At 47.8% G+C, this 70,763-nt stretch overlaps 3 protein-coding genes across 11 annotated transcripts in view; 1 reads left to right on the forward strand and 2 right to left on the reverse strand.

Moving 5' to 3' along the window:
• The first annotated feature begins 6,232 nt into the window (after positions 1-6,232).
• On the forward strand, positions 6,233-15,382 carry LOC144668842 (transmembrane emp24 domain-containing protein 1-like). Of its 2 annotated transcripts, XM_078531258.1 has the most exons (5): positions 6,243-6,471; positions 7,042-7,139; positions 8,728-8,893; positions 9,963-10,221; positions 15,202-15,382. In XM_078531258.1, the coding sequence occupies exons 1-4, from the start codon at positions 6,268-6,270 to the stop codon at positions 10,179-10,181; spliced, it is 687 nt and encodes a 228-aa protein (XP_078387384.1). In that variant the 5' UTR covers positions 6,243-6,267; the 3' UTR covers positions 10,182-10,221; positions 15,202-15,382. The 2 variants fall into 2 exon arrangements, with proteins under 2 accessions (XP_078387383.1, XP_078387384.1); XM_078531257.1 differs by lacking the exon at positions 15,202-15,382 and having other exon boundaries at positions 6,233-6,471; positions 9,963-11,016.
• On the reverse strand, positions 12,382-59,766 carry dnm2a (dynamin 2a). Of its 8 annotated transcripts, none has more exons than XM_078531247.1 (20): positions 59,519-59,765; positions 52,880-52,953; positions 50,611-50,760; positions 49,855-50,058; positions 49,172-49,270; positions 45,684-45,844; positions 42,424-42,566; positions 41,466-41,601; positions 41,256-41,323; positions 39,725-39,863; positions 35,862-35,948; positions 35,606-35,676; positions 32,727-32,778; positions 30,305-30,418; positions 29,673-29,782; positions 29,087-29,198; positions 25,267-25,434; positions 23,562-23,800; positions 22,673-22,897; positions 12,382-13,921 (listed from the first exon to the last, which is right to left on the reverse strand). In XM_078531247.1, the coding sequence occupies exons 1-20, from the start codon at positions 59,677-59,679 to the stop codon at positions 13,882-13,884; spliced, it is 2,553 nt and encodes an 850-aa protein (XP_078387373.1). In that variant the 5' UTR covers positions 59,680-59,765; the 3' UTR covers positions 12,382-13,881. The 8 variants fall into 8 exon arrangements, 5 of the variants coding, with proteins under 5 accessions (XP_078387373.1, XP_078387370.1, XP_078387371.1 ...); XM_078531244.1 differs by lacking the exon at positions 12,382-13,921 and adding an exon at positions 17,897-18,689; XM_078531245.1 differs by lacking the exons at positions 12,382-13,921; positions 39,725-39,863 and adding exons at positions 18,290-18,689; positions 37,414-37,552.
• Positions 59,767-67,414: 7,648 nt separating this feature from the next.
• The window catches only part of LOC144668833 (uridine-cytidine kinase 2-like), an 8,721-nt gene continuing 5,372 nt past the window's right edge, over positions 67,415-70,763 (reverse strand). The window contains exons 2-7 of the mRNA XM_078531232.1: positions 70,168-70,327; positions 69,719-69,815; positions 68,903-69,045; positions 68,453-68,550; positions 68,098-68,146; positions 67,415-67,682 (exon numbers count right to left, since the gene is read on the reverse strand). Coding sequence (XP_078387358.1) covers positions 67,549-67,682; positions 68,098-68,146; positions 68,453-68,550; positions 68,903-69,045; positions 69,719-69,815; positions 70,168-70,327 — 681 coding nt within the window. The 3' untranslated portion in view covers positions 67,415-67,548. The remainder of the gene's footprint in view (positions 67,683-68,097; positions 68,147-68,452; positions 68,551-68,902; positions 69,046-69,718; positions 69,816-70,167; positions 70,328-70,763) is intronic.

Below are 70,763 nucleotides of genomic sequence, written 5' to 3' on the forward strand. Positions count from 1 at the left end.
TGAGGAAGGTGACCACGTCGGCGACAGGGACGAAGGGGTTGTACACATGCACCATCACCTCACGTTCCCGTTGCAACGGCAGAGAAAAGTGCGGCTCCGCCGTCAGGATCTTCATCTCCGGCAGGTCTCTCTTCTCCTCGAACACCCTCAGGAGCCGGACGCAGTCTGCCACTTGCTTGAACGTCACGTCGAAATAACCACCTTTGCGGGAGTCGTGCAGGGTGAAGATCTCCGTAGCTTGGAAGCCGCACGCCTTCAACAGGATCCTCCTGGTGAAGAAGCCCCGATCCATAGGTGATCCTCCTTCGTCGCTGTGGTTCACCGTGACTCGGACGGTGATAGGTAACCCACGATATGGATTCAGATTGCGATTGGTTATCGCCCTTCCATCCCGACCTTGCCTTGGCAGGACCATGGTGTCGCCCCTGCAACACTTGATCTTAGCCAAAAGGCCGAGAAGCGATCATCGACCGCGGAAGATTTTTTTTTTTTTTTTTTTTTTTTTGTAAAAATATACTTTATTCATAAAAATCTTCAATCACATTCAAAACCATTTCAAAAACAACATTACAAGGGTACAATCCAGGTTAAACTTTTACAAAATGTATCACCAGGTGCATCAGTACAAACAATATTACAGTCATTTACAGCCTTTCATTTTGATCTGTACAGCCCGAGGGGCTCTAAACAGTTCCCAGTCTCTCGGTGCGCTGTGGTAGAAAGGTCTTAGACAGCGACCCTTCCCCATTGCGCCTTTGCGGCAGCTGCCCCAAGCTTTAGTGCGTCCCTCAGCACGTAGTCCTGGACTTTGGATTGTGCCAGTCCGCAACAATCGGTCGGGGACAACTCTTTGTGCTGGAAGACCAACAAGTTACGGGCAGACCAAAGCGCTTCTTTCACCGAGTTGATGATCCTCCAGCTGCAGTTGATGTTTGTCTCGGTGTGTGTCCCTGGGAACAGCCCGTAGAGCACAGAGTCCTGTGTCACAGAACTGCTCGGGATGAACCTCGACAGCAACCACTGCATCTCTCTCCAGACTTTCTTTGCAAAGGCACAATCCACAAGGAGGTGAACAACGGTCTCTTCCCCGCCACAGCCACCTCGAGGGCATCGTGCAGAGGGGGTGAGACTCCTGGCGTGTAGGAAGGATCTGACGGGGAGGGCCTTTCTCACCACCAGCCAAGCTACGTCTTGGTGCTTGTTGGAAAGTTCTGGCGATGAGGCATTCTGCCAAATGACTTTGACAGTCTGCTCGGGGAACCATCCCACAGGGTCCACCCTCTCCTTATCCCTCAGGGCCTCTAGGACGTTACGTGCTGACCACTGCCTGATGGACTTGTGGTCAAAGGTGTTTTTCTGCATAAATTTTTCCACCAGGGACAGGTGGTACGGCACGGTCCAACTACTTGGAGCGTTCCGCGGCAGCGTGGCCAGACCCATCCTTCGCAACACCGGGGACAGGTAGAACCTCAGCACGTAGTGACACTTGGTGTTTGCGTACTGAGGGTCTACGCACCGCTTGATGCAGCCGCACACAAAGGTGGCCATCAGTATGAGGGCGATGTTGGGCACGTTTTTTCCCCCTTTATCTAGAGGCTTGTACATCGCGTCCCTGCGGACACGATCCATTTTCGACCTCCAGATAAAGCGGAAGATGGCTCGAGTGATCGCCATCGCGCAGGAGTGTGGAATGGGCCAGACCTGCGCCACGTACAGCAACAGCGAGAGTACCTCACACCTGATGACCAGGTTCTTACCCGCAATGGAGAGGGAGCGTCGCTCCCACATGCCCAGTTTCCTTTTCACCATAGCCACTCGCTCCTTCCAGTTTCTAACGCATGCCCCGGTCCCTCCGAACCATATCCCCAGCACCTTCAGGCCGTCAGCCCTGACAGTGAAGGGGACAAAGGATCGGTCAGCCCAGTTCCCAAAGAACATGGCCTCGCTCTTCCCACGATTTACCTTGGCTCCCGAGGCCAGTTCGAACTGGTCGCAGACGTGCATCAGTCTGCGCACCGACAGCGGATCCGAGCAGAAGACGGCGACGTCGTCCATGTACAGGGAGGCTTTTACCTGAGTGCCTCCACTGCCTGGGATCGTCACTCCTCTTATGCCCGGATCCTTCCTGATGGACTCGGCAAAGGGTTCTATGCAGCACACAAAAAGGACAGGCGAGAGAGGGCAGCCCTGCCTGACTCCAGATTTAATCGGGAAGCTATCTGTTTCCCACCCATTGATTGAGACTGCGCTACTGATGTTAGTGTAGAGCAGTTGGATCCAATTTCGAATTCCCTCCCCAAAGCCCATTTTGGAGAGCACATCCCCCATGTAGGTGTGCGATATTCTGTCAAAGGCCTTCTCCTGATCCAAGCTGATGAGGCAGGTATCCACACCCCTGTCCTGTACATAGGCAATCGTATCCCTGAGCAGCGCCAGGCTGTCAGAGATCTTCCTGCCTGGCACAGAGCAGGTCTGGTCAGGGTGAATCACCAATTCCAGAGCGGATTTGACCCGGTTGGCGATGACCTTGGACAGAATCTTATAGTCCATATTCAACAGTGAAATGGGTCGCCAATTTCTAATTTCCTCCCTTTCCCCCTTGTGCTTGTAGATGAGGGTGATGATGCCTTTCCTCATGGATTCTGACATGCTGCCGGCCAGGAGCATACTCTCGTACACTTCTAGCAGGTCTGGGCCGATCAAGTCCCACAGAGCCGAATACAACTCCGCCGGCAGGCCGTCGCTTCCGGGGGTTTTACTCTTCTCGAAGGACTCGAGGGCCTTAGTCAGTTCGTCAGGAGTTAGCGGTTTGTCTAGGCTCTCCCGCGTACTGTGGTCTAGGACCTCCGTGATAGAGGACAGGAAGGACTGGGAGGCCGTGCTGTCCGTGGGCTTCACGTCATACAGTCCGGCATAAAAGGATTTGCTGATCCTCAGAATGTCGGACCGTGATGACTTTACTGAGCCGTCTTCTTCCTTCAGGCTGCTGATCACAGAGCGCTCTCTGTGTACCTTTTGGAAGAAGAAACGTGAGCACGTCTCATCCTGCTCCACGGAGCGGACTCTGGAACGGAAGATGATCTTGGAGGCCTCCGAGGCAAAGTGCGAGGCTTGCTGGCCCTTCACCTCTTGGAGCTCCTCCTTGACATCGACCCCCATCGACCGCAGCCGGAGCAGATTCTGCATCTTTCCCTGGAGTCGGGACATTTCCCTCTGTTCCTTTCTAGCTTTCTGGGTGCCTTTGCGGATGAAAAACCTCTTGATGCTTCCCTTGATCACTTCCCACCAGTGTGTCAGGGACTCAAAGAGGGGTTTCACGGTTCTCCAACCTTTGTAATCCCTCTTGAGCTCCTCAATGTTCTCTGGGGTCAGCAGTTGCACATTTAGCTTCCATGCCCCCCTGCCCACCCTCAGGTCTTCCTCCAAGTGGCAGTCCGCCAGTAGGAGGCAGTGGTCAGAGAAGAACACCGGCTTGACGTCGGTGGATCTGACTGTGAATGCACGGGACACAAACAGGAAGTCTATCCTGGAACGAATGGACCCGTCTGGCCGCGACCAGGTGTATCTACGCTGCGCTCCGTCTGCAGGGTTGCTGAAGACGTCGTGCAGCTTGGCATCCTTAACTGTTTCCATCAGGGATCTGGACGTAGCGTCCAATCTGCTTCCGGCCCTGCCGGATCGTCCAGCCGCATCGATGATGCAGTTGAAGTCCCCGCCCAGAATGACCGGCCTGGAGGTCGCCAGCAGCAGTGGGAGCTGCTGAAAAACCTCCAGCCGCTCAGCCCCTTGTGCCGGGCCGTACACGTTAATTAACCGGAGTGGAGCGTTCTTGTACATTACGTCTGCTACCAGGAGTCGCCCGCCCACCACCTCCTTGACCTCGGAGACGGTGAAGTTGCCTCCCCGCAGCAGAATACCCAGGCCGGAGGAACGAGAGTCGTTTCCGCCCGACCAGATCGATGGCCCGTGGGACCACCATCGTGACCATTGCCTGTAGGAGCTGAGGTGCGGTATCGCACACTCCTGCAGAAACAACAGGTCAGCTTTGACCTTGGCTAGGTAGTCCAAGGTCGCAACACATCGCGTAGTAGATTTAATGCTACGCACATTTATGGATACAATCTTTAAACCCATATTAAAGCATTTATTCTCCTACCAAACCCACTGTCTCTGAGAGTCCCAGACCTTTAGTCTGCTCCTTCATACCCGTAGTGAGCTCAAATTCCTTCACTTTGGATGGGCTGAGGTAGATCTCCTTGGCCGTGTTCTGCTCCGGTGGCATCTGGAGGTTCACGTAGTGAGCGGATTTTGAGATGACCTTTGCTGGAGAAGCTTCTCCAAAACTCACCCCCTCTGGGGGGTTGCTGTTCCCGGCTTCCTGGAGCTGGGGTGCGATGATTGCCTCACTGCTCCCAGATTCCAGGGGCTGTGGTGCACTGGCCTCCTCAGGTTGCAGGCAAAGTTGGGGTGCGTTGGTCTCCTTGTTGTCTCCAATTTTCTGGAGCTCGGGTGTCTCGTCCTCCAACGCCCTGGAGCTTTGCCGCCTCTTCTGTCGGTGCCGCTCTGGCACTTCATCATCCGAAGAGCTGCTGCCCTTGTCATCCGTGTCGGATGGGAGACGCCTCTTGCCGCTTCTCTGGGAAACGCCTTTGCTTCTTCTTCGCTCCCTCTTACTTTTCTTGTTCTTCACCGTCCGCCACTCCCCCTGCTGCTTTTCCACTGCTGCCTCCTCCTCCATTGATTCGCTGTCCTGAGGACTGGAAGGTTCAGGGGGTGGTGCTGTTGATTGGCTCTCTGTTGCCTCAATCTCTTTCTCCACCTTGTCTCTCTCTGTGTCCTCCTTTGTCCCGTTGCGCTCCCTGGGGGCCTTGGTGGTTGGAGTGACACGGAACATTTCTTCTGCTTCCCCGTGGTCGGCTTTGGCTGCCTGTGCGTAAGTACGGCAGCGTTTGGGGCAGGTCCTGTAGAGGTGACTTGCCTCGCCACACAGGTTGCAGCACTTGGCCTGTTTGCAGTCTTTTGTCTGGTGCCCTTCCTGTTTGCAGATCTTGCAGAGGGAGGCGCTGCAGTTGGCCGCCACATGACCAGCCTTGCCGCATGAGCGACAATGCTTGGGTTGCCCAGCGTAGACCAGGTAGCCACGGTTTCCCCCGATTGCGAAACTGGAAGGAGGGTGGAAAATGGCTCCCTTACCATCGGTCTTTAGCGTGACCTTAAACAGGCGTTTGCCTGTCCAGATCCCCAAGTCGTCTCGAATCTCGGTGCCGCTCCCCACCTTATCGAAGTACCTGGTGAGGAAGGTGACCACGTCGGCGACAGGGACGAAGGGGTTGTACACATGCACCATCACCTCACGTTCCCGTTGCAACGGCAGAGAAAAGTGCGGCTCCGCCGTCAGGATCTTCATCTCCGGCAGGTCTCTCTTCTCCTCGAACACCCTCAGGAGCCGGACGCAGTCTGCCACTTGCTTGAACGTCACGTCGAAATAACCACCTTTGCGGGAGTCGTGCAGGGTGAAGATCTCCGTAGCTTGGAAGCCGCACGCCTTCAACAGGATCCTCCTGGTGAAGAAGCCTCGATCCATAGGTGATCCTCCTTCGTCGCTGTGGTTCACCGTGACTCGGACAGTGATAGGTAACCCACGGTATGAATTCGGATTGCGATTGGTTTTCGCCCTTCCATCCCGACCTTGCCTTGGCAGGACCATGGTGTCGCCCCTGCAACACTTGATCTTAGCCAAAAGGCCGAGAAGCGATCATCGACCGCGGAAGATGGCTTCGCAGTTTAACTGTTCCTGGTGCAATCTCCATGTCAATGCCTCTGCTAATGAGAGTCTACTTGCCAACAGTCAGCACCCTCTTCTCATGCAGTATAAATTGTTGTTCTCTTTGAAATTTAGTATTCTTGCAAATCTGTCCTGCTGACTGCCAAATGAAAATCTTGGACAACACGTCTCTTCTTTCTGCAAAGCTCAGGTTTTGTACTATCGTTGCAACTATAAATGAAGGTCAGATATTCATAAACTGAAGTGGCGGAATTTGCTGCTCCAACGTGGTGATTGGCGTTATCAGTACAGGTCCAAACGTGCACTTTGTTTTGATTGGTGTAGATTTCCCTGTTGACGATTAGTTTGTTCCTGATTGGACATTCGCAGTCCACCTGCTCTCCGATTGGACACTGGCCTCCAATCATTGTGAACCTGAAGACCAATCAGCGACGCTGTAAATTGTGCGGAAGTGAAAAGTTTGTGGAAGTTTGAGGCTGGACATGGGGCTGGGGTCGGGGCCGAGTCTGAGCCTAAGCCGGGCTTCCGCGCCATTTCTTTTGCTTCTGGTGTTGTTCCGTTCCATCGGGGCCGTGTCCTTCGGGCAGCCTTCGGACTCCGAGTTCACGTTTGTCCTCCCGCCCGGCACAGAGGAATGTTTTTACCAGAGCGCCGGCCACAACAGCAGCATGGAGCTGGAGTACCAGGTGGGGCTGGAGGCCGGGCTACGTACTGCCCATGGAATTGGTTGGAAAAGCCACAGTCCCGGAGCCTCTCCTACAATCCTCGGGCACGGAGCATGTCTCCCCCCCCCCCCCCCGGGTTCTTATTCTTATAGAAGGGGGTTCTTTATCCCGAGAAGGAAGGTGCCCCTTTGCTGTCCTGGAGTGGGGACTTTCCCCCTTTCCAACACGGAAGGTGCAATATTGAACCGTAGGAATATAATGCATTCCCTCATCAATAGTGAGCAGGCGTAGCTGGTGCAAATACTGGTGGTTTTCCCCTCTTTAATCCAGTAGTGTTGCTGTTTTAGCAGCGATCCACATGGACTCTGGGTTAAACTGACAGTTCTGAGTGTGCTTCAACTGCAATGTCATTTTCTTCAAACTACTTTTGTGATTTCTTAAACTTAAATCGTGACCTTGACCTCGATCTTCTCGTCAGAAACAATTTAAATATCTTTAATAAACAAAACTGTTGCTTGTTGCCACTGCTAAGCTTTAATGATGAGGGTAAACCAGTAGTGTATCTGAGCTTGGCTTGTGCTTTCCCTGCAGGTTATTGGAGGTGCCGGACTGGATGTCGATTTCGCCGTGTTTAGTCCAAATGGTGAAAGTCTGGTCATGGAGTCAAGGAGGTCCGATGGTGTCCATATGTGAGTGTCAGCACCTTCCCCCCCCCCCCCCCCCCCCACTCCCCAGACATTGCTCCAATATAGCTGTGTGCCTGTCAGTTTTCCTCTCTCAAAGGTGCTACCTGAAAGTGTTACACTTCACCAATTTTCTGGCAGCCTGAATGGCCATTCTTCATGTATCAGCTTTGTGTTGGCAAGCTATTTGATTGTGAAGGGAATGACAGTAGAACTCAATCCTGTCATCACGCGGTACCCATGTGTGCAGAGTGCAAACACTGTCAATCATAAAGGACAGGATCCCTGGTTGAATTTCCCTTTCGTAACTCATATGATGCGGAGGTCAATTGTAGCTGTAACTACCCCGTCACTTTAACTGCGGTGAACTAACTCAACACAGGTAGAGATCAACTATGGGATTCTCCTACCACTGCAGAACTCAGTAGCATCGCAGCACCTACTACAGCCAGGACCCTAATGCACCAGGATTCCTTTGCTGCAGATTCTAGTGCTTGCCATGGAATTCTGCCATAGAGCTAAGTGCAATAAAATGCTTTTGTCCACTTTTATTGCCTGTTTTTTCCAATTTGCAAACTGATATAGTATTTGGCCTTCAGAATTCATAGGGTTGCCTTTACAAAGTAAATCTCTCACTACTCATGGCTTCCTGAGTCGTCATGTAGTACCTTAATTGGACCTGTTTATGGATTTCAGAAACATTTGGATTAAGAATTGAAACATGATCCATGCTAATATAAATCAAATTCTTAATGTTCAGATGATCAGTTTAAATCAAGTCCACAAGGCCAACTCTACCCCCGGTAGAAGCTGGGTCGTTGAATATATTCAAGGCTAAGTTAGATAGATTTTTGATTGACAAAAGAGTCAAGAATTATGGAGGGCAGACAGGAAAGTGGAGTTAAGGCCACAATCCAGTCAGCCATGATCTTATCAAATGGCAGAACAGGCTTGAAGGGCCAAATGGTCGTCTACTCCTAATTCTTGTCCTCTGGGAATTCTGTGCTTGGTGACCCATGTTGGCTCCAAGTCCAGCAATGAGTCAATTTTAAAATTCACATCATTTCAAATTCCTCTCTGGCTTCGCTCCTATCTAAGTCATTCCCCCTACAACCTTCCAAAATCTCTACACCCCTCCTATTCTGGCCTCTTACACATCCCTGATTTTAAATGCTCCACCATTGTTAGCCGTGCAGTCAGCAGCCCTAAGCTTTGGAATTCCCCTTAAGCCCCTCTTGCCTCTTTTCAAAATGCTCCTTAAAGCCTACTACCTCTTTTGGTCATCTGCCCTAATATTTCTTGATGAGGCTCTGTCAAATTTTTGTCTGATAATTATTCCTGTGAAATACCTTGGATTTTTTACTACATTACAGGTGCTGTAGTAAAACTTAGTTGCTTTGATTTGCTTGGGCAAACTGAGCTCCATTACTAATAAAAGCAAAATACTGCAGATGCTGGAAATCAAACAAAAACAAAATGCTGGAAAAACTCAGCAGGTCTAGCAGCATCTGTGGCGAGAGAAAGAGTTGACGTTTTGAGTCTATATGACTTCTTCAGAGCTCCATAACTGATGTTTGTCCAATCTGCTCCACAGGATCGAGCCTACGATTATCGGTGATTATAAAATCTGCTTTGACAATTCCTTCAGTACCATTTCTGAGAAACTTATCTTCTTTGAAGTTATTTTTGATGATGCTGAGGACTGGTCAGAGATTTTGGAACCAGAGGAGCTGCTGGACATTAAAATTGATGATATCAAGGTGAGCCAGCAACCTTGTGTCAGAGCTCATCCTGTCTGAAGCTTGGACATACTGACCAGATGTTGTGTAAATGCAAGGACTGTCAGAATGGAAAGGAATGTTAGAAATTAGGCTTGTGGGCTTGATTGTAATTCCCATCTCCTGGATAGTGTCTTGTGCACACTTCTGGGAGGAATGGGTGGAAAATGAGGAGAAAATAGAGAAATATCCATGTGTGCTTATCATGTATAATACATTTGTCTGGATGAGGTGATACTTTAGGAGGTAAGCCTGGGTTTTAAAAGCCTTTTCATTGCAGAAGGAAAGGCTGTCTGAGGAAGTTCCGCAACTTTGAAATCGAAATCTTTCGGTCCATCATCTGTGCTGGCTGTTTGAAAATGTTATCTGATTAGTTCCATTCCTCTGCCCTTTCCCCGTAGATTTATGTTTCTTTCCAAATATTTATCCACTTTCCTTTGTTTCTTGCAGGGAATTCCATGTCCTAACAACCCTCAGTGGAAGAGTCTCCTAATAGCTCCTTCCATCTTTAAATTTATACTCATTTATGCTGACCTTTCCCTCTTCTACTTCTGAAAACCTCTCAAAATATCAAACCCCTCTTTCAGGTCTCCTCCATTTGATTTTTGTAGTCCCTCCTCATAACTAAGGGTTTTGAAATGCTGACAATCTTTTTTGTACCTTCTCCATGGCCTTTTATAAAGTGGAGTGACCACAACTGAATAGAATATTCTGCTGCTGAGCAGAGGTCATGGCTTAGCATTCCTCTGTAAGTACTTTAGAACCCAGTTTTTAAAACCTAGCATACCACCCGCTGCTTTATTTTTAGTTTTATCAACCTAACTCACTTTAAAAGAGATGCCTGAACACTTTTCTACTTCCTAATTTTTTTCTTTCTCCAAAACATGTTGCATCACATTTCTCCAGATTCATCGAACACCAATTGACTACCTCCCTCTTCAGTCATTTCCAGTCCTCAGTTATCTATCAGGGAAGCAATTAATGAATGTAGGAGATGGAGTGCTGGTTTATAGTTACCATATCTCTAAATAACTGTTGATCACTCTTTCAGGAGTCAATTGGAAATATGAACACCAAACTGACAAAGAGTGTGCAGATCCAGGCCATCCTCCGAGCCTTCGAGGCACGGGATCGCAACCTGCAGGAGGGCAACTTGGGACGGGTCAATTTTTGGTCAGCTGTCAATCTGGGGGTGATGCTGGTGGTGTCACTCGTCCAGGTCTACTTGTTGAAAAGTCTCTTTGATGACCACAGAAAAGTACAAACCTGAACTTTTAAGAAAATGACAACGGAAGCAGAGGTGTGAACTGGTGTATTCAAGTAGCTGCAGATCCTTTTGCTTGTTTTGGGGGGCTGTTTATGATGTTGCTGCTTTTGGAGTTAGGTGAGGATTTGGGATAAGCTGACAGTAAGACTGGCAAGTGAATTGTTCAAAATGGAATATACAAGGATAGGTGCACAGAATACCCTCAATGTTAAATATGTACTCCTATAAGGTCAATGTTTACTATTAATAAACTGGGGAAAGGTTCAGGAAGCCAAGAATTTCATCCCGTGAGAATCAGAGCATTTAATAAGCAGTTTAGCTCTGATTTTAAATCATGTAATTAAGGTAGTAAATTAGACATTTATTTATGAAGTCTGGGAAGGGTTAGTCCATTGCTAATCTCTAATTATGATCCATATAGCAGGCTGCAGCTGTCACTATTCCCAGCACTTCAAGCTACCAACTACCAACCTGTCTGCTGGCAGTCGGGGTAGGAATACTCCCTGCAGTAAGTAGGTTGGCTGCAGGTCTCCCCTTGGTTAGGGCTGGGGAGGAGAGATGAAATGTTTTTAAAGCAGGTACAACGATCAGGACTGTGGCGTTACTGGTCACTTGTTCACATGGTATCCTATTGAGCTGCAAGGCAGGATTGGTTCAAACTCTGACCTAGTGCTGAGCTGCACATGGCTTTATCAGAAGACAAAGGGAATGAGGACGTGAATGTGTCTATCCACAGGTCTGGTCTGAACTGAGTGGTGGTTTCTTGATGTCTTCTTCCAAACTGCAAGACTAGTTTATGCAAACAGCAACTTTATTATTAAAAGTGCTTTAATCTGGCGTAGTCCTTGCATACTTACTGGTGTTTCCCATTTCTGACATCGTATCCCAGGTGTTAGGTTCACTGTTCTTTTGATATATATTAATGACCTGGTTATACAGGACATAATTTCAAAGTTTGCAGATGACACAAAACTTAAACATTGTTTACTATGAGAATAGACTAGTGAATTGGTCAAACACAGATGAAATTTAACACAAGTGATACACTTGGTAGGAAGGAGAGGCAATTTCAGACAAGTTGAGACACGTGTTAAAGCCAGAGGTTCTGTATGCTTTATTAATAGACATTGCATGTATAAAAGCAAGAAAGTTATGCTAAACCTTTATAAAGCATAAGTTAGACCTCCACATAGAATCTATTATTTGATTTTCCCTTTAGTGATTATTTTGGACGTACAACCCTTCCTGGATTTCTGGTGCTGTCATCAGAGGAAGGCACCTAACATAATCTGATGATAAAACATTGGATACAGTGCCTAAACCTCATAACAGCTTTTCTCTCAACTTCTTTATATAAGCACCTTTAACATACAGGAGCATTAAAAAACATGCCAGGGACACGAGGAGATTTGAGTTCAGGTCACAAAGCTTGGTCAAAGTAGTTTTAAGGAGTGTCTCAGAGGAGGAGAGAGGAAAAAGTGTTGGGAGGGAATTCCAGAGCTTAGGGCCTCAGCAACTGAAGGCATAACCACCAATGATGGAACATTTAAACTTGAGGATACTCAGGAGGCCAGAATCAGAGCACAGACATCTCAGGATGTGGGCATAGAGGGATTTAAACAAGGATGAAAATTTTAAAATATGTTGGTCAGCTGCAAGACGGTGTAGGTTAGCGAGCACAAGGATGACAGGTGAACAGGACTTAGAGGTAAGACATTGGCTACAGACTTTTTGATGAATTTCAACAATGATTTTCTATGTCTCTGGACTTTACATTGATTGTACAGTGTTAATTCACTTAAGATGTTATCTACTGAAAAACCAATGCATGCTGGCCAGCTGTCATCCATATTTCTGCCCTACCTCCACTTTATCCTACATTAAATAGCTGGCCATAATCCCACCTCCTCTTCCCCATATGCCAGCTGCTGGCTTGTTAACATGATGCTTCAACCTTTTCCCCACTTCCCAGGAACTGATTCAACATCACCTGAGAGAAAAGCAAGCATGAATCCAACAGCTTCAAGCCCAGTAATACAGCTCTCTCCCCACCCCTCCACCACCTCAATGCTGACAGTCCCCAATCTACAGGAGACAGTCAAAGTTTGCATCAATTCCAAATTCAGGCTCAATGTGGGTTTTAAACTACAAATTAAACACACCATAAAGCCAGGAATACATCAGCCTTCCCCACAGGCCAATCTGTACAAAATCATTTTATTCCCAAGGTAATTTACAACAAACAAATATATACAGAAGGTAAAAAATTGCCATTAAAAGAAAATGCTACTCGATTCTGAATTCATAGAATGGTTAGGACACAGGAGGCCATTCAACCCATTGTGTCTTTGCTGCTCTACAAATTTGGAAATTGTGCCCTGCACACCCAAGTCTAGGTCATTAATATAGATTCAAGAAAAAAATCCTGATAATTCCTGGGGAACCCCATTACGTACCTTCCTCCAGTCAAACAACCAACCATTCGCCACAACTGTGTTCCCAGACTCTCGTCCAAGCAAAGAATTAGGGCCGTTGCCTGATAGTAGGTAAATTACTGCTTTGGATAAGAGTCAGAGGCCAGATACAGCAGTTGGAGCTACACAGGGCCTTGGTGACCCAAACTGGCAAGTACACATGGGCATTGAGGTTAGGATTGTACTATTGTGTTCAACATTTATAGTGAGAACCTGGGTAGAAGGCAGCAAGCTTTTAAAAATTTCCATTTGTATTTGCAAATCATTCATAGGTGTAGAGCCAGTTACAACCCAGTGTGAAGGGTCGGAACTGCTTTCCTGACTAAGTACACGAAGTGTCTTCCCCCACTTTAGTCATCATTGGCTATCTCAATCTTTACAAATTCTGTAGTGTTATGTAGAATAATTTGTGCAGATTTCACACTTCCTGTTCCCTTCCAGTGGAAGGGCTGGTGGTGAATCAGGAATGCTTGATCAATGGAATTTTTTTTTTAGCACTTGGCCCCATTGCAGGAAACACATTTGACTATAGCTGTTCACAATACAATTCCTCCAGCCTCTCATTACACCCATCAACTAACCTTCCAGAATACTGTTACCCAGCCTGTAATCCTCTACCCAATCAGTAGATCTCCAGTACTGCAGACAGCACTTTAAAGATCAGGACATCGTCCCACAAAATCCTGCCAAAGATCTACTTAAAATGCAGAATAAATGCCAGGAGCGATTTTACAATTTATTTTGTCTTCATTTTTCTAGTTCCTTCCCACACATCCAATTTAATTAACCCTTATTTTAAAACATCTCTGACCTCGTCCCGTGACCATCAGCATTAAGGGTTTGAAACCCTTAAATTAGCATCAATGTAGAATTATCAACTTTTAAGTACGAAATAAATTAGATCAAATCCCAAGTTGATTGTCAATAAATATTGTATAAATGTTCAGATCCATTAAAATCGCAGTTTTCAAAAAAATCCCACACAAACTGGACAGATTTTCTTTAAACAAAGTGAGGGGAGAGTAATGACAGACCATCAGACTAGCAAATTGTGCCCAGGCTACTGGAAAGGGTTTGTGTTAGTGAATCCACACTGAAGCATTGTGTGCAGGAGCAGCAGGTGAGAGTCTGAGATGGGGGAGTATACGCAGAACCTGGGCGTGCAAGGCGTGCAACTGTAATTATAGATAAATAGTCTGCCAAAACAGGTAGAAAATAGTGGGACACATTCAATAGCCAGGTCTTGAAGGCACTGCAGGAGGCGGACGCCTAGATACAAGAGAAAAGCAGAACATTTAGAACACCCTGATCATGAAAACATTTTTCTTCCAGACATATAACAAAAGGCACACACATGGAGAACATCCGATCTGTTCCTTACCTTTGAACTGAGGCCTCACTCAAGTAGATGAGCTGCTTCACGTAAATTGACGAGTCAGAAGCAGTTTCCATACCAATTCTCAGCACAGGGATCTTTATATCAGCTTTATATTTATATCAAGAGTACAAATCTGTGCAACTATGAGATGCTCAGATTGTGTACTTCTGTGGCCTGGACCTAACCTGTACCTGCAACATGTGGACACAATTCTTGATTCAGGCAGCGCACAAATGAACAGTGATTAGATTCAGAAGAGAGAAAATAGTCTCTTCTGAAGTACACCCCAGCTCCAATTTAACCTACCCTTAGCTGTAGGCTCTGCAGTACCCCCCCACCGCCCCGCAGTACTCCAATGCCAGCTGGAGAGCAGCCCAGCCTCAATGACAACAGGTCATTTTTCAGTAACTTTTAAGTGAGGATGTTGATAAAGGAAATGAGAAACATTCCACTAACAGGAGAATTAATAATCAGAGGATACACGAAGGGGAATTTTTATTTTTTAAACGCAGTTGCTTTGATCTGGAATGCACTGCTTAAAAAGGTGGAAGCAGACTCAGTAGCAACTTTTAAAAGGGAATTGGATAAATAACTTAAAATTGGCCTTCTGTGCTGCGAGGTTCTCTAATGGGCATCAACAGCTGCATTGTTGTAGTGTAAAACAGCATCAAGCACCCCTCTACAATGAGAGAAATATTTTGTATATACTGAATGGTGATTGGAGAAGCAAAGTGCAGGACAGCATCATCATCCCAAGATCACATCAAGCTTGAAAACCGATCCCCGCAGTGTTTAGCAGCAGCACCCGAAGGGCTATCCCCCATGCCTCTGGCAAGCACAATACCTCCACCTGTTCACCGCTGCTTTTCCTCTCTCCCAGAACCAGAAAACAGGGAAACAGATGACAAAGACACAAGAGGAAGGCTCCTTCTACTGTCGATCCCTTTATTTCAGCTCATTACCGTACAGAATGTAGGCACTTCATTTCAAATCAGTTAACAGTCAATAGAATCACACACCAGGAGTGAGAACATTCAGGTATCTGTTAATGAGAGCAAAGCCCTGACTGGAACAGGTCCCTGAATTTGATGAAGTAATCATAGGAAAAGGATTCAGTTGTTACATTGTAAAACATCATTAATTAATTGTTATTTTTCTCTAGAAATCAGAGTTTGTAGAAAGATCTTCAGCATCCGTGATCAATTTCTGCCATTTGTGTGGCTACAAAAACCAACAGGAGCTTTGAGCTAATTTTCCACATTTGGTGCAGCATCCTTTCGTCGAGATACTGCCCAAAAATGCACAAGTTACATTCTCTTTATTGCAATTGTGATAAAGCATCAAGGATTAGACCCAAGTGCCTCCAACAGATTCTTCCTCTCAAACTTGGAGAAATTAGTTTTGATTCAACAACTAATATATTTTATATAAAACTGGTCCCACCAACAGTAGGACAGCAAGACACAATCATTAGGGTGTTTCAGAGAATAGTTTCTAAGGTGGGGCTGGATGAATACTATATTTAACCCATTTCTACCCACCTGCACAGAGAACTCCCTCTCTAGTGTTGTTCTATTTGTTTTATTGGCCAATTCTGCTCCAGACAATTTTACCCTGGAGAGAAGGGGAGCGGTTGAGAGAGAGAGTGTGGGGGAGCGGGTGAGAGAGCGGGGGGAGTAGGTGAGAGAGAGAGGGAGCAGGTGAGAGAGAGAGCGGGGGGAGCGGGTGAGAGAGAGCGGGTGAGAGGGGGAGCGGGTGAGAGGGAGCGGGGGAGAGAGGGAGCGGGTGAGAGAGAGAGAGAGCGGGTGAGAGAGAGAGCGGGGGGAGCGGGTGAGAGAGAGAGCAGGGGGAGTGGGTGAGAGAGAGAGCAGGGGGAGCGGGTGAGAGAGAGAGCAGGGGGAGCGGGTGAGAGGGAGGGGGGAGGGGAGCGGGTGAGAGAGATGGACAGAGCCGGGGGGGGGGAGAGGGTGGGGGGGGGGAGAGGGTGGGGTGGGGGAAAGATTTGAGTGCATGTAAAAGGAGTCCGATGTTGTTCTTTCCTGATTTTTCCCTTTCCTCATCTAAATAAACTGTATTTTAACTCCGAGTAAAGCAAGAATTTCCTGCAGCAAACTTCCCCCGGCAGACAAAGCACTGATTTACGTAATATTCATGCCCAATTCCCTCTGGGTCAGGAACTGAGTTCAGCAGCATGATGCACCCAGCAGGCACACAGACATCACCTCCCCAAGTTTGGGCATACAACCCTCTAAGCAAAAAGATGAACAGGCTATACACATCAGGAATGTGTGGTTATCACTATATTTTCCATCGGGAAGCAGATTCCAGCTTTGAAACCAGTGCTGGAAAAGTGGAACAAAACACAGAAAATGTTGGAAATACACCAAGTTAATTAGTATCTGATACAGAACAAGTTTAACCAGAACCGGCCCAAGTTTAGCCATCTCATTCCCAGGTGCTACTTTGTGCATTTCCAACATGTTCTGTTTTTATTTCATTTTTCAGCACGGACACATGTTTCCTCACAACAGCTGAATGGGGAGTATAATTAATACAGGCTGTGCTTCGAGATTGATCTGAATTGCTTCCTCTTAAGACAGTGCTCAAACAGAAATAACTGCAGGTACTGAAGGCAAGGTGCAAAAGGATAGTAACCCAAGAGAGACCTGGTACTGTGTACCAGGCAGGATGAGCAAGGACCAAAAAAAAATAGAGGGAGGGCAGGCAAGGTGGGAGCTGGTAATCCATGGGGGAGCAGGCCAAGGAGCTCAAGGACTGAAGGCAGGTTAATAAAGTTCCACTTTGAATTGAGTAGTGCTGGCTGCACTCAAGTCCATTTAAAAATTATTTACTAGACTCCTTTATTTGGAGGTTGTTGAATACAAGAATTTCCTGGGCCATGCATACACACCAGGAATACTGATTTCACCCAGACTCTTAGTCACGATACTCTGAACCCAACAAAAGCAAGAAACTGAGTGAGTAACACATACCAGTTTGATGTAGAGACAAATTAACAAGTAATGTCCCACAATAGCCCCCTACCCACCTTACATAGGCACCAATCCCCAAGATGCAATGCTGCTGGTTCTCCAGTTCACATTGCCTGATATCTGGCAGCATTGGTGTCAGATCAGTGAGGGATAACACCTAATGATAACTGAGCTTGGGGAAGAGCTGCAGGAACTCAAACAGCCAGAAACATACAACATAAGTCACTAGGACAAAGAGAACCATAAACTCTCCATCACAACCATTCAACAACATATAATGAATGGAGATGGTTGAGTCTTAAGGCTGTTTAATTTTGTAATTGTCAACAGTTAAGCAGCTGACCCAGTTAAGGCAGCTAGGCACAGGTAAGAACAAGTACAAAATTCAGCGGTGAATAAATGGTAAACATCCATCTATAGACGGATGCACACATCTGTAGGCGGCCAACAGGGCATTACTGGCTGAGCTCAGCCTTTTACGTCTGACCCAAAAATCATCGACATTTCTGAACCTTCCAACCCGCAGTCACTGGATGGAGTATAAACTCCTGGTCATTGGGCTTTAAGAAAAAAAGTTCAAAAATCACAATCAGATTCTTCAAGCCACTGTATTTCCACAAAACAACTCATTAGCCACAAAATAAACCTCTTGCAGTCAGTGCATGATTCAGTGCATCTCCCACAGTCCAGCACACCTCCAGGATTTGCTCTCCTCAATACCAGCCTCCTAACCAAGGATCTCTTCCAGAATACCTTTCTGCCTGGGATCGATCTCTCAGACTACTTCATTTAGGTTTTCACACCTTTATACCTCACCGCCCCTCCCCACTCTAATACCCCATTAGAACGGATTCTCTCTAACTCCTCTTCTTTGTATCACTCCAATTACCCTCTCCTGAGGGGACAGTTTGCTGTTGCACTCCCTAATTCCATTGATTCCTCTTTCACATCCTGACACAGCCTGCTGACTTCATTGTAATGTAACAACTCCTCTCTCCCAGCTCCACTCTGTACCCTCACCATCTCCAGTGTATTAAAGGCCACAGGGTGAGAGGGAGCAGGACTTGTTCAAAAATCCCAACACACACTGCTCCGATTATTTGTGGCATCAGAGAGTGTAAAATCTTGGATGTTTACTACTTCCTCCCACCCCCCAAAAAAATGTAAGTAGATGCTTGGAGACAGGACAAGTTAACATAGTTATAACTCTCATTTATGCAAAACTGCTGGGAACAATGATCCCAACAATTGAAAAAAAGGCACTAAGACGATTTTGCTGTTTATTTAGGGAGTGCAAAGTTTCTCAATCAGGAACATCAAGGGAGCAGTGAGTGAGAGAAACTGTCTCCAATTCTAGTACTCGGGGAACAAACAACCAAATTTGTAAATTCTTGTTTAAATAAAGTTCAGTTAAGAACAGCTTGGTGCTCCCAGCTAGTGTGAAAAGCCAAGAGGTCTGGATAACACTCTGGTAAATGTGGGTCCTGCCCTTCACACCACTACTGCCCCTCAGTGGATTAAATGCGTGAGGATAAGGTCAGGCTAATCACCAACTATAGCCTACAATAAAATGCTTCACAGGATAAATCCCACTGTTTAATCCAGTAGGGAATGCTCGGCTGTTCGGATAATTGTGGGCCGGGTCGGAGCAGCGGGTGGTCTTCTGCTGAAGGGAGACAAAACAAAATGGGGGTCAATATAATGGGGAAAGAAACAGGAGCAAGCCAGGGTTCAATTCAACAACAGCTGGCCAGTTGTCAATACACAGCCGGTATTTGCTTTTACACTTTCTTTCTTCTCCTCCAATCATATTGTTCCATAATTTCACATAAAAAGAAATGGAACTGAACTATGCATACGTACCAGATAGGGCCATAATGTAGCCCAGGGCCACTCCCCACTATCCAGAATGAGTCAGAGCCATAACAACACAGAAGCACAGTTCAAACTATTAGTCCAAAATTCAGGGAGCTGGACATCGTCAGAGCTGCAGAACTCCCCCCGTGGCTCAGTTTTAGAAAGAGATTTGGAATGTCTCACCCATACTCCACCCCACCCCACCCCCACCATCAGACCACCCCAGCAGAAAGACTCATTATCAGAATGGTCCTTTATCATGTGTGAAATATTAACAGTTCAGTATGAAGGAGAACTGAGATTGAGAGTGTAAGCACCGGGTACCGACAGAATCCTGGCTCAATTATTTCCCTTCTCCAGCCCAGTGTGATCACAGCCAAATAAAGCCCAACTTTTCCCCCTTCTTAGAACATCAGTCTAAACCTCAGAACGGGCAGGTCTGTGCTTTCACTTTATGTTCAGCAGTTGTCAGATTGGATCCCAGATTCTTCTTGCCTCTCATACCAGCCCCTGCCCCATCCTCAGTTCAACATGCAGTAAAACAGTAAGACAAAAGCAAAAAACTGCCGATGCTGGAAATCCAAAACAAAAATAAAAATACCTGGAAAAACTCAGCAGGTCTGACAGCATCTGCGGAGAGGAACATAGTTAACGTTTCGAGTCCGTATGACTCTTCAACAGAACTAAGGAAAAATAGAAAAGAGGTGACAAGGGTGGTGCTGTTGTTGTCTGGCGCACTGACCTCTACCTCGCAGAGGCTGAGCGTCAACTCGCAGACACTCCTCCTACCTCCCCCTGGACCATGACCCCACCACTGAACATCAAGCCATTGTTTCCAGGACTGTTACTGACCTCATCTCCTCTGGAGATCTTCCTTCTAAAGCTTCCAACCTCAGTTTCCCAACCTCGTACCCAAAATCCACAAACAGGACTGTCCCAGCAGACCGATCGTGTCAACCTGTTCCTGCCCCACGGAACTCATTTCTTGCTATCTTGACTCCATTCTCTCTCCCCTTCCCACCTATATCCGTGATTCCTCTGACACCCTACATCATATCAACAATTTCCAGTTCCCTGGCCCCAACCGACTACTCTTCACCATGGACGTCCAATTCCTCTACACCTCCATCCCCCACCGGGATGGTCTGAGGGCTCTCCACTTCTTCCTCGAACAGAGGCCCGAACAATCCCCATCCACCACTACTCTCCTCCGTCTGGCTGAACTTGTTCTCTCACTGAACAATTTCTCCTTAAACTCCTCTCACTTTCTCCAAATAAAAACTGTGGCTATGGGTACCCGCATGGGCCCCAGTTATGCCTGTCTCTTTATGGGGTATGTGGAACATTCCTTGTTCCAGTCCTACTCCGGTCCCCTCCCATAACTCTTTCTCTGGTACATCGATGGTTGCTTCGGTGCTGCTTCATGCTCTTATATGCACCTGGAAAAATTTATTAATTTTGCTTCCAATTTCCACCCCTCCATCATTTTCACATGGTCCATCTCTGACACTTCCCTTCCTTTCCTTGACCTCTCTGTCTCAATTTCTGGTGATAGACTGTCCACCAATATTCATTACAAGCCCACCAACTCCCACAGCTACCTCGACTACAGCTCCTCACACCCCGCTTCCTGTAAGGACTCCATTCCATTCCCTCAGTTCCTTCACCTACGTCGCATCTGTTCTAATGATGCCACTTTCACAAACAGTTCCTCTGACATGTCCTCCTTCTTCCTTAACTGAGGTTTTCCACCCACGGTATTTGACAGAGCCCTCAACTGTGTCCGGCCCATCTCCCACGCATCTGCCCTCACACCTTCCCCTCCCTTCCAGAACCATGATAGGGTCCCCCTTGTCATCACTTATCACCCCACCAGCCTCCGCATTCAAAGGATCATCCTCCGCCATTTCCGCCAACTCCAGCATGATGCCACCACCAAACACATCTTCCCTTCACCCTCCCTGGTGGCATTCCACAGGGATCGTTCCCTCCAGGACACCCTGGTCCACTCCTCCATCAACCCCTACACCTCAACCCCCTCCCACGGCACCTTCCCATGCAACCGCAGAAGGTGCAGCACCTGCCCCTTTACTTCCCCTCTCCTAATCGTCCAAGGGCCCAAACACTCCTTTCAAGTGAAGCAGCATTTCACTTGCACTTCCCTCAATTTAGTCTACTGCATTCGCTGCTCCCAATGCGGTTTCCTCTACATTGGAGGGACCAAACGCAGACTGGGTGACCGCTTTGAGGAACACCTTCGGTCTGTCCGCAAGCATGACCCAGACCTCCCTGTCGCTTGCCACTTCAACACTCCACCCTGCTCTCATGCCCACATGTCCGTCCTTGGCCTGCTGCATTGTTCCAGTGAAGCTCAACGCAAACTGGAGGAACAGCACCTCATCTTCCGACTAGGCACTTTACAGCCTTCCGGACTGAATATTGAGTTCAACAATTTTAGATCATGAACTCTCGACCTCCATCCCACCTCCTTTCCGATCCCAATAATTTATATAGATTTTTCTTTTCCCACCTATTTCTATTATTTTTAAATGTATTTCCGTCCATTGTTTTATCTCTACCTTTTAGCCTATTTCGATCCCTTCCCCCCACCCCACCCCCATTAGGGCGATCTGTACCTTGCTCATCCTATTAGCACATTCCTTAGATAATATCACCACATTCAACACTTCTTTGTCCTTTTGTCTATGACATCTTTTGGATATCTCCACCTATCACTGGCCCTCTATCCAGCTCTACTTGTCCCACCCCCCACTTAAACCAGCTTATATTTCACCTCTTTTCTATTTTTCCTTAGTTCTGTTGAAGAGTTATACGGACTCGAAACGTTAACTGTGTTCCTCTCCGCAGATGCTGTCAGACCTGTTGAGTTTTTCCAGGTACTTTTATTTTTGTTATGCAGTAAAACAGACAAGACACTTAACTCAAATCAGTTTTTCACAGCTTTTACTGAGCTCCCAGAATGAATAGATTGGACTGAGGAATGGAACCTGTTAAAGCAGTGGCTGAAATGTTGGGGTTAGGAGGTTGATTGGACTGAAAAATGTGCTGAGGTTGCAGTGAGGGTAAGGACGTATGTAAAGGTAACATTATAGAGAAAAACACAAACTGAACAACAGAAAAATCACAAAACGAACACTGGCTCTTTCATTCCTCATTAACAGGTAACCTTCTGCATTTGCTAATCCTGGGTTGTTTCCCCAGCACAATTTTGCACATGGGAAATCCCCAGGCCACAGCTTCCAAAGCTCTAAGTAACCACCACCCAGGAGCAAAACAAACACATACACCAGCCTGTGCAGAAGACCAATACTGACTGCCCCACCTTCCTTTCCCCTGAACTGCTTCACATATCTCAGGGCCTGAAGGAAAAGAAGAAATGTAAAAGATAATCCTTGTTTCAGCATAAAAACAAGATAGGAAGGGCACTGTAAATGAATTCCCAATAATTAAACCTCAGGGACCACAAAAGCAGAACAGTATAAATCTCCAAGTATTGGGTGGGGGGGTGGTGGATGAGATACATAAAGGTTTCAGGAATCAGTGGGACTGAAATGGCTCCCAGATAAAGGTGAACTTTATTTTACTGTGATGTGAAGGTGGAGGTTACAGAATGGGAGTAGACTTAAAAAAACAGGCAATTGTCAGAAGACAGAGGGAGACGTGGACACTTGTAGGCACACACAGACTTTTTAGGTCCACATACCTGCCTCAAACCCACACACACACCATACATGCCTATTCCAGCAGTGAGTTTGGAGTGTTGAGACATACCTGGGTAGGCCGGGAGGTCCAGGTGGGATACGTGCTGGCCTAGAAGGAATCTGAGGTGGTGCCCCGAAGGCATCGTTAGTGGGAACAGGTCTGGAGGGAATAGGAGGAGCTCCAAAACCCCCCACAGGAGTTGGTATTAACATGGGACCCGGGTTTGATCCCCGGACCCCAGGAGGTCGGCCTGGTGGGCCCACTGCAGAATGGGGTCGACGTTGAGGTGTTGGACTGTGGGAGGAACAAAGCATAAATTTCAATTACAATCTGACCTTTCAACTAAAGCACTGTTACAGATTATCCACAGATCCCAAACCCCACAAACACCCCCAGCCCATCCTGCAACTGCGCCACACCTCCACCACCCCTAACCCCTCCCACTGTAACCCTGACTCCACACCCCCCAGCCCACCTTGACCAGCTTGTTCAGTAGTGGTGTTGCTGAGTCACTCAGTGATGGACATTGAAATCCCCTAACCCAGAACATATTCTGTGCCTTTGCTAACCTCAGTGCTTCTTCTAAGTGTTGTTCAACATGAAAGAGCGCTGATTCATCAGCTGGGTGGGAGAGAAGAGATGGTAGGTGGTAATCAGCAGGAGGTTTCCTTGCCCATATTTGACCCGATACCATGAGACTTCATGGGGTCCAGAGTGAATGTTGAGGAGCCCCAAGACAACTCCCTCCTGACTGTATACTACTGGTGAGTCTGTCCTGCCTGTGGGACAGGACATCCCCAGGTATGTGACCACTGAGTGAGGAAGAGGCACGAAGCAACGATTGGTGAGATACTAGCACTGGGTGAATAGAGGGGCCCAAAGCTATAAACAGATGAATTTGCTCACTTCACCCCCTACCTCCAGATTCTCAGTCCTGTCATCCTTCACATTTGCCTACCTGTGTCCCCCCCCTGACTGAACAGAGAGCCAGGAATCATCGACTGGGGGAGGCAGGGGTGCAGTGATGGTGGTAGTGCTGATGTCCCCGATGATGCTGAGAGCTTCCTTGATGGCATGATACATTCGCAACATTTCATCTCGTCTCTGTGCCTGCTCAGCCGACTCCTCCATTAAGCTGCTTTGGTCAGTGGATGAGTACAGGAAAGCGAGTAGCTCCGAGTGGATAAAGTCCTTGGTCTGTCACAGGCAAAGTAGTTCTCTTAAACTCAGTGTGTAGTTCCTCCCTCACTGGGGAATAGGATCTGCCCACCCTAACCCTCCACCTATAGCTGCAACAGCTGTAATAGCCAGAGTGTGCTCACGGACTATTTCACCATCAGTAACATTGTGGTGACCAGTGTTGGATGAGCTCAGGCTTTCATTTTCGGCCCAACACCAACTCCATCCTAATCCTTCTCCTCAGTTGGTAGCAATGGCACCTCGGAGTCACAAAGTTCCGGGTTCAAGTCGCACTCTAGGGCTGGAGCACAAAAATCAAGGCTGACGCTCAGTACAGCACCGAGTTGAGTGTTACACTGTCAGAGGTGCCATCTTTCAGATGAAAGATTAAATTGAGACACCTAACTATCTGCTCAGGTAGATGTAAAAGATCCCGGGGCATTATTTTGAATAGAGCAGGGGAGTTATCCCCGGTGTCCTAATATTTATCCCTCAATCAACATCACAAAAACAGATTATCTGGTCACTATCACATTGATGTTTGTGGGAGCTTGCTATGCACAAATTGGCTGCCATGTTTCCTACATTGCAACAGTGACTACACTTCAAAAGTACTTCATTGGCTGTAAAACAAAGAGGTACGGTAATCATGAAAGGCGCTATTATAAATGCAACTCCCGCCTGCCTCCCCCTTCCCCAAACGATTCCTGTGCCTTTACATCCCCTGGCCCTCCCTCCTCCCCCTTGCCCCTCACTAGCCCTTCTTCTGTAACCCTCCCCCACTGACTGATGTTGAACTGGAATTCACAACCTTGGCATCTTGTTTTTTTTTATTCATTCATGGGATGTGGACATCAGTGGCTAGGCCAGCATTTATTACCCATCCCTAATTGCCCTTATTCAGAAGGCATTTAACAATCCACCACATTGCTGTGGGTCTGGAGTCACATATAGGCCAGAGCAGGTAAGGATGGCAGATTTCCTTCCCTAAAAGGACATTTGTGAACCAGATGGATTTTGACAACAATCGGCAATGGTTTCATGGTCATCATCAGACTTTTAATTCCAGATTTTTTCCTGCCGTGGCAGGGTTCGAACCCAGGTCCCCAGAGCATTACCCTGGGTCTCTGGATTACTAGCCCAGCAACAATACCACTACATCATTACCTCCCTCCGAGCTAAGCTTCTGACATGAAAATCCTCTCCAGCAAGACCACCTGCTTCCAAGCTCTGTAATATCACCCATTTCAACTGCTAATCGAGTCTGTCTGCTAAAACCCCCATCCATCCCTTTGCCACTTGTAGACTTGGCAATTCCAATGCTGTTGACCAGCAACCACATTCTACCCTCCATAAACTGTGGGGCATCCCCTCCATGGGCTCAAAGGCAACAAGAAAACGAACATTTTAAATTAAACCGGAGATAAATTTTCCACTGACCCCAGACTTCTCCATCCCCCTCAAACATCCGCAGCAAAACTTACATTGTTGATCATGAGGTGCATGATGGTCTTTGGCATCAGATCCCTGATCGATTTATTGACGATCCCCATGTAGGAATCCACCAGGTTACGGATCGTCTCAACCTGTCGCTCTAGCTGGGGGTCCATCGAGAAAGTGTCTGGACTGCTGCCCCCCTCATCATTCTCAGCCTAAAGAGCATGGTCAACAGTTAGGAGTAACTCCACACTACACACCTCTCAACATCGCCCAAAGAAGCTGAAACTCTCCATCCCCTCAAAGTGCTGACCTCTTGCTGGGATTTTGGCTCATGGGCAGTCACCCTCCAGTGCATATTTGAGTTGAGTGTGATTCATGGATTTCAAAAAGGAAAATCTTGCTTGACCAATCTTGTTAAATTTTGAGTAATGCAGGTGGTGTAATTTATCTGGATTTTCAAAATGCCTTCGATAAGGAGACCCATAATAGACTAATAAATAAGATCAGAGAACGTCAAGTCAACAGACAAGCGGCAGAATGGATTGCTAGCTGGCTTCAAGACAGAAAACAGAGTATGGAAGTAAAGGGTAGTTACTCAGTGGCGGAAGGTGGGAAGTGTTGTTCCACAAGCACCAGTGCTGGGACCACCTGCTGCTCACAACTTACATTAAAGATTTGGACTTTGGAATCAAAGACACAATTTCTAAATTTACAGGTGACACCAAATTTGGGGAGCGAGGAGGAAAATTAAGTTTGAGAGCGACATATGAGTCTCAAACAAGTATCTTAAACTTAAATAAAGTCAATTACCTAAGTATAAGGGGAGAAATGGCTGAGGTTAATTGGGTAAATAGGCTAAAATGTATGGAGGTAAATGAACGGTGGGAAACATTTAAATAAACTATTCAAAATGTTCGACAAAAAATACATTTAAAAACAAAAACTCAGCCAGAAAGGCTTACTCAGGAGGTTCAAGATTGTATTAGTTTAAAAGAAAAAGCTTATAACCTTGCAAAGAATACTAGCAAGTCTGAGAATTAACAATGATTCAGAAACCAGCAAAAGGCCACCAAAAAGTTGAAAGAATAGAATGAGAGCAAACTATCCAGAAATATAAAAACAGAATCTGAGTATATATTAAAAAAGTAACTAAAGCAAACATTGGTCCCTTAGAAGCAGAGACAGAAGAAATTATCATGGGGAATGAGGAAATGGTAGAGAATGAACAAATATTTTGTCCTCACAGAAGACGACACAAGTTACATACCAGAAATGGGTGGTAACCTAGGAGCTGATAAGAGTGAGGAAGTTAAGATAATTAATATCAGCAGAGAAAGACTATTGGAGAAGCTCGAGGGACCAAAATCTGACAACTGGGAGCTGATGGCTTGCACCGTAGGGTGCTAAAGACAACTGCAGAGACAGCGGATGTGCTTTTTATAATTTTCCAAAATTCCCTAGATTCTGGAATGGTCCCAGCAGATTGGAAATTAGCAAACGTAACATCACAATTGAAGAAAGGATGGAGAGAGAAAACACTTCTGCAGGCCAGTTAGCCTGAGAGCAGTCATCTGGAAAATGCTGGAAGTGATTATCACGGAAGTCTGAACAGTGCACTTAGGAAATCATTGTATGATCAGACAAGGTCAATATGGTTTTATGGAAGGAAAATTGTGTCTGACAAACTTATTAATTTTTGAGTGTGTAACTAGTAAGGTAGATAAAGAGGAACCAGGAAAGAGGATTTCCAAAAGGCATTCACTAAACTGCCACACAAAAGGTTAATACACAAGATACGGGTTCATGGAATTGGGTGTAATATATTATGGATAGACGTTTGGTTAACAGGACAGGAAGCAAAGAGTAAGTATAAATGGGGAATTTTCATGTCATCAGGCTGTGACTATTGGAGTGCCACAAGGATCAGATATGGGGCCTCAGCTATTTACAATCTATATTAATGACTTAGATACATTACTCTCTGTCTCTTCTAAATTTGCTGACAATACAAAGATAGTTGGGTGGGTGGGAATGTAAGCTGTGAGGAGACGACAAAGAAATATAGACAGGTTAAGTAATCAGGCAACAAGATGCCAGGTGAAATATAACGTGGGGCTGAGCTTATTCACTTTTGTCGCAAGAATAGAAAAGCAGAATATTTTTAAAAATGCATGGAACTTGTGAATGTCTTGGATGTGCACGTACAAAGAGCGCAAAGCTAGCAAGTAGGTATAACAAGCAATTAGGAAAGCAAATGGCAGTGGCCTTTATTGCGAGGGGATCGGGGTACAAGAGAAGTCGAGCTACAATTGTCCAGCACTTTGGCGAGACCACATCTGAAATATTGTGTACAGTTTTGGTCTCCATTATTACAGACAGATATATCTGCATTGGAGGTGGCATGGTGAAGGTTCACTAGATTGGTCCCTCGGGTGAGAGGATTGTCCTATGAGAGGCTGAATTAAATTGGGCCTATACTCTTTGGAGCTTCAAATAATGAGACACGATCTCATTGAAACACACAAGATTCTAAAGGAGCTTGATAGGGTAGACACAAAGGTTGCTTCCCTTGACTAGGGAATCTAGAACACAGGGACAAAGTCTCAGGATAAGGGGTCGATCATCTAGGACTGATAAGGAGAAATTTCTGCACTCAAAGGGTTGTCAATCTTTGGAATTCACTACCCCAGAGAATTGTGGATGCTCCATTGTTGAATATATTTAAGGCTGGGATAGACAGATTTTTTGTCTCTCAGGGAATCAAGGGATATGGGCGGCAGGCGGGAAAAGCGGGGTTGAAAACCAAGATCAGCCATGATCATATCGAATGGTGGAGACGGATCATGTGGTCTACTCTGCTCCTACTTCTTACGTTCTTAATAGCTAATACTGAGGAAGACTGCAAATTACAGGAGGACATTAGTAAACTTACAAAATGGACAAATAATTGACAAATGAAGTTCAACAATGTGAGTTAGTACATTTTGGTAGGAGGAATAGGGACGTCGCTTATTACTTGGAAGGTGCAAGTCTTTGTGGAGAAGAGCAACAAAGGGAACTGGGAGAACAAATACAAAGGTTGCGCTACAGGTTAGCAAGGCCATACAAAAAAAATATCAAACACTGGGTTTTATTTCTGGAAGGACAGAATTAAAAAGTTATGCTAAACCTGTATAGAACATTGTTTAGAGCACACTTCAGAGTCCTGTGCGCCGTTCTGGACACCATATTATAAAAGGGACAGGGAGACACTGGAGATGATGCAGAATAGATTTACAAGGGTAATTTTTAAAAAAATTCTTTCATGGGATGTGGGTGTCACTGGCAGGGCCAGCATTCGCTGCCCATCCCTAATTGTCCTTAAAAAGGTGGTGGTGAGCTGCATTCCTCAACCACTGCAGCCTTTGTGGTGTAGGTACACCCCACAGTGTTCCAATATTTTGATCCAATGTCAGCGAGGGAACAGCAATATGATACTGAAAATGGATGGGTATACATATCAGGAAAGGATTGACAGGATAGACGCTTTTCTCTTGAAAATAGATGCTTGACTGAGGGGTGACCTAATAGAGGACTTAAAAATAATTAAAATTATTGATAGAGTGGGTAAACTAGATAAACACGAGGGAGTAGAGAATAGAGGGGTTATGATGGTAGGTTTAGATGAGGAAAAGAGGGGAGGAGGCTCGAGTGAAGCATAAACACCAGCATGTAACGGGTTGGGCTGAGTGGTCTGTTTCTGTGTGGTATATCCTATGCAGTCCTATGAGACATTACCTAATTTTGTCACATACGCGAGACATGAAAGAAATCCCAGTTTTCTGGCTCAGGGGTGAGACTGTCACAGCCACAGCTGAAACTTACATTCTCCCTCTCTGGATAGACCCCTGCCCTCAGGAACGATGCTTTCCAACTGTCCACATCCTCCTGGGACTCACAAGCCAATTCAATTTGCCGATAGTCCTTATAAACATTCCTAGAGAAGAGGAGATTGTTAATACTCATCACTCCCCCAGCAACAGATGCTGGGAACAGAATTCATTGTATTGCGTTAACAGGAGGTAAAAGCTTAAGGCAGCAAAAGGTTAGGGCTTAAGATCTGGCTACCTGTCGATTACAAATTGTCCTATTTGAATTTCCAATGCAGACTCTACATGCACGCCCAACACAGCAGTAAGTAGAAAGCTGGGCAACGCTCACAAGGCCTAAAGGAAAGTGCCTCCAGCTCCTTTATCATCACATTATTGGCTCAATGAGATCTCAGCCAAAAAACTCATATCGCAGACAGTTTCTGGTTTGGAGTTAGAGTCCATGGATAACACTATAACGCGAACAGCTAATGTACCCATCCCTGGCAATACCTAATTAATGTACTCTCCCCTCTCCCAGTATTCCCCCACTCAGTCACTGGATGCTGAGTTGGAGATAGGCAGCTGCAGTTTGCACTAACCTGTGCTCTGTGTTAAAGATGGCAAAGACATGCTTGGTGGACATGAAACCTTTCTCCACATCCTTCAGCTTCAGGTTGTCAAGCGGCAACATGTATTTCTTTTCCTTCTCCTGTAACATTCACACAACCATCAGAAAACACGATCATCACGTCGCAGCATTCAGCTCCCGCTACAAGCCCCGTTCATACCCAAATAACAGCTTCATCGAGAATTGTCCACAGGTTCTTTAAAGACCCGAGGGACACTGAGGGGTACGGGTGGCGGGGGGGTGAAGGAAAACCAAGAGCTTAAACAAACGAGCTGGGCGTGAGGGGGGCCTTAAGTGGGATGGAAGGAGTGGGATTCACATGCAGAGCACACGAGGGACAGGAGACACTGTACCACTACCCCCCCTCACTCCTATGCCCTCCCAACACCCAGAGGCCGGTAAACACAAACACATCAGAGCATGAATATGATAACTGTCCAGAGCTGAAATCAGTGTCTTAATCCACATGCATGGTCTACAATTCCAATAGGCTCATACACAAGATAATATGGAACCAAATTCAAGGAGCCCTTTGACCCGCTTATGCAAAACTGAATTCAAACTACAAATGAGGACTAATGAGGAATAGTTAGATCTGCTCACCTCTTCATCCTTGTACCAGGACAGTGACTCCGCTGTCAGCACAAACCAATATTCCTTGGAGCCACCCTTCATGATGCTGATGTTATTGATAGTGATCCAACCTCTGCGAATAACCTGGAGACAGTCAGTGGAATACTGAGTGAGAGACAGTCCAGCAGCACCGAGCCCCTCACACCACCACCCAGGCCCAAGATAGGGTGGCGGGGGCACAGCCAAGATTGGAGGGGGCCGCCGCCCGAAGGCGGGCACGGAGACAGGGGTGGGTAAGGGAGGGGGTGGGGTTCTTATTCTACAAATGCAGTACGTTCATAAATTGATTAGAAAACATCAAGACATCACAGTTAGAGGAGGTTTTAAACTCGCCACATTGCTGCTAGAACCAAAGCCCCTGCATGAGGTGGACAGGCTGCTGCTAACAAGCTGCTGCAGGACCAGCTGAAACATTTCAGAGAGGCAGTTCCACCGTGAAAGCCGGTTAGTGAAAAGCCAGTGTGATGTTGGATAATTTTTAGAGACAAGTTACACAAAACAAACAAGTTAATTAGGAACAAATTTGGTTAGTCAACTATCTCAGACACAATCACAGGAGGTAACTGCCTCTGGAACAGCCCCTTCAGCCCTGCAAGTCCTTCATTTCATTGCACTGGTATCTCCAATCTGCCTCATTTCAGAGCATCACTGTGATGAAGTGTTGAAACACAGATGGGGGGATGGGGGAGGGAAAGAGAAGGTTTGGCGGGGGGGGGGCGGGTGGAGGAGGAGGAGATGGGGAAGAAGAGTAAAGGGGAAGCTTCCAATCTCCGTCAGCTTTGTTCAGAGTAAATGAATTTCGAAGATACTGCATTTGGAATGAGTCTTTTGGGATAGAGGCTATAAGATTGAAGAGAATCAAATGGAAGCAGCAGCAGATACAAAATTCACTGATGTTATAATTGTTCAATTAACAGCCACACACACACAGCCAATCAGAAACCAGTCTGCTGAGTGTAGGACTTCATCGTGCCATCCAATCTGGAGGCAGGTCACTTAGGGATGGACAGAAAGCTGCCCATGAAGCAATCACAGGTTCATCATGCGACTGGCTGCTGGAGCCAGGCGATAAATGAACTGCCATTAATGGAATCGACACCATGAGCAGACACAGGAGCCAAGGCAGAACAAGCTGATTAAAATAGATCTGGGCTTTCATTTTGAGCACTTGGATTATCGAATCTGAGCAGAGGAGTAGACAGAAAGACTGAAACACAAAAGAAAATAATATTACCCGGGTCTGAAGGCCAGCAGGAAGCATTTCCTGAAGATCCCCCAATCTAAATCCCCCTCTCCCCATCAGACAAATTCAAATGAACTAAACTAGGCGACACACAACACAAACGGTACTTACCAGAATCTCACCCTTTAGAAGTATTATAGTTTAAGGAAGGCAGGCATATCAGATGAAAAAGTGCATTGAGTGTGGGAGGGTTGGAGTAAATGGGCATGGAGAGCAGAGGTGACAGCAAATAGTCAGTAAAAAGAGAAAACAAAATGACATGCAGTTATTACACACCCAGCTCAGCCAAGGCTTTCAAACAGCTGAAATATCCCCTTTACTACAATCCCCATCAGAACCAAACACCAGTTCCCGCAGCCACATTCTCCAATCAACATTCACTGGCTGTTCAGAGAGGGCGGGGGCGCCGGGGCGAGGGGGCAGAGGGCAGGGGTGCCGGGGCGAGGGGGCAGAGGGCAGGGGTGCTGGGGCGAGGGGGGCAGAGGGCGGGGGCGCTGGGGGCCGAGGGCGGGGGCGCTGGAGGGGGGCAGAGGGGTCGGGGGGGGGGCCCAGAGGGCGGGGGCACCAGGGCGAGGGGGGCAGAGGGCGGGGCGCCGGGGGCAGAGGCGCCGGGGTGAGGGGGGCAGAGGCACTGGGGCGCCGGGGGGCAGAGGGCGGGGCGCCGGGGGCAGAGGCGCCGGGGTGAGGGGGGCAGAGGCGCCGGGGCGAGGGGGGCAGAGGACGGGGGCACTGGGGCGCCGGGGGGCAGAGGGCGGGGGCGGCGTTGGGGGCTGCGGGGGAGAGGGCGGGGGTGTTGGGGGGGCAGAGGGCGCGGGTGTCGAGGGTGGGGGGGAGAGGGCGGGGGTGTCGGGGGGTGCAGAGTAAAGGAAAAAAGGCACAGAGTCAGAGGCCACAAGAAGATTCCAGGTCTCCATCTTAATCCTGCATTAAGAAATGCAGAAACTGATTAGCCAGTGAACTCCACTCAAACACTTAGCAAAACCTGGTTAAACTGATGCAATCTAAGTGCAGACTAATAGTGAAACATATGGACTCAGTCCAAATGTTACACAAACTACTCATGCAAGTCAGACTATTCCAACAGGCTTCCACTTTGGTGCACAGTTTGTCTCCCACAAAAAAGAACAGGACTCGACTCCATGTCCTTACCTGATTTGGAACCGCTCGTTTCTTTGTTAACTGGCTGCTCCTCTGTTGTGCACTGGAGGAAGGAACAGCAAATTGTATAATCGCCTCACACCTAGAATCATCGAGCAATCCAATCTCTCCATGTAACTGAAGTCCCCCATCCATGGAACCGTCCTTGTAAACCTGTTTTTGGAACCCTCTCGAAAGCCTTCAAGTGTGGTATCCAGAATTCAACACAATACTCTGAGGCCAAACTAATGTTTTATAAAAGGTCCTTCGTAACTTTCTTGCTTCTGCACACACTGCCCCTATTTATGAAGTCCAGGATCCCATATACCCCTCTAAATGCTCTCTCAACTTGTCCTGCCACCTTCATTTTCTGCACAAATACCCCCAGGGTCTTCTGCTCCTACATCCCCTTTGGAATTTTACTTTTTTTTATATTGACTCTCTTCATTTTTCCTCCCAAATCTATCACTTTTTCATCTACCATGCCTCCACCCATTCCACCAGCCTATGTCCTTGAAGTTGATCACTGTCCTCCTCAGTTCACAATGCTTTCAAGTTTGACATTATGCCCTACACAAGTCCAAGTCATTAATATAGATCAAGAAAAACAGTGGTTCTAGTACAGATTCATGGGGAGTCCCGCTATACACCTTCCTCCAGTCCGAAAAACAACTGTTAACCATCACTCTGTTTCCTGTCACTCAGCCAACTTCGTATCCATGCTGTCACTGTCTCTTTTATTCCATGGACTTCAACCTCACTGACAAGTCTGCTAAGTGTCACTTTACCAAGTGCCTTTTGGAAGACCATGTACACCACATCAACCCCAATACCCTCATCAATCCACTCGGTTAACTCATTAAGGAACCCAATCAGATTAATCAACCCTCAACAAATTCTGTCCCAAGACACTTCATAGTAGCATTATCAAACAAAATTTGTGCCAAGCCACCTAAGGTGATGTTAGGGCAATTGATCAGCTTTGATCAGAAACTTTTTCACACAGCGAGTAGTTAGGGTTTAGAATGCACTGCCTGGAAGTGTAGTGGAGGCAGGTTTAATTGAGGCATTCAAGACGGCATTGGATGATTATCTAAATAGAAACAATGTGCAGGGTTATGGGGAAAAGGCAGGAGATTGGCACCAAGTTAAAATGCTCAGAGCCGGTGCAGACACGAATGGGCCTCCTTCTACATCGTAACAATTCTGTGATTCTGAGAGGTAGATTTTAAGGAGCGGGGGTCTGAGAGGAGGAAAGAGAGGTCGAGGTATAAAGGTTGTGGGGAGAGAATTCCAGAGTTTAGGGCCTTGGTAGCCAAAAGCACAGGCAACAACAGTGGAGTGACTAAAATCAGGGATGTTCAAGAAGCCAGAATTAAAGCAGCACAGATATCACAGAGCATTGAGCAGCTAGAAGAGAGGGATTTGAAAACCATAAGAATTTTAAAGCCAAAGCATTGGTTAACCAGGAGCCACAGTATAGCAGCGAGATGGGTGAACAGACTTGGTGAAAATTAGCATATGGATAGCAGAGTTTTTGATGACCTCAAGTTTATGGAGGATGGAAGATGGGCTAGGAGTGCATTGGAATATTCAAGTCTAGTTAACAAACACACGGATGAGGGTTTCAGCAGCAGATGAGCTGGGGAAGGAGAACTGAAGTTGGGATTTCTCTAATCTGAATCCCATCAACTGTAACATTCACTGACTGAATGTAGAAAACCCCTAACAAATTTCTAATAACACAAGTTCAATCAATCCTCAGTGGATACAGAGTATGGACAAAGGGGAACTCTACCAACAGGCCAATGGCATTTTACAGGGACTGTAAATCCAGCTCACATGAAAAAGAACAGAAACTAAGAGTCAGTCAGTCTTGGGTCTCTGGATCTAGTTAGTCGCTGCCTTGATTAGGAACAGTAGTCTATGCAGCCCCACGAGCCTGTTCTGCTCTCCAATGAGATCATGGCTGATCTGTGATTTAACTCCAGTTCAGGGGTAAAACTGGGACATCAAACGAGTCTAGTCTTCAGTTCATGAAACAGGAAGGTAGGAACAGGCCTATATTGTCCAGAGTTTAGAAGAATGAGAGGTAATCTCATTGAATCAAAAATTCTTACAGGGCTCCACAGGTAAACACTGAAAGGTTGTTTTGCCTGGCTGGAGAGTCAAGAACTGAGGGCGTAGTCTCAGGATAAGAGGTCAGCCACTTAGGACTAAAATGAGGAAAACCTTCCAGGACAAAGTAGCCCACTTGATTGGCACCTCATCCACCACCAGTGCAGTTGCTACCCTATGTACCATCTACCAGATGCACTGTAGCAATTCACCAAGCCTCCTTTAACAGTACCTTCTGTGTTACTGACCACCTAAAAGGACTTGGGTGGCAGATGCATAGAAACACCACCACCTGCAAGATTCCCTACAAGTCATACACCAACCTGATGTATCACCATTCCTTCACTGTCACTGGTTAAAATCCTGGAACTCCCTAAACAACACTGTGGGTGTTGCCTACATTACAGGGACTTGCAGCGGTTCAAGGCAGCAGCTCACCAGCACTTTCTCAAGGGCAATTAGGGATGGGCAATAAATGCTGGCCCAGCCAGCAATGCTCACATCCTGTGAAAGGATAAAAACACAGCTCAGAGGGTTGTAAATCTTAGGAATTTTCTAACAAAGAGGACTGTAGATGCTTAGTCAATGATTATATTCAATGCTGAGATTGACTGATTATTGGGCATTAAGGGAATGAAGGTAAAGGATAGGAAAGTGGAGTTGAGGTAGAAGATCAGCTATGATCTTATTGAATGGTGCAGCAGGCTCAAGGGGCTGTATGGCCACTCCTGCTCCTATTTATTATTCTCTTATGTCTGACTTTCCACACTTACTTTGCGAATCCGATGAAGTCCTCGTGGTTTGTGTTGATGTAGGACAGTTCGATGTCAATCAACAAGAGGATCTAGGAGAGATCAGGTACAGATGAGAGCTGCTGCAAACAAGACCTCAGGGTGTGCACATATAACTAATCCAGCCCAATTGGTGACCAGTTCACAATGACAATATATTAAGTTGGGGCACACATTACTATTACAGGAATAACCATGCACAAAATTGTACTGATTACACAGTCCATCACTCACTGACCTGGTCCTTGGTCTTTCCCTCCCGGTCTCGGACATGAGTGGTTACAATTCTCTCCGTCTCCTCTCGTAACCTGGGAAAGGAGTTGAGCTGCAGGAAGAGGAAAGCAGACAGCACTGCAGTTTGCTGGGGTCTAACTCAAACCAACAGTCACAAACAGGTCAGTATAGTGAGGAGGAGGATGAGAGGGAATCCGACTGGCCGGAGCAGGTCGGGTTCACTGAGAAACACAGCAAGCTCATTCCCATCACACATCACCAGGTAACAGAAACCAGCAGGGTTGGGAGAATGCTTTGATTAAAACCAAACTAGTCACTACATAAGTGGACCTGGGTTAATGTGGAACATTTAAATAGAAGGCCTGGTATGGGCAATGGTCCAGCTTTATTCAAAGCTTCATCGCAACCAAAACAAACAGCAGTCAGACAAGACAGAGAGATAAACAAGGATTAAGGACAGCAAGTACAGACTGAGCAGGCACACTCTGTGGCACAGAGAATATCAAGGAAAGGTTCAGCAACAACCTTGGAAAGAGTGCCCCCAAGCCCAAACTACATGAATAGTCAAAATGGGAAAGTCTGGATCAGAAGAGATGTGAGCAGCAGAAATGAGATAGCCCAAACTGATCGGAGGTATACTGGCAGCACAGAGGAGCAGCAAGTGCTCAGGCCAGTGAAAGAGGATGCAGAGTGTCAAGCTGGCCAATCAGAAACCTCGCTCTTAATTAACCACAGAGCTGGGACAGTGACCCTCCTAAAACAGCCCAAGGTTCCTCCTCGGGAGAGCAGGAAATGGTCGCTCAGGGCCACAAAAAAAGGGACAACAGTTGAGATAGGAAGTGTAAAGGTGGGGCAAAATAAAGTGCTACGGCTGGTTCAAATGATAAACTCAGAAGCTGCCCTATGGCACCCACTGAACTGCCAGACCTCTGTCCTAAACTCAAAATTAACATTTGGGCAAATTATCAAAATGGGAATATTTAAGAGTTTTAAAAATTTTGAGTATTAAATTTCTATGGTTCAGTTAAAGTTATAGAAATAACCTTGTCCCAGGGCTAGAGAGAAAGAGATGACTACTGTCAAATATCAGATACACCCCAGCCTCCTCCCCACCCCTGGCTCTCGTGACCACACTCCACACCCCCACCCCCCCCACCACCCTTCCCCCCCACCAGCAGCTCTCATGAACCCCCCCCACCGCCTGTCCCATGGCTTGCAACCTGCCCCACCCTTGTGCCCCAGCTCACTATCCCCTCGCACATACCTATCACCCACTAACTTACCCCCCCTTCCCTCCGTGCTGCAAGAATATGCTGTTACTGACTCTCTGCCACTTCTGGGATGTGAAGTCAGCTTCTCCAGGTGTGTATTGACTGAGATGTGGATTGCCCGCTATTAAACAGTGTAGTCAGCTAAATTGCTCTATCTGCCCACTGGATTTGGTCCCCTCATCTCCCTGAAGGTGGTTAGAGTTGGAATGAATGAGATTGAGTGCCCCTAAAGGCAGCCTCACTTTAAACAGCTCAGTAATTTATAAGTTTCAGCACTAAGGTTACCTTGTCGCTACACTTTCTGATGACAGTCGCCAGTTCGGAGACCACCATATCAATGCACTTCAGGCACGGCTCCTTCAACTTGTGCACCTGCTTTTTCACTATGGCTTCGAATGCCATGTCTGGGGTGAAGAGCCCCGTCCTACACACAGCAAGCACAGAACGGAGAAAACAGGGGCAGGATCGGGGCAATGTGGAAACAGAGACACCAAGAGAGAGCGAGCAAGAGAACATAGAAGGGGGAAGAAAACAAAAATAGACAGAATGCAAGAGAGTTAGCATGTCCATCATCAAGATCAGCAAACTGAACCAAGACAGGCCGTGTAGGCACTATGGGGCCAGTGAGGAAGAGTCATTTTCCAGGCTTCTGGAGCAAGGAGCAACTCGGCACTTAAATGCTGAACTCACTTCTCACCATTAACATTTCTTCAGTGGCTCAAGTGCATAACTAAAGGACACAAACCAGCCACAAACTGTGCCCCTGGGGTGGGAGAGAGGGGGAAATTATAAATAGATACATATTGCCTTCAGCTCCAACTGTCTACGTAATACAGAGCCTGGAGTGGGGAGAGCCATGGAGGCATGCTGCACCCTCAGCCAACTGTCCAACCACTGGCTGCTCAGTGGAGCCTCCTACCATCAGATAGGCTGTTTAGCTCAGTGACCCTCCAGTATCAGTATGACTGGTTCAAATACAGGATGTGTTACAGAAAACCAAGTACGTGATCCTCCTCCCAGCTCACAGCACTCGCACAGGACACAGTCTGCTCAGTTTGCTTATCCCTGCTTAGTAATGCATGCACCATTACTTCTCACAAACCACTATACCTGCTTTGTGTTCCTTTAGCTTGAAGTTTGTTTGTTTTTTTTTGGGGGGGGGGTCCTTTTAGTAAATCAACTGAAACAATAAATTCAACCTATTGCAAATATAACAAAAACAGGACCTACGTAGGAAGGGAGAATTTTCTCAGTGCTGGTGCCGGGACTAAATAGCTCAGAACCTGTGACACCAGTTGTCTAAATATTGAAAAGACAGTGTCTTTAACTGGTCACTCCAATAACATGACACCAGATTTGCTTCAGGACTGGATTAACTGGTTTAAGTCACTAACTCAAACTAAATGACGACAGCTGTTAGACTAGTTTCAACGGACCTGAATATTCTATGTACCAAAAGATTACCAGAGCAGGAGCAGCTCTAGCCCATTACACCCCCCCAAATACAAACCTTCAGATAAATTCATTTATCCAAATGTAACGGCACGAGTTAAATCATTTCTCAGGTAGAGGGCCACATTGTGACCTGTTCATTACCTGGGCCATTCTAGGAAAGAGGCCGGATTCTGAATGATACCCTGGGGCAGCTGAAGGAACACGCAGCAAGTCTAATGCATTACTGTTTACGCAATTCAGATATCTGCACCAGGGCTCAAACACTTGGGAGAGTCAACTTAGTGAATTAGCATCAACCCAACACACAAAAATACACAGCCTCCATCGACACTCAGGAAGACTCTCTCTCTCTCTCTTGGACTATGTTTCTACAGTAAAGCACACATTTAAACTGTTCTACATCTCCAGGCACTTAAGCGGACGAAGGGAACATCAGTAAACCTATAAGGGCTGTGTCTGACGTCACAATTCATTGCCTCAGTGCACTCATGCACCGGGGGCGGTGGGGGTGGGGAAAGAGGGACGGAAGAAAGGAGAGGAGGGGGACCCAGTTTTAGGAGGGGGAGGGGGGCGGAGAGAGAATGGGGTGGGGGGGAGGGACAGGAGAAGGGGACCAAGGGGGAGGGACAGGAGAGGAGAGGGGGACCCGGGGGGTGGCGGGTGGTAACGGGACGACGGGGACAGGGATCCGGGGGAGGGACGGGAGAGGAGATGGGGACCCAGGGAGAGGAGAGGGGGACCAAGGAGGAGGGACCCAGGGGCGGGTGGGGGGGGGGGGGGGGGGGAGAGCAGGAGCAGACAGGGGTAGGGAGGGACTGGTGGGAGGGACCAGGACTGTGCAATTTGCAATTAACAGCCAGGTCCCCCATCTCTGTCTCTCTCCATCTCTCAAAGATGTTACTCAGAAAGGAATCATTGACTCATGTCCTTTGCACTCTCCAACCAAGTGCTCTCCACACTGTGCTGGGGCTGGTAGCTGAGGCTATGGGTTAATCCAGGCACAATATGTTCCTGGTTCCCTGTGACCCGGTTGCTCCTCAGGCACAGCAGACAGTTTAAATGTTAGATCATGCACACACAATGACACAGTATAAGCTGCTGGTGCGAGGCAAGGCAAGGCGAGCCTCTAAGGCAGAGATACCTTGAGTGTGCACTGTCTGACTGTGTTTACCAACTCCTGGATAACCATGTCCACACACTTCAAACACGGTGCTTTCAGCTTCACCACCTGCTTTTTCACTATTGCTTCAAACGCCAAGTCCGGGGTGAAGAGCCCCGTTCTACAGCCAGGGGGAGGGAGAGATAAAAAGCAAAACAAAAAGGAAAAGCAAGTCAACACAACACGAGGAAGAACACAAGACCAGCGAAGTCTCTACAAAGCATTTAGTTGGACTTTGATTTGATTCCCCAAATGTGCTGGGTTTTGGTTCCGCAGGTGGGTCAGTCTTCAGGAGATTGCAGGAATGTTATTGCACTACCACACACAGCTCATCGTTCAGATCGCAATCAGGAAGAACCCTTCACCTCCAACCATCAACTCACTCAGCAGAGAGAGTAACTGGGACCATCCGGGTCTTTAATTATATACAGCATGTTACATTTACCCATGGGAATTTAAGGCAATTAAGACGTTTAACTGGATTTAAGGACCAAGACGAACAACACAACGTCTCCCTAACTCTGTGGGAGCACACGCCCCCTCCACAGACCACCCTCCCTCCGCACACTGCCCCTCCCCTCCGCACACTGCCCCTGCCCCTCCCCCCCAACACACGCCCCCCTCGCCCCCCAACACACCGCCCTCCCTCCCCCCGCACACTGCACCCCCCCCCGCCCCCTCCCCCCACCACAGATGCACACGACCCCCCCCCACCGCCGCAGGCACACAACCCCCTCCCCCCCTCCGCAGTCTCACACACACACACTGCCCCCTCCCCCGCAGGCTTGCATCACATTCGAATGAATGAAGCTAAACAAACAAGGCTCACAAAAACAGTGCAAATATAAAAAAGGTGTTAAACAGGGAAGACAGGCGAGGCGGGAAAGCTTCGTTAGATTACTTGTCCACAAACCCGACTGAAAGATCAGTAACTATTGATTAGAGCAACATTCCCAACCCAAACCTGTGCAACTCAAGAGGAAAAGATTATTTTGCCCTTACTGCACCCACCTTCACCTGTACCGTGTTTATAGAGAATGTTGTATGAGGCATTTTACAAACACATTTACTATGACTGAGAACTTGATCTAGGGGTTTTTAGTTGAACCCTAGATAAGTATGACTCAGTTGCTACAAATAAATCCTGCACCATTAAGCAACTGATCGAGCTGCGCCCTGTTCAAATCACACTACACCATACACTGTTAAATGGGCCATCATCAACATTCCTTTAAGCTGTTTGGGTGCACAGGCTATATCTGATGTTACATACTGTGAAACCACATTTAATGGGATAGTGCACTGAAAAATAAACAGCCACACATAAAGATCAACTTTTTAAAGGGAACGCTGCACCATTTGCTATGTGGACAATGCACTGGTCCGGACAGTTCTGGACTCTTGCAATGTAGAGTTTGTTCCTTTTACCTTCTCCCTCTCCCCACACCAAAGTGAGTTTAATTCTAACTGTACTCCTTCAGCTATCAACGTTCATGTGGCCAACAATACTTGCCTGACACCATGGATATTTTTGATTGCATAGCTGATCTCTCTTCTCAGCTCCTTCTCATCAAACTCCATCTGCATAGAGAATACAAATTACAATTACAATGCTGAGCAGCTATGACGGGAGATAAAGGGATGGAGGGAAAATTCAGAATCAGGCCGACGTTGATCGAAGACGCTTCAAATAGCCATTAGTTTCCCCCCAGCAGTGCCTTACCTTCACCAGCTCAAACGGGAATCGTTCATGGAAGATGCGGTTAATTCTTGCACCTCCAGACAGTTCCACTGTATCCACCTGGTCACCTGAGCCTTCAATTCTCTTCTCAAAATCCACCCCAAACTGTTGCACCATCCTGAGGGCCAGAAAATGAGCAGTGAAAGAGAGACTTCTGTTCCCGCACAGTAGTGAGATCGTATGTGGGCAAATACAATAAACCGTTTTCCACAGCCTGATCCCATTAACACCAATAAGGTTATGAAGCTATTTTTGGTGGTGTAGAGTGTTAAAGGAGGAATGTTGACCAGGACACTTGCTGCTCCAACAATAGTGCCATGGAATCTTCAATGTCTGTATGAACAGGCAGACAGGGTCTTAATCAAATGGCTTACCCAAAAGGCCAGCACCTCAATCCAACGATGCAACTGTTAGTCTAGATTATTCTGGGCTTGAACCTACAACCTCCTGGCTCAGAGGCAAGAGTGTTATCACTGAACTGACACAATGAAAAACAGAAACATAGAAAGATCAGTGCACAGAGAGGCCGCCCAGCCCATGGCCTTCATGCTACAAGCTCCCATTAGAGATGTTTAGGTGTGGATAGGTGCATCAGGAAACTAAAGAGACTGATGAAATGAGAAGAACAATCAATTGTGGGTGCACAGCATCCAAATTTACCAAGTAATTGTAACATGTGTTTATCAGCTGGATAGTGAGCAAGTGTCGGCAGCTGCTTAACTACACTCATTCCAGCACCAAACTGAATCCTGAATATCGCTCATAATTCTGGGACACACAGTTTCCCAAAAGGGTCAATCCACAGGCAACAGCAGCAGGGTGGGGAGGGGGAGACACACGAGATGGGCAGGTCACACGAGATGACAGGAAACCATGCAGCAGCTGACTGCCCTTCAGTGCAAAACTCCGTGCAGCCCTAGCTTGTGCTTGCCCCACTTACTGGAGGAGTGCTTTGGTTTTCCTGGTGGGATCATCTGGCCGGAAGTTTTTATATTCCTCAACCTCCTTCTCCAGGGACAGCATCTGACTCTGTAACTTGTTCCTCAACGCAGGCAAGGTTTCACGGATGTGGTTCGTCAGTTGCTGGGTTACAAATAAAAATACAATGAAAAAACAAACTGCAGCAGCAGCACAAACTGGAAGATCACGCTGACGTTGTCTACTGATACATGTGCCCACACTGCCCATGAGTGACCAGTGTGCATGCCCATGCCAACTAATGACACAGCGCAGTGAACACCCACCCCCTCCAAAAACGTAATAACTTTCTGCTTGTAATTGCAACCTCCTGCTGTGATTGGATTGTGACACCTCAGACATTAATATCACTTCACAACATGCCAACACTATTCAACTATGTAGGGCTTCTTCCCCACAGGAGTGACCAAAGGTGGGCCCAACAGCTTCAGAACACAAACTCAGGAACGTATCAAAAAGCAGGGTTTAAACATTGGCCATTCACCGTCTTCAGTACAAACTCATTAAGGCTCAGTTCTGGGGTAGGCGGACAATGAGATCCCAGTGTAGCATCAGCTCAGTTAGTGAAGCAGACAGAAACAGAAGTCAGGGTCCCAGCACCTGATCACTATGCAGTAACTCTAACAGGACATTGCTGGTATGTGGGTCAGGTACAGCAAAAATAGTTACTAAAGACCATTGTCATTCACTGCACAGGCTTACCATGCAAGTTTGGGCCTTTGAACAAGGTACGAACTAAGGAATAAAAACAGAAAATGCTGGAATAACTCAGCAGGTCTGACAGCATCTGTGGAAAGAGAAAGAGGTAACATTCAGAGTCTGTAAGACTCTTCTTCAGAGCTAAAGAGAAGTAGGAATGTGATGGAATTCATACAGTTTAAGGGGGGTGGAGCAAGTAAAGCAAGATAGAAGGTCAGCGGTAGGTGGGGGCTAAGAAGAGATGGACAAAGATGTCATCAACATAAGACAAAGGGAGCGTTAATAGTACTGGTAAGGGCTAAAGAAGGTGCTGATAGTGGCATAAAGGTAAGAAAGCAGAATTTGATAACAACAGAACAAGGGTCAGCACTCTGTGAAAGAACAACATGGAACAAGTAACAGATGGCCCTGTAGGGGGTGGGGCGGGGGGAGGGGGCAGTGGTTGGGGAAAAAGGATAGAAAAAAGGGATAAAACAATGAATAAATGAATTAAAAAAATAGAAAATAAAAATACATTTTAAAAAAAGGGATTAAGAAAGCGGTGAAGAGAGAGTGTTAACGGTCTGAAGTTGTTGAATTCAATGTTAAGTCCGGAAGGCTGTAAAGCGCCTAATCGGAAGATGAGGTGTTGCTCCTCCAGTTTGCGTTGGGCTTCACCGGAACATTGCAGCAGGCCAAGGACGGACATGTGGGCATGAGAGCAGGGTGGAGTGTTGAAATGGCAAGTGACAGGAAGGCCTGGGTCATGCTTGCAGACAGACCAAAGGTGTACCACAAAGCGGTCATCCAGTCTGCATTTGGTCTTTCCAATGTAGAGGAGACCACAATGGGAGCAGCGAATGCAGTAGACCAAATTGAAGGAAGTGCAAGTCAAGCGCTGCTTCACCTGAAAGGAGTGTTTGGGCCCTTGGACGGTGAGGAGGGAAAAGGTAAAGGGGTAGGTGTTGCACCTTCTGCGATTGCAATGCGAAGGTGCCGTGAGAGGGGGATGAGGTGTTGGGGGTGATGGAGGAGTGGACCAGGGTGTCCCGGAGGGAACAGTCCCTACGGAATGCCGACAGGGGGCGGGGGGGAGGTTGAGGGGAAGATGTGTTTGGTGGTGGCATCATGCTGGAGTTCGCAGAAATAGCGGAAGATGATCCTTTGAATGTGGAAGCTGGTGGGGTGAAAAGTTTGGACAAGGGGGACTCTATCATGGTTCTGGGAGGGAGGGGAAGGTGTGAGAGCAGAGGCGCAGGAGATGGGTTGAATACGGCTAAGGGCCCTGTCAACCACTGTGGGTGGGAAACCCCGCTTAAGGAAGGATGGAAGGCTTGCCAGAAGCACCATTTTGGAAGTGTCATCATCGGAACAGATGCGACGGAGGCGAAGGAACTGAGAGAATGGGATGGAGTCCTTACAGGAAGCGGGGTGTGAGGAGCTGTAATCGAGGTAGCTGTGGGAGTCGGTGGGTTTGTAATGAATATAGGTGGACAGTCTATCACCAGAAATGGAGACTGAGGTCAAGGAAAGGAAGGGAAGTGTCGGAGATGGACCATGTGAAGGTGAGACAGGTGGAAATTGGAAGCAAAATTGATAAATTTTTCCAGGTCCAGACGAAAGCATGAAGCAGCACCGAAACAGTCATCAATGTACCCAAAAAAGATAGAGTTGTGGGAGGGGGCCTGAGCAGGACTGGAACAAGGAATGTTCCACATACCCCATAAAGAGACAGGCATAACTGGGGCCCATGTGGGTACCCATAGCCACACCTTTTATTTGGAGGAAGTGAGACAAATTTAAGAAGAAATTGTTTAGAGACAGAACAAGTTCAGCCAGACAGAGGAGAGTGGTGATGGACGGGGATTGCTCGGGCCTCTGTTTAAGGAAGCGGAGAGCCCTCAGACCATCCTGGTGGGGGATGGAGGTGTTGGACATCCATACTGAAGAGGAGGGGGCCAGGGCCAGGGAACCGGAATTGTTGATATGATGTAGGGCATCAGAGGAATTGTGGATGTAGGTGGGAAGAGACAGGAAAAGGGGAGAGAGATGGAGTCAAGATAGGAAGAAACGAGTTCTGTTGGGCAGGAACAGGCTGACACGATCGGTCTGCCGGGACAGTCCTGTTTGTGGATTTTGGGGAGAAGTGGGCTGTCCGGGCTTGAGAGTCTATGAGCTTGGAAGCTGTGGAGGGAAGATCTCCAGAGGAGATGAGGTTAGTGACAGTCCTGGAAATAATGGCTTGATGTTTGGTGGTGGGGTCATGGTCCAGGAGGAGGTAGGAGGAAGTGTCTGAGAGTTGGCACTCAGCCTCTGTGAGGTTGAGGTCAGTATGCCAGACAACAACAGCACCACCCTTGTCAGCAGGTTTGCAACTATGGAACTTTATCCTGGCTCGTACAGTCAGCACCTTCAAGGAAGAAGTTATCAAAAAATTCAGGTGCTCATGTGCCAATAATAGATGAGCATAGTCAGTGTACCCTTCCATGCCCCCAGACAAGAGCACACGTGCTGGGAAACACACAGCTTTGCCCAGTCCCTCACCTGATTCAGTATTTTCTGCAAGTGTGGGGTCCCCATGCGATCAGCCATGTGCCGGTATGAGGGGTGAGACAGGAAAAACTTCCTCTCAGCCGCCAGGGCTGCACGGATATCCTTCTTACCATCAATATCTTTCTGGCTTCTGTTCACCACGCCAATGTAGCCTGCAAGGAATGGAATATGATGGTTACAGCCTAGATACAGATATAGGTGAACAGATTACCATTTTAGTTAAAACCTTTTTTGGCATTTGTAATCATTAAATACAGGTTGCTGGTGCTGAGAATTGAAACACTTCCTATTTCAGACACTCATTGCCAATATCAAACACTCCAAGCTTGCAAGATGAGCTAGGGCTAGAGCCCCATTTACAAAATTACTAATAGGGCCAATCTTATAGCACGTGAAGCTATACGAATCCTGATGTTATATTGGTCGGTGAAGGCAAGATTGCAGTAGGTTGTAGTGGAGAACCCATTAGCACGTTGAGGAAATGGAACGTATTAGACTGTTCCATCTCAAAAGTAAATTGAAATGTGGGATGGAGTATATTAAAGTGTGTAAGGAAATCCTTACATGTAGCTGCAGATTCACAAATCAAACGTATTATCTGCATATCAGAAATATGCACAAGGTAGGTGGTTAGGGCTCATTCTGTCAAAAGCAAGTTTTTCGTGGAAACCAACAAAAGTGTTAGCGAGGGGATCTAATGGCGACACCATTTATTTGCCGTACATGGTGCTATCAAAACAGAACCTGACTGCGTGAGTTGCTAAGTTCATAAGTTCAATGAATCCAGATTCAGAAAATGGCACTGCGTCTATATATTGCCGTGATATAAAAACATGATGCTAATATCAATGGTTTCCTTCAGAAGTATGTTCGCTAACAATATGTAGGTCACAATTAGTCTTCACGAAGGTAAAGGAATCATTCACTGTATATTTGGGAAAACTCACTAAGACCTGGCTGTAGTAATTCAAGTCAAGTGTTTGGTCGGTTCATCTGCGTACAGCTGGTCATTCATAATAATGGGACATGACTTGAGTCTTCAGCAGCCCATACATGCATGGATGTAACGAGCCATAAGGATGAATCTGATCATATACATCACAAAGCAGCGTGTTACTATTAAGCAAGTCTAACAAACACTTTTGTAACTTGCTTTCAAGAAAGCCCGTGTAGACATGCTTATCAGCTTGAGGGGAACTTGCAGGTGGTGCTGTTCCCATTCGTCTGCTGCCCTTGCCCTTCTAGGTGGTAGAGGTCACAGGTTTGGAAGGTGCTGTCAAAGGAGCCTTGGTGAGATGCCGCTGTGCATCTTGTAGATGGTACACACTGCTGCTACTGTGCATCAGTATGGAGGGAGTGAATGTTTGTGGATGGGGTGCCAATCAAGCGAGCTGCTTCGACCTGGATGGTGCCCAGCTTTTGTTGTTGTCTGCACTCATCCAGACAACTGGAGATTATTCTATCACACTCCTGACTTGTGCCCTGTAGATAGTGGACAGGTTCTGGGGAGTCAGGTGGTGAGTTACTCGCCACAGGATTCCTAGCCTCTGACCTGCTCTTGTAGCCACAGTGTTTATACGGCAAATCCAGTTCAATTTATGGTCAATGGCAACCCCTTGGATGTTGATATTGAGGGATTCAGTGACGGTAATGCCACTGAATGTCAAAGGGGCCATGGTTAGATTCTCTCTTGTTGGAGATGATCACTGCCCTGGCATGAAGTTACTTGCCACTTATTATCTCAAGCCTGAGCATTGCTGAATATGGATACGGACTGCTTCAATAGCTGAAGAGTCATGAATGGTGCTCAACATTGCACAATCTGTGAACATCCCCACTTCTGACCTTATGAAGAAGAGAAAGTCATTGATGAAGAAGCGGAAGATGGTTAGGCCCAGGACACTACCTGAGGAACTCCTGCAGCGACTTCCGGGGACCAAGATGATTGACCTCCAACAACCACAACCATCTTCCTTTGTGCTAGGTATGACTCCAACCCATGAAGAATTTTCCCCGATTCCCATTGACTCCAGTTTTGCTAGGGCTCCTTGATGCCATATTCGGTCAAATGCTGTCTTGATGTCAAGGGTAGTCACTCTCACCTCACCTCGGGAGTTTAGCCCTTTTGCCCATATTTGAACCAAGGCTGTATTGAGGTAATAAGCTGAGTGACACTGGCAGGGCCCAAACTGAGCATCAGTCAGCAGTTTATTGCTAAGCGTCACTTGATAGCGCTGCCGACGACCCCTTCCATTAATTTGCTAATGATTGAGAGCAGACTGATGGGGCAGTAATTGGCCATGTTGGATCTGTTGTGGTTTTTGTGTGGAGAACATGCCTGGGCAATTTTCCACATTGCCTGGTAGATGCTAGTGTTATAAGTGTACCTGAACAGCTTGGCTAGTTCTTGGTGTGGCTAGCTCTGGAGCAAAGATCTTCAGTACTACTGCCGGAATATTGTCATGGACCATAGCCTTTGCAGTATCCAGTGCCTTAAGCCGCTTCTTGATATCATGTGGAGTGAACTGAATTGGCTGAAGACTGGCACCTGTGATGCAGGGGGCCTCTGGAAGAGACCAAGATGGATTATCCATTTGGCACCTCTGGCTGAAGATTGTTGTGAATGTTTCAGCCTTATCTTTTGCACTGATGCACTCGGCTCCCCCATCATTTGAGGATGGGGGTATTTGTGCAGCCTCCTCCTCCAGTGAGCTGTTTAATTGTCCACCACCATTCATGTATGCAAAAAGGAATATGTCCAAGCCTTGCGCCTCTTTTTGAATTACTCAGGTGTTGGGGGAGCCTATAGTTCCCTGTTGCTTTGCCCATGGCAACGCCTTGACCAGAGCTGACTTGTCAACCAATCAGCACCCTTCTCTCCTGTAGTATGAACTGTGATCATCTGAAATTTGGCACTCGTGTTTGTGCTGATGAGTGCACGATGAAAAGCTTCAGCAAAATAGCTCTCTTCAGCAAGATTCAAGTTCTGTACTACCGAGCGACTGTTGGTAAATGTCATTGACACGGAGAAGGATTTATATATTTTGGTTATTGAGGCACTAGAGAAGGTGCAAAAAAGATTTAAAAGAACTGAGAGATTATGGACATCAGGAAGAATTGAAAAGGCTGGAATTAATTTCTTTTCAAAAGAGAAGACTGATAGAGGTGTTTAAGATTATGAAAGGGATTGATTGAGTAGATGTAGAGATGATGCTTCCACTTGAAGCCAAGACCAGAACCAGGGGCCTTAAATATTAGAGTCACTAATAAATCCAAGAACGAATTCAGGAGAAAGTTCCTCACCAGGAGGTGGCGAGAATGTGGAACTTGTTACCATAGGGAGCAGCGTAGACACCTAAGGAAATGTACATGAGGGAGAAAGGAACAGAAGGTTATAATGATGGGGCTAGAGAGGAGGTTTGTGTGGATTATAAACTCTGGCATAATCCAAATGAGCTGATGGCCTGTGCTGAACTTACCCCTGCGAAGAGGAAGGAGCCGGTTTTCCAGTATGTCGCGGGCATCAGTCCCTTCATCCATCAGATCCAACTTTGTAATCACACCAATGACCCTTAAACCTGTGCAGAGAGGAGAGGTTTAGAGAGTTGATGATCCAGACAACATAGAATAAGGGAATCAGTCCCACTAATTGAAGTTAAAAATGCAAACAATTAACTTTTTGCATCTATGAACCAACGTTAAAAAGCAACTTCCTCTCAGTGCTGTTTAAACATCATTTTCAGTTCTACAATCAATAGCCACTTGTAGATTTTAGATTATAAGCTCAGGTACAATGACAGTAAAGACACAGAAGTCACCAGTCAGCTTAGCACTTAGGTAAGAAAGTGACTGGAGCCTCAGAATACTTGTCTCAGCTAATCCAGCCATAGGACCATGAATAAACTGCTCCATATTCCTGAGGATGAGATGATTCTGCTCTGTTAGAACTTGGAATTTCTTCCGACACGCTTAATGTTTGCTCAGGAGAGACAGACACAGGGTAAATCTAGGCCTGGTGTGATGGCAAGTCTGCAAGTTTTACAGTCACTTCAAAGAACTTCAAGAACACCAATGTTTTTCCAGAAGTGATGATTGTCTATCCAATGCCATTCCCTATCCTGTGGGAACAGGAATGTTGGAACCAGAAGACAAACAGACTTACCTTGTGGGTCAACCTCCTTGGCAATCTTGAGTGCATCTGAGTTGGCGAGGTCAGAGTTTGCTGGAGTGACAGCCAGGATGAGGCAGTTCTCTTTGCTGATAAACTGCATGATCATTTCTTTGATCTGGTGCTCTATATCAGCTGGCTGATCACCGACCGGCACCTTGGTGATACCCGGTAAATCAATCAATGTCAGATTTAAAACTAGCAAAAAAAAGGCAAGTGAAAAGACTGAATTAGGACCAACAATTATAGAAAAACCAAGCAAAGTGAGGAAAACGTATTCCTGCAAAATACTGAACCCACCCCCCCCACCCCACCCCCCGCCCGGCCCGCTGCCCTCACCTTAAATCAAAATAATTCAGTGTGTTTCTTGCTCAGCAACTGCAGGTTTGAATTACAGGCAGATCTGCGTGAGCCCCTGGAAAGCTGTGTGTTGTTCATGGAATGACAGGAGCTGGGACCAGGTGACAGCAGAGTGACACACCCTATCCAAAGGGCCACAAGACCTGAACCATCAAGGCTGCAGTCACTGGGACTCGAGAATGTAGCTTAGTTACAGCTGCGAGTATCTGTTGATATTGCTCCCTCAGGGCTTATTGTAGTTCTGGTGATTATACCTCCTCTCTTTGAGTAGTTTGTGAATGCACAATAAACAGAGGGGATCACAGCTTACAAGCACCACTCGTATTCTGCAAGATCTCAAATAACCCTCGTCGCCTAGATCTGGTCAAGCAGTTTGAAGGCCCCACTCACCATGTGGGGAATGCACCCTCAGGTTGATGGGAATTGACGAGATCCCTTTATTGCTCCCAGTAACTCTGTCCGTCTCAGCTTCAATCTCCTGCCGAACCTCATCAAAATCTGTAAATTTCTTCCCTTTGCAGTGCAGAAACTCGGCATGCTCTGCAAGAGGAAACAAACCATTACATAGGTGTAGTCAGAGATCTAGTACCATGAGCACTCAAACACAATTAAGGACCCTTCAGATAAACAGGAGGATTACAGTCTTTTCAAAAATTACTATTAAAATCCCACCAACCAAAATCCCTTCAAACCAAAATTACATCCTTAGTGCACTCATTGGTCCAGCGGTATGATTCACACTTTGGGTTGCTAGTAGGAACACACAAGATTTCCTGGGTTCAAATTGCATTCAAACCATTGTTTAGCAGAGAGCGGCACGAGTTAAAACACAGGACCCAAGAGGCCACAGGGAGACTGCGAAGAGAGGATAAAGAGCAAGCCTGAGGGGAAGACTGCGGAGAGAGGATAAAGAGTGAGCCTGAGGGGGAGACTGTGGAGAGAGGATAAAGAGCGAGCCTGAGGGGGAGACTGCGGAGAGAGGATAAAGAGCGAGCCTGAGGGGGAGACTGCGGAGAGAGGATAAAGAGCGAGCCTGAGGGGGAGACTGCGGAGAGAGGATAAAGAGCAAGCCTGAGGGGGAGACTGTGGAGAGAGGATAAAGAGCGAGCCTGAGGGGGAGACTGCGGAGAGAGGATAAAGAGTGAGCCTGAGGGGGAGACTGCGGAGAGAGGATAAAGAGCAAGCCTGAGGGGGAGACTGTAGAGAGAGGATAAAGAGCGAGCCTGAGGGGGAGACTGCGGAGAGAGGATAAAGAGCGAGCCTGAGGGGGAGACTGCGGAGAGAGGATAAAGAGCGAGCCTGAGGGGGAGACTGCGGAGAGAGGATAAAGAGCGATTCTGAGAGGGAGGCAGCGGCGAGAAAATAAAGAACCATTCTGAGGGGAAGGCTGCGGAGAGAGGATAAAGAACAAGTCTGAGAGAGAGCAGGGAGACTGCGGAGAGAGGATAAAGAGCAAGTCTGAGAGGGAGACTGGAAGTTAAGGCCACAATCAGATCAGCCATGATCTTACTGAATTGTAGAGCAGGCCCAAGGAGCTGAACAACCAACTGCTGCTCCTATTCCTTATGATCTTATCAGAAACACCTGGGGGGGGAAGGAACAAAGAGAGAGACAATGGCATAGTGGTAACAACATGACCAAAACTCTAGAGGCCCAGGCTAACGCTATGGGGACATGGGTTCAAATCCCACTAGGGCAGCTGAAATTGTGAGCACCTCTCAGTGATGGTGACTCTGAAACTTCATTGTTTGCCCTTTATGGACAGAAACCTGCCATCCTTACCTGGTCTGACCTACACGTGACTCCAGACCCCCAGCAATCTAGCTGACTTTTAACTGCCCTCTAAAATGGCCACGCAATTAGGGATGGGCAACAAATGCTGGATTTTCCAGCGATACCCACATCCTATGAAAGAATTTAAACAGTACACGGTGACCACAGCATCGATTGTGTTAAGACGGAGGTGTGTTCGGAAGGGGTCGGCGGCGGTGGGGAGGGGTGGGGAGGAAGGGGTCGGCGGCGGTGGGGAGGGGGGGGGAGGAAGGGGTCGGCGGCGGTGGGGAGGGGGGAGGAAGGGGTCGGCGGCGGTGGGGAGGGGGGAGGAAGGGGTCGGCGGCGGTGGGGAGGGGGGAGGAAGGGGTCGGCGGCGGTGGGGAGGGGGGAGGAAGGGGTCGGCGGCGGTGGGGAGGGGGGAGGAAGGGGTCGGCGGCGGTGGGGAGGAAGGGGTCGGTGGCGGTGGGGAGGGGGGAGGAAGGGGTCGGCGGCGGTGGGGAGGGGGGAGGAAGGGGTCGGCGGCGGTGGGGAGGGGGGAGGAAGGGGTCGGCAGCGGTGGGGAGGGGGGAGGAAGGGGTCGGCGGCAGTGGGGAGGGGGGAGGAAGGGGTCGGCGGCGGTGGGGAGGGGGGAGGAAGGGGTCGGCGGCGGTGGGGAGGGGGGAGGAAGGGGTCGGCGGCGGTGGGGAGGGGTGGGGAGGAAGGGGTCGGCGGCGGTGGGGAGGGGGGAGGAAGGGGTCGGCGGCGGCGGTGGGGAGGGGGGAGGAAGGAAGGGGTCGGCTATTTGAGAGGGCCAGCTGGACTTTAAACATCTAGTTAGTTGTAAGTCACTGACCAGTTGCATGCACTGCTGTCTCCAAACCATGGCAACACCCAGAGGTACACTTACCCGTTTTTGCATTGATGAGCTGCAGGACGAGTGGCCGGCGAGTGACAATTCCAGAGCCACGAGGAAGGAAATCCCTGAAAATAAAGACAGCAATGAGCATTTCTTGCACTGATTAGTGACCACCAAGAATCACCACTCAGAAGCGATAGGACATCTGCAGAAAGCAGCAGGGAGACTTGAAAATACTCCCTGATACAGTACAGAATAAGCAGTACAATACCACTACGTTTCTGATAACACTCTGTATATAGTACAGAATCAGGAGGACATTCATACTGTACACAGGGAGTTTTCATTCAAACTAGACCTCAGAAGCTACAAAGCAGCAGTTAACAGATTGAAAGGAGAAAGCAGAATTGAGCAGAACAGTTTATACTGCTCTTCACCAACTGTAGAAGCTTAATGATGTGGGGAGGAATTGAGAGTAGATGGGAGGGGCTGGGGCAGAAGGGAGTGAAGCTGTGGATGGTGGAGGGGGGGTACAACTTGAGCCCTGTACACATTATTACATGGATCCATTCACCAATGGACAGTGTATAACCAACAGGGTGCTCAGAATGTGTTGTAACATTTGGCACAGCTGTTGTTGGCCAATCACAAACCACTCGGACGCGTAATGGATATTCACAATGAGCAAATGAGCCTATTGCTCCGAGCAGGACTGGCACTAAGCTGTCCCCCTCCCCCTTTCTCCCCGCCGGCCCCTTCCTCCCCCTTTCTCCCCGCCGGCCCCTTCCTCCCCCTTTCTCCCCGCCGGCCCCTTCCTCCCCCTTTCTCCCCGCCGGCCCCTTCCTCCCCCTTTCTCCCCGCCGGCCCCTTCCTCCCCCTTTCTCCCCGCCGGCCCCTTTCTCCCCGCCGGCCCCTTCCTCCCCCTTTCTCCCCGCCGGCCCCTTCCTCCCCCTTTCTCCCCGCCGGCCCCTTCCTCCCCCTTTCTCCCCGCCGGCCCCTTTCTCCCCGCCGGCCCCGTCCTCCCCCTTTCTCCCCGCCGGCCCCTTCCTCCCCCTTTCTCCCCACCGGCCCCTTTCTCCCCGCCGGCCCCTTCCTCCCCCTTTCTCCCCGCCGGCCCCTTCCTCCCCCTTTCTCCCCGCCGGCCCCTTCCACCCCTCTCCCCGCCGGCCCCTTCCTCCCCAGCGCAGATCCACCCCCCCCACTGCCAAAATCCCTCCCGTCACTCCAACCCCTTCCTCACCTCCCCCCCACACACTCCTCCCTCCCCACCACACACTCCGTCACCCCCTCCCTTGCGTCATACCTAAATCAGACCCATGTGAACCTCATTGTAAGCCTTTATGCAGCACCTGTCACTCTTGCCTAATCCAATCCCCAAGCCTATTTCAAGCAAACACAGCACAGGGAACAAGTTGCACCAGTGGGAGAAAACAACTCATGCTGAGTGAGCTCTACTGGAGTACAGTTCTTTTCACCACTTCCTCCTCAGCGGTACCTTCCCTAGACCTTGCTCAAACACTCGATCCTCCACTGCAAGTCTCTTATTCTCAACCAGAAATTAAGCCTCCTTTCAATATTAACAGAATCTGTTCCAAACCTGGGCACTGCTCAAAAGCACCATTGACCCCAGTGTTAAGTAAGGATACATGCAAGGCAGCAGTGGGCCAGCTGAGCTGACAGCTCCTAGAACCATAGAAAAGTTACGTTGCAGAGAGACCATTCAGCCCATTGTGTCTGTGGCAGCCAAAAAAGGGAAGAGGAACTAACTAGCTGCTCATTTTTAATCCCACTTTCCAGCACCTGGTCCTAACCCTGCAGGTTACAGCACTTCAGGTGCAGATCCTTTTAAATGGGTTGAGCGATTCAGCCTCAACCACCAACTTAGGCAGTGAATTCCAGACACCCACCACCCTCTGGGTGAAAAGGTTTTTCCTCACGTCCCCTCTAATCTTTCTACCAATCACCCTCAATCTATGCCCCCTGGTAATTGACCCCTCAGTTAGCAGAAACAGGCCTTTCCTGCCTACCCTATTTAAGCCCCTCAATTTTGTACACCTCAATTAGGTCACCCCTCAGCCTCCTCTGTTCTAAGGAAAACAACCCCAGCCTATCCAATCTCTCCTCACAGCTGCAATTTTCAAGCCCTGGCAACATTCTTGTAAATCTCCTCTGCACTCTCTCCAGAGCAATTATGCCCTTTCTGTAATGTGGTGACCAGAACTGTACACAAAACTCCAGCTGTGGCCTACCCAGCATTTTATACAGTTCCAGCATTACATCCCTGCTTTTGTATTCAATACCTCGTTCAGTAAAGGAAAGCACTCCATATGCTTTCTTTACCACCTAATTCACCTGTCCTGCCATCTGCAGGGACCTGTTGACATGCACTCCAACGTCTCTCACTTCCTCTACCCTTCCCATTTATTGTGCATTCCCTTGCTTTGTTTGTCCTCCCCAAATGCATTACCTCACACTTCTACAGATTGAATTCCATCTGCCACTTTTCCACCCACTCAACCAAACCATTGATATCATTCTGGAGACAACAACTATCCACTTCACTATCCAACTACACGGCCAATGTTTGGTGTCATCTGCAAATTTCCCAATCATACCTCCCATATTTTAGTCCAAGTCATTAATATATATAACAAACAGCAAAGGCCCTAACACTGAGCCCCTGTGGAATGCCACTGGAAATAGTTTTCCATTCGTAAAAACATCCATCAATCATTACCCTTTGTTTCCTGTCGCTGAGCCAATTTTGGATCCAACTCACCACCTTACCCTGTATCCCAAGAGATTTCACTTTCCTGACCAGTCTGCCATGTGGGACTTTATCAAATGTCTTTCTGAAATCCACGTAGACCACATCCACTACACTGCCCTCATCAATCCTCCTTGTTACTTCCTCAAAAAATTCTATTAAATTAGTAAAACACGATCTTCCCCTAACAAAACCATGCTGACTATCTCTGATTAATCCGTGCCTTTCTAAGTGACAGTTTATCCTGTCTCAGAATTAATTCCAATAATTTGTCCACAACTGAAGTCAGACTGACCGGCCCATAACTTTCTGGCCTATCCCTTGCACCCTTTTTAAATATTGTACAACGTTCACAGACCTCCAATCCTCTGGTACCCTGCCTGCATCTAGTGAGGATTGGAAAAGCATCCTCAGAGCATTCTCTTATTTCCTCCCGGGCCTCCTTAAACATCCAAGGATATAATCCATCTGGCCCTGGTGATTTATCCGCCTTCAAGGATGTCGGTCTCTCCAGTGCTTCCTCTCTTATGATACTTATTGTATCTCTCTCTCCTTCACCCCAGGCCCAGGCTCGCTCGCCCCCGCCTTGTCTGTCACAATCACTCTCCCCTCCCACCGCCCCGTCTCTCTCTCACTCTCTTTCTCACTTCCTCGACTCCTGGGACCCTGTGTCACCCTCTCCTGGGGCTCTGACTCTCTCTCCCTCCCTCTCCCCAGGCCCTGTCTGTCTGTCTCTCCCTCCCTCCCCCTCCCCCCCAGGCCCTGTCTGTCTGTCTCTCCCTACCTCCCTCTCTCTCCCCCCCAGGCCCTGTCTGTCTGTCTCTCTCTCTCATAAGAACTAGGGGCAGGAGTAGGCAATTCAGCCCCTCGAGCCTGCCCCGCCATTCAATACGATCATGGCTGATCTCATTTCGGCCTCAACTCTAATTTCCCGACTTCTCCCCATAACCTTTCAACCCGTTTCTAATTAAAAATCTGTCTATCTCCTCAAATTTATTCAGCGTCCCGGCAACCACTGCACTCTGAGGTAGTGAATTCCACAGATTCACGACCCTATGAGAAAAGTAATTCCTCCTCATCTCTGATTTCAATCTACCACCCCTTAGCCTAAAACTATGGCCTCTCGTTCTAGAATGCCCCACAAGGGGAAACATCCGCTTCACGTCTACTTTGTCTATCCCCTTTAGCATCTTATATATCTCAATTAGATCTCCTCTCATCCTTCTAAACCCTAGTGAGTATAGGCCTAAACTACTCAATCTCTCCTCATAAGACAAGCCCCGCATCCCTGGAATCAATCTAGTGAAAATCAATCTAGTGAACCTCCTCTGAACCCCTCTAATACAACTACATCCTTCCTCCAGTAAGAGGACCAAAACTGTGCAGTGCTCCATCTGCCAGATTTTGGCCAACTCGCCTAACCTGTCCATATCCAGTTGTAAATTTCATATTTCTTCATTGCAACTTACTTTCCCACCTATTTTAGTGTCATCTACAAATTTAGCTATAGTACCTTCTATCCCTGAATCCAAGTCATTCGAATAGATTGTTAATAGTTGGGGCCCAAGGACCCAACCCTGTAGCACCCACTCTCTCTCCCCATGCCCTCTCTCTCTCTCTCCGCCCCCAGGCCCTGTCTCTCTCTCTCTCTCTCCGCCCCCAGGCCCTGTCTCTCTCTCTCTCTCTCCGCCCCCAGGCCCTGTCTTCTCTCTCTCTCCGCCCCCAGGCCCTGTCTCTCTCTCTCTCCCTCTCTCCGCCCCCAGGCCCTGTCATTCACTCGCTCTCTCTCTCTCTTTCCGCCCCCAGGCCCTGTCTCTCTCTTTCTCTGCCCCCAGGCCCTATCTCTTTCTCTCTCTCTCTCTCTCTCTCCCACCCCCAGGCCCTGTCTCTTTCTCTCTCTGCCCCCAGGCCCTGTCTCTTTCTCTCTCTCTCTCTCTCCCCCACCCCCAGGCCCTGTGTCTTTCTCTCTCTCTCTCTCTCCCACCCCCAGGCCCTGTCTCTTTCTCTCTCTCTCTCTCTCTCCCACCCCCAGGCCCTGTCTCTTTCTCTCTCTCTCTCTCTCTCTCCCACCCCCAAGCCCTGTCTCTTTCTCTCTCTCTCTCTCTCTCTCTCCCACCCCCAGGCCCTGTCTCTTTCTCTCTCTCTCTCTCTCTCTCTCTCCCACCCCCAGGCCCTGTCTCTTTCTCTCTCTCTCTCTCTCCCACCCCCAGGCCCTGTCTCTTTCTCTCTCTCTCCCACCCCCAGGCCCTGTCTCTTTCTCTCTCCCACCCCCAGGCCCTGTCTCTTTCTCTCTCTCTCTCTCTCCCCACCCCCAGGTCCTGTCTCTCTCTCTCTCTCCCCCCACCCCCAGGCCCTGTCTGTCTCTCTCTCTCTCTCTCCACCCCCCCCACCCCCCTCTCAGGCCCTGTCTGTCTCTCGCCCCCGCCCCCCAGGCCCTGTCTGTCTCTCTCCCCACCCCCTGTCTGTCTCTCTCTCTCCCCCCCCACCACCCCCTGTCTGTCTCTCTCTCTCCCCCCCCCCACCCCTTGTCTGTCTCTCACTCCACCCACCCCCCCACCCCTGTCTGTCTCTCTCTCCACCCCCCCCAACCCCTGTCTGTCTCTCTCTCCACCCCCCCCAACCCCTGTCTATCTCTCTCTCCACCCCCCCCCAACCCCTGTCTATCTCTCACCCCCCCCAACCCCCAGTCTCTCTCTCACCCCCCCCACCCCCAGTCTCTCTCTCACCCACCCCCACTCTCTCTCTCACCCCACCCACCCCCAGTCTCTCTCTCACCCACCCCCACTCTCTCTCACCCCACCCCCAGTCTCTCAACCCCCCCACCCCCCACCCCCACTCTCTCTCACCCCACCCCCAGTCTCTCACCCCCCCCACCCCCCACCCCCAGTCTCTCACCCCCCCCACCCCCCACCCCCAGTCTCTCACCCCCCCCACCCCCCACCCCCAGTCTCTCACCCCCCCCACCCCCAGTCTCTCACCTCCCCCACCCCCCACCCCCAGTCTCTCACCCCCCCCCACCCCCAGTCTCTCTCTCACCCGCCCCACCCCCAGTCTCTCTCTCACCCCCCCCACCCCCAGTCTCTCTCTCACCCCCCCCACCCCCAGTCTCTCTCTCACCCCCCCCACCCCCAGTCTCTCTCTCACCCACCCCCACCCCCTCTCTCACCCCACCCTCAGTCTCTCACCCCCCCCCACCCCCAGTCTCTCACCCCCCCCACCCCCAGTCTCTCTCTCACCCCCCCCCACCCCCAGTCTCTCTCTCACCCCCCCCACCCCCAGTCTCTCTCTCACCACCCCGCCCACCCCCAGTCTCTCTCTCACCCCCCCCCACCCCCAGTCTCTCTCTCACCACCCCGTCTCTCTCACCCACCCCCAGTCTCTCTCTCACCCCCCCCAGTCTCTCTCTCTCACCCCCCCCCAGTCTCTCTCTCTCACCCCCCCCAGTCTCTCTCTCTCACCCCCCCCCCAGTCTCTCTCTCACCCCCCCCCAGTCTCTCTCTCACCCCCCCCCAGTCTCTCTCTCACCCCGCCCCCAGTCTCTCTCTCACCCCCCCCCCAGTCTCTCTCTCACCCCCCCCCCAGTCTCTCTCTCACCCCCCCCCCAAGTCTCTCTCTACCCCCCCCCCCCCCAGTCTCTCTCTCACCCCCCCCCCCAGTCTCTCTCTCACCCCCCCCCCAGTCTCTCTCTCACCCCCCCCCCAGTCTCTCTCTCACCCCCCCCCAGTCTCTCTCTCACCCGCCCCCCCCCCAAGTCTCTCTCTCACCCCCCCCCCCAAGTCTCTCTCTCACCCCCCCCCCCCAGTCTCTCTCTCACCCCCCCCCCAGTCTCTCTCTCACCCCCCCCCCAGTCTCTCTCTCTCTCTCACCCCCAGGCCCTGTCTGTCTGTCTCTCCTCAGGCCCTGTCCTCTCTCCGGCCTCCCACCTGCCGACGAAGTTCTCCAGCACCGAGCTTTTGCCGGCGCTCTGCCCGCCCACCACTGCGATCTGCGGCAGGTCGAGGTTGCAGCTCTGGCCGATCGAGCTGAAAGCGTCTTGCAGTTTGTTGACGAGCGGGATGAGATCCTCCATCCCCCGGTTCCCCATGTTGCGGCTCCGGGATTCACTCCCTCCCAGGGCCTGCGGCCTGCGCTTCCGCTCCCACCCTGGGCCAGGACTGTACTGACCCTCTGCCCATTCGCTAACGCAGCCGTCAATCATCCATATACAACCAATCATACCTTAGTTTCCCCAAAGGACCGCCTGGACTTCACTCACGTCAATCAGACTGAAGTCAAATCTGATTGGATTGTTTTCCATGGTTCTCATTGCCTCCCAAGCTGATTGGATCAATCAACCGTCAATTCTATTGTTCCCGCCTCTTCTCTCAGCAATTGGCTTCAGCTTTCTGCCAATCATCCAGGTCCAGCCGCTGATTGGTTTCCCACCCACACCTGAACTGTTTTCCCACCCTCCTTGCTGCTGAATGGCTGTTCTTCCTTATCAATCATTAACACTCGAATCGATTGGAGAATGATGAGGTCACCTGTAAATGTGCACCCACCCTCTGCAATTGTCAGTGTGGATGAGGAAGCAGGTGAACAGGCTGTACAATTCCATAGGCACAGCATTCCGAAGGCCAATCTCTTTATCATGAGAGGAATTGAACATAACAGGATGTTATGCTTCAGTTGTATAAGGAACATTGAGTACAGTTTTGGTTTCCTTATTTAAGGATGGATGCAAATGCATTGGAAGCAGTTCAACGGAATGTTATTAGATTGATACCTGGAATGAGCAGGTCGTCTTATGAGGAAAAGTTAGCTTGTTTCCACCAGAGTTTAGGCCAAATGGCCTACCTCTGCTCCTATTTTGTAGATACAGCAGACAGTAGGAATACAAATGGAAAATACTGTAGAGGGTGGAAATCTGAAATAAAATTAGGATATATTGGAAAAAAGCAGGTGGTCAGGCAGCATTTGTATAGAGAGAAACAGTCAACCTTTTATCAGGACTGGTAAAAGTTAAAGATATTACAGGTTTTAAGCAAGCATGTAGGCAGGGAAAAGTGGAGAAATAAACAAAAAGGTCTATGATGGTGTAGACAACACGAATGATTAAATGACAAAAAAGAAAATGATGCAGGAGAAAGGGAAGTGGTAATGAGTCAAGAAACAAAAAGTGGGTCTGGAAGATGTGTAAATGACAACCGCAGAACACAAGAAGAGCAGTAGACCATATGGCCCATTGAGCCTGCTCTGCCATTATGTATTCAATACTTCACATTCCTGCCTGCTTCCTATATAGAGACCAAAAAAATGTCTATCTCAGCCATAATATAGTCAACATTGGAAGATCCACAAAACTCTGGGGTGGAGAATTCCAAACATTCACAACCTTTTAGCTGAAGAAATTTCCCCTCATCTCAGTTCTGATTGATCCCTTATCCTGAGACTGTGTCGCCATGTTCTGGATTCCTCAGCCAATGCAAACGACGTCTATGTCTACCCTGTCAACCCCCTTCAGAATCCTGTATGCTTCAATAAGAGACTTGTATCTAAGTCTCTCTCAACATTCATGTCTTATAAAAAATATTCTGCTTTTCTATTCTTACAATCAAAGTGAATAACAACACTTCCCCATATTATACTCAATCTGCAGAATCATCAGCAAAAACTGCTGCCCAAAAAAATGAACAATGGTTAAAATCTAAGATAGTTAAACTCAATGTTAAGTCTGGAAAGCTGTAATGTGTCTAATTGAAATAGGAGATGCTTTTCCTCCAGCTTGTGTCGAGTTTCATCAGAACAACGTTGGAGGCAAAGGTTAGAGTGAAGTGACAGTTGACCAGAAGTTCAGGGTCACGCTTATAGACTGAACAATTTCGAGCAGACATATTGTAAGCAGAGATTGCAGTATACTACAGTATAGTGCCAGTGGACTGGGGAATTGCAAATGCCACACCCTTGTTCAAAAAGCCATGAATGTAAAGATAAGCCCACCAACTATAGGCCAGTCAGTTTAACCTCGGGAAGCCTTTAGAAACGACAATTCAGGACAAAATTAACTGGCACTTGGGCCAATGCTGGTTAATTAAGGATAGCCAGCGCTAAATTGTTAAGGTTAAATCGTGTTTAATTAACTTCATTGAGTTTTTTTTGATGAGGTAACAGAGTTGATGAGATAATGTAGTTCATGTGGTGTACATGGACTTCTAAAAGCTGTTTGATAAAGTACCACATATCAGACTTATCAGCAAAGTTTGAGCTCATGGAATATTAGGGACAGCAGCAGCATGAATACAAGGTTGGTTGAGTGACAGCAACCAGTATTAATGAACGATTGTTTTTCCAGAGTGGAGGAAAGTAATTAGTGGGGGCCCTTTGGAATCGGCGTTAGGACCCTTGCTCTTCCTGATATATATTAATGAGCTATACTTAACTGTAACAGGGCACTATTTCAAAATTTGCAAATGACACAAAACTTGGAAGTATCGTGATTTGTGGGGAAGATAGCTACAGACTTTGGTCAACTGGTAGGTGAAGTTTTAAGCAGAGAAATGCAAAGTGATTCATTTCAGTAGAAAGAATGAGAAGTGGTTAATATAAACAAAACGGTGCAATTCTAAAGGGGGTGTAGGAGCAGATGGACTTGGCGGTGTATGTGCACAATCATTGAAAGTGCCAGGATAGGTTGAGAAAGTGGTTAATAAAGCATACAGGATCCTGGGCTTTATAAATAGGGGCATATAGTACATAATAAATTATGATAAACCTGTATAAAATACTGGTTTGGGCTCAACTGCAGCATTGTGTACAGTTTTGAGAACCATACTATAGGGAGCATATGAAAGCATTAGAGGGTGCAGAAGAGATTCACGTGAATGGTTCCAGGGATGAGGAACTTTAGTTACAAAGGAACATGGGACTTAGGAGCAGGAGTAGGCCATTCAGTCCTTCAATAAAATCGTGGCTGGCCTGGCTGTGGTCTCAACTCCTTTCCTGTCTACCTACCATGTAGATAGATTGGAGGAAGACTTTTGACAGAGGTATTCAAGATCATGAGGGGTCTGGTTAGAGTAGATATGAAGAAAATGTTTCTGTGAATGGAAGGAACCATCACCAGAATACACAAGACAGAAGAACTGAAACTGATAGTACAAGTAAATAACTATTTCACCTGGTAAGAGTGGCGTCTGTACAGTGGGGAGGAAATAAAAGGGCAGATGTTACATCTCATGGTCTTGCACAGGAAGGGGAGAGTGCATTGGGGATGATTGAGGAGTGGACCAGGATGTTGCAGAAGGAACAGTCCCTTTGGAAAGATGTGTTTGGTGGCAGTATCGGAAATGGCAGAGGAGGGTCCGTTGAAAGTGGAGGCTGAAGTAAAAGATAAGGAAAAGGGAACCTTCCAGTAGTTTCCATAATCTGTCAACCAGAATTGTGATATGACGACAAAGTTGCAAGGAATAATAGTTCAGCCTCAGATAATGGCCAGGGAATGGGATAGAATAGGTGGCTGGGAACAGAGTTTGTGCTAGGGGACCAATGCTTCTGTTATCCCAATACTTAACTGGAAGAAATAATAATAATAGTTCACTTGGATCTAGCTGGTAGTCTTGCAGCACAGGGGCAGTGGCCTAGTGGCAGTACAGAGATAATGAATAAGCAAAGGAAAATTTTGACCATAAAGCCATTCCCTGTAATCTGGTACAAAGGTACAGAAACACCACACCATCCAACTGCCCAAGTCAGTCCTGGTCAGCCCAGCCTTTCTTGCCCCACCAAGGGGAACTACTCATAGCAGAGATTTTGAACACTGGATTTTATATTTTAAAGAAGTGCTTTAATCTTCACAAAGTAAACAAGTGCAACATGCGTGACAGCCACTGAACAATCTCCCTAGTCCAAGAGAGAAAGAAATCAAGATTCACAATACATACAGCAATGAGTCTCAGCCATCAATCATAGGGCTGGAGGGATAGAGCAGGCTTCAACAACACAAGCTGTGACAAGCAGAAAGTCTATTTTATTCAGGACATCAACATCCTTGGAAACAATAAACCTGTTTAGGGAGAAGCCACCTTGAGGGTGTAGCCTCACAACTGATCTGATTGAGGTCTAGACACAGGCAGTATGATGGGTTGCTACATTCAGTTGTGTAATAAATCATAATAAACGTAGGTTAGTTTGAAGTGATTGTTGCACCAAGGAGAACAGAGCTGCCAGGAATAAACATTTTTCAGTAAGAGATAGAATAAATCTTCTTTTGCCTCCCACCCCAAAACCTAGCAGCAATTATACCAACAACCCAACAAAGAGGGCAGCAAAAGATCAGCTTCCTTTTGCTGTTGGGTCCCCAGCGATGGCTCCATTAGCTCATTTTGAAGAGAGAATCCATCATCAGGCAGCTGCTGTTCAGAGTTGACTCTCATTTCTTTATTGACTGTTATAAATACTTATTCAATTATATACACACTAAAAATAAACATCTGATAGGAATGAACACAAGTTTCAGCTCCTTCCTTCACAGCAGCCAACAGACAGAGACCATTATCAGAGTTTGCTCTCTTCTCCATGCCAGTGTTCATTGCTCATCCACAGGCACGACCTACCCATGAGCATACAATTTTATTCAATAAATTTTATTTCAAGTAATAGGCATCAAGTGCAAAAACATTGATCAAGGTCAAGCAGATCAGTGATCTCACATCATAAGCTGCTGGAAAACCAATCATGTCAAATTCCCACAGGTCATCCTCTATACATCACCCAAATCCATTCTACCTCCATCTCACCCACAACCTGTTCACCTCTTTCCCAACACCCCCCCCCCCCACCCCACCCCAGCACCCACACTCCCCTCACAAAGGAACCCATGTTTACAGCAAGGTGGGATGGAATCTGAGGAAATGAGGTTTCAGCAGACTCCCAGGTATTAATAAGTGATGTGTCAACAGTACCATGATGGTGTCTCAACCTGTGTTCATTTGCTGCATCAGAATTCAACAGCAGGACAATACAGAAACATCTTTCAATCAGTGAAGCTAGAAAGGGCTTGGAGAGGGAGGCATGTCCACATGGGCTAACACTATCAGTCTGAGCACAATGCCTCAAAGCACAGCACTCTAATCAATCAAGACTCAAGGGCCCATCAGTAAACAGTGAGCTCCTGTCACCCCTCTCCATTCTAAAAACTAAATTTCCACTAAAGGCATTTGGCACAGCCACCCCCCCCTCCACCGCACAATATCCCAGTTTCAGGTGTTAATCAACAGGTCAGGCAGTATGTGTGGAAAGAAACAGTTAACATTTCAGGTCTGGTGACTTTTCCTCAGATACTTCCAGACTTACTGAGTATTTCCAGCATTTTCTGTTTTATTTCAGATTTCCAGCATCTGCAGTGTTTTGCTTATCTGTTGGAATTTTAATCTGTTTCCTTACCCCACGGGTTATGCAATGACTCACTTGTAACATAACAGGTGCATTTCAGGGTTAAAACAAACAGATAAAGAATTCCACCAGTGATTAATTTGCGTGACAAAGTCAGAGGTCTGATTTGTGGCGAACTTTGAAAGTTTTACTTTACACCCTCACTTTCTGAATCTCAGCATTTTAACATAACTATTTAGTTGCAGTTAATGTCCAAACCCACCCAGGCCGATATTAGGAGGACCCAGGGCATATCTTGGGACTTGCCTGCACTCAAGGTGTTTATTTCAACACTCAGATCACACTGACACACTGGATCGTGGGACTGAAGAGAACCATTTAAGGAGTGACAGTCAACATGTTAAAGGCAATGATACATTGATTGCACATTCCCACAGTAACTGTGGGTCAAGGAGAGAGATCCCAAGGAGGTCCTAGGCCCTAGGTGAGTCTCCTATTTGCAGGGTGGGATTCAGCTGCATGTCAGCTGTGGTCAAAGATAACTGCCTCTTTATTCAAATCAGCTTAGCTGAGCACCTGTATTTATGAAGAAAGCACATGGGGCCACAATCGAGCTGAGCAGTCCTGGGTCAGGGAGACATAAACTAACCAGGGCTTCTGCTCACTGAGTCCCTGCTAGTTAGGGCTGGGCTCAGCCACAACATCGCTTTCCAATACGGTGTAGGCTGAACATAAGTAATGGCCCTTGGGGCAGGGAGGCACCCAAAAGGCAAATGAACTAAAAATGATACCTCACGCATCCAGAGCAATGTGGAAGACTGAAATCGGAGACAGGGCGGGAGGAGGGGCTGTTGGCAAGAGGAGGAGTATGTCACCAGAGAAGATATACTGTCCCATATAGCACAAAGTCACCAGAATATTAGAGTTCCAAGGCTTATAATCTTGAAGAATTATATAAAATAGGCTTGTATTCACTGGAATGTAGGTTAAAGGCTGATTTAAAGGATTTTGAAAGGAAGTGATAGGGGTGAGATAAACCTTTCCTGCTAGTAGGGGAGTATAGGACAAGGAGTCATACCCTTAATACCAGAGTCAGGCCATTCAGGAGAGAAATTAGGAACACTTCTTCACACAGTGAAGAACTCTTTCACAAATAGTAGATGCTAGTTCAATTAATAATGTAAAATCTGACACCAAGAGTTTTGCTATTAAGGGTTTAAAGGATATGGAGTCAAGGCAGATGGATGGAGCTGAGGTACAGATCAGTCATGATCTCTCAATGGTAGAGTGGGCTCCTCTTCTTGACCTGCTAACCAGTAGGTTAAGAACAAACGAGTATTTAAATGGTGCCTCTCACAACCTCAAGATCTCCCAATAAAACACTTTTACAGTGTAATCGCTGTCATGTTGTAATTATCTTTCCCTGATGTCAATATCTAGGTCATACTGGCTTAATTTTTCTTCTCTGAAGAGTCATACGGACTCGAAACATTACCAGTTTCTCTCCCCACTGATGCCGCCAGATTTGCTGAGTCTTTCCAGCATTTTCTGTTTTTACTTCAGATTTCCAACAACCGCAGTATTTACTTTTGGCTTAATTTTTGTTGTTTTAGGACTGAGTGAAATGCATTGAAGGGGATAAATCGCACCCTCCACTGGGAGTGTGTGTAAATGCAACATTCCATGCAGCTTGTGTTCAGCAATTCTGACAAACAACAATTAACATGTCCTGGGTCACAGAGCACCCAACCAGCCTAGCAACAAACTGTGGGCACATGTGGCTTTACAGCTGAACAGGAGATTATGCACTGGTCACAAACCAGTCAGAGCACCAATGACATTTCAAACAAGCTACTTATCCACCCCTTAAAGTTGTGTGACCGCAAGCACCATACAGAGGACAGGACTATTTAGAGAGAATTCACCCACACGGGTGAAATCAGGTCATGCAGAGAATTCAGGCTAAAACCAACAACAAGTACAGACTGCAGCAGCTCAGACAAATTCCCAGGTGAAGTTATGTCACTTTAGATTTAAAAATTAACAAGCTGTGATCCCTCTACAGGCTCCCAAATACCCAGCCAGGGGTCCCTGGGGGGCAGGGGAGACAATTCCACTATAGGCTCCCAAACATCCAGCCACTGAGAAGGCAGGGATAATGAACAGCCAGCCAGGCAACAATGCCCTTCAGCAGAGGTTATGGAGCTACTCTCAGGGAAATGAGTTAATCAAGCCAGTACAAGGAAGGGCACAGCAGAAACCCAGCAGTGTGCTCAGGGAGGGAACAGGCTGTTTTGCATGAGTTGTACTTCCCAGCCCCAATCACACAATATGAAATACTTTGAAAAACAACACAGCCCCAGGGTCAATATCTGTTCACTGGTGTCAGAGACATACACAGTGCTGACTCTGGGTGTATACTGAAACATCGCTGTACAAGGACACAGGTCCCTGTGAACTCGCTTCCACGAGATGCCTGTGGGGAGGAAGAAGAGAAGAAGTTTGGTCATCCACACCAGTGAGTCCACCCTGTGACCAAGGAGCTGAACAATACTGACTCTCGCTCCTCTCTGTGCTGCCAGTGTCAATGCGGACGTGTGCTGGACTCGGAGGTATGTCGAATGCGGGACACTGTGTGTCCATTCACACAGCCATTGCGTTTCGTCAGACCACCTGTCAGGATATCCTGAATATGCTGCACAATCAGGTTTATGGCAACTGCAAGAGAGAGCAGAAAATCAAACTCCACTGACATCCCAAATAAACCCAAACAGACACCAATAGCTGCAAGCAGGCTGACCCCCATCCCAACCCTCCAGATAACCTCTTCTCTCACCCTGCTGTCCTGAGCCCCGACCCTCCAGATACCACTCACCCCTCCCTCCTGACTCTCAACCCTCCAGATTCCCCATCCTCACCCTTCCCTCCTGACCTGACCCTCGATGTACCCCACTCACTCTCACCCTACCCTCCCACCTCCCAAATATCTCTATCATCTCCTTCCCCACACAGACTTGCACGTCCCCCCTCACTCTCATATTGACAGGTCCACACTGATCACTCACCCTGGCCCAGTCCTGTGATTCTGTGTGTGTGTGGGGGGGGAAGAGATGGGTATGGTCTTTGTACTCACCCAGGTTTTCCACCCCTCTGGGGATGATTACATCTGCATATTTCTTGGTCTGTGAATGAGAGCACAAATAATTATACAGCCCCTTCTGTTAGTGCAACCAACCATACCAGTCTTGACAGCTTCATATCAACAATCCTTAACCAGACTGCAACAACTCACTGCACACTTCCTGATCCTGCCCAAGCACCAATTCGGTGAAATCTTCAACCAACCTCAATGAAGCACCATCTTTCAAACACAGAATTCAATCCACCCATCTCAACACGAGTTCAGTCATGCCTGTACGAGAGGACCCTGACCTGCCCCAGTCACCCAGCCCATTATCTCCCACCCCATTACCTCAGTCATTGCTCACCGGAAGGCAGAACTCCTCAAAGGCTGGTTTTACGAAGGTGGTGTACTGTGTCAGAATCTGCTCCAGGTCTCTCCCTCTTTCATTGATATCTCTCAATACTGGAGATAGGAAATACAAAGTTAAAACTGTAAAAACCCAGAAACAATGCATTCACCACATGAGCAGGCAGGGGACTAAGGCTGCTCTAAAACTATGTAACCATGGGTTGAGTCCCCTCACATTGCCAAGAGGACCTGCAGCCCAGAGGCCCAAGGGCAGAGCAGGGAGCCGGTGATGAAAATGGCAGAACTTTTGAGGGACAATGCAGGAAATGGAAAAGCAAGGGGACAGCAGTGGAGCAGAAACAAGCAAATCCTGTTTTCTCACCATCCAATCCCAGACCTCCCTTAATCCTGAGCCACCCAACCACTCCCCACAACCGACATCACTGCCCCCAGAAGTGCCTCTCACCTCTTCTGGATAGCCGGGTATCTGCATCTGTGTCCACAAAAAGTTTCATCTGAAACAAATCCCTGATCTCCTGGGAATAGAAAACCAGAATTCCCTCGAAGAGTACCACATCTGCCGGATAAACCTGCACCATCTCAGACTTCCTGTGTACAAAAAGCTTCAGTCAGATTCACTCCAAAACTATATAAACAAAGGATGCTCAGTCCCTCCAACCTGCTCCCCCATTTAATCAGACCAATCGCCATCCATCTTAGATTTAAAATGATTACCAGCCCTCTTTGGCAACCCTAGTGTTTGTTAAACTAAAGCACAAACAGTGATACAGATTGAAACCAGCAGTAACTAACTCCATTCCCTCCCCCCACTGGTTATTTGCTTGAGTGGATTCCACAGGCAAAGCCTGTCCTAGCACCCTAAGGAGCCAATCGATTTGTGCAGGACATTCTACTGTGGGAGCATCACAGCTGCCTTCACCAATGTCTAGACACAACATCTTTTCCTGCAAAAGCAGTATTCAGTTACAGGGGCACTGACCAATCCCACAGGCCAAACCAGCAACTATAGAAGCCTTGCTCAATTGCCCCCACACAGGAAATGAGGGGCTAGCACCCCCTGCTACCCACCCCTCCCGCCAAATATCTCTGAACAGTTGACCATTAGCAGCTGGACACCAGACACTTAAGACCATCTCACCTGTCTGCACTCCTAAACAACTAGTTTTGACTCCAATTCCTAGAACCTTTGCTTTTCTTTTCATCAGCTATTTTGATCAGAATCAGTGGTCTGAGTGACAATTCCATGCATTCTGATACACACCGTGCATGTTTAACAAAATCATAGACAGGAATCGATACTGTCTTGCCATTGATGATGTCCTTCAAAGTGCGAAGAATCAGCTCGTTGTCAAACGCATCTGTTTACGAGAGAAAAGGGGGAAAATCAGCAAAGAGAGCACGAGAGTCACCACAATACACAAGACAGGGAACTGTCTGCTACAACCACACAGGCCGTTATCAGGAGAGGCCAGCACCACCACATTGCACAGAACCTGTCCCAGGCAACTTCAACCCTTTACATTTCAAAAACACAGAACAAAGGAGAATGTCAGGCTCTCATTAATGCCAAGAATCTCTAATAAACTCCTAAAGCCATTTAAGCCTCACCCCAGGCTCCTCCTCTTTCCCTCCCTCCGCCCACCCACCCCCTCCTCACTCTCCCACGCATCTCATTGCCCCCTCCCCACCACACACAATGTATGTAGGTACCTGGATGATCGAAGTTGTACTGTCCTTTACTAGCCTTGGCTTTTTGTTCTGTGCTCAACACCTTGTAGAAACTGTCCTGGCTCAGGATCACCACCTGTCTCTGCTGCTGGTCCACTTTATTCTGTCCCAGCAGCTCAACGATTTTCTGACACACTGAGGACTGTGGCAAAAACAGATGATTAAAAGATACCTTCAATATTCAATACCCCAGAATTCGCCTATTTGTCAGGGTTTCAAAAGGAAAGTCTGGCGCAGGAGACATCACAATGCCACCCAAGTCACAACAGGCTCAAGCTCCACAACAGTGGCATGAAATGAAGGTATGCCAGCAAATTATTTGTTTTGTGTTTTCGTAGCTGTCTGATCTCAAAGTGATGGGGAATGGTGTCCTGACCATCCCACCCCTCCACCAACTGGGAATCACATTTGATAAGCAAGTTTTGTCCATACGTAGCAAAATACAGTGGACTGCTCTAAAATGAGGGATGGGAGAGGGCGTCCCAAGACACAGAAGGGGCAGAGGCACCTCAAGCTGAGCCCAAAGGTTGACACCAGATGCTCCTGTTCCAGTTGTAGACCGACCCAATCTGTGCTTC

The sequence above is a fragment of the Cetorhinus maximus genome, chromosome 28 (genome assembly GCF_964194155.1).
Source record: "Cetorhinus maximus chromosome 28, sCetMax3.hap1.1, whole genome shotgun sequence".
Lineage (NCBI taxonomy): Eukaryota > Metazoa > Chordata > Chondrichthyes > Lamniformes > Cetorhinidae > Cetorhinus > Cetorhinus maximus.

What these genes read in the sequence shown, in the direction of transcription:
- LOC144668842 (XM_078531257.1), top strand. Translation starts at nt 6,268, where the DNA reads ATGGGGCTGGGGTCGGGGCCGAGTCTGAGCCTAAGCCGGGCTTCCGCG. An exon ending in GCATGGAGCTGGAGTACCAG is followed by an intron (nt 6,472 to 7,041) that starts GTGGGGCTGGAG and finishes CTTTCCCTGCAG; the next exon opens with GTTATTGGAGGTGCCGGACT. An exon ending in TTAAAATTGATGATATCAAG is followed by an intron (nt 8,894 to 9,962) that starts GTGAGCCAGCAA and finishes TCACTCTTTCAG; the next exon opens with GAGTCAATTGGAAATATGAA.
- dnm2a (XM_078531244.1), bottom strand. Translation starts at nt 59,679, where the DNA reads ATGGGGAACCGGGGGATGGAGGATCTCATCCCGCTCGTCAACAAACTG. An exon ending in TGCAGAAAATACTGAATCAG is followed by an intron (nt 42,567 to 45,683) that starts GTGAGGGACTGG and finishes TTTGTAACCCAG; the next exon opens with CAACTGACGAACCACATCCG. An exon ending in ATCTTTAACACAGAGCACAG is followed by an intron (nt 29,199 to 29,672) that starts GTTAGTGCAAAC and finishes CCTCTTCTCTAG; the next exon opens with GAATGTTTATAAGGACTATC.